Source organism: Zalophus californianus, chromosome 7 (genome assembly GCF_009762305.2).
Source record: "Zalophus californianus isolate mZalCal1 chromosome 7, mZalCal1.pri.v2, whole genome shotgun sequence".
NCBI classification, from domain to species: domain Eukaryota; kingdom Metazoa; phylum Chordata; class Mammalia; order Carnivora; family Otariidae; genus Zalophus; species Zalophus californianus.
This window is the reverse complement of record NC_045601.1, coordinates 101,334,824-101,406,912: the sequence shown is the minus strand read 5'-3', so window position 1 is coordinate 101,406,912 and position 72,089 is coordinate 101,334,824. Positions and strand designations below refer to the sequence as shown.

Below are 72,089 nucleotides of genomic sequence, written 5' to 3'. Positions count from 1 at the left end.
AGTGAGTATTCATCGTTGTTGCAGTAAACCATGAAATCTGGCTTTAACAGGTGGTTCTATTTTCACATTTTCTAATCCTGTGGATTTGACCTTTTTTTTTCACAGAACTCTGCCTGGCATTTGTGTTTATCTCTTCAATCTTATTCTTGTTCCTTTAATTTGCTGCTACCAATTTGATCATTTTGTATCCATGTCCTATAAACCTTGTTTATGGACCAGCTCAACTCCCATATTTCCTTTGATATGTTACTTAGTTTTGCCAGGACACAATGTATCATCTCATCCATCTCATTCCTTTGCAGTTTAACATTTAACCAATTCATTTCTTTATTATTTTTTTGGTATTTGTCTTTAATCCTCAACATTCAAATTTTTGAAATCAGAAGCTATACTGTCCATTCACTCTTTTACTTGTTAAGCACCTCCTAGTCATACTTATTTGCTCAGCTAGAAACCAAGGGGCTTGGGGCCTGTTTTTTCTAAGGTAGGTAAATAGTTAAGAGCAGGTACTGGGAATTGGCTCATTTGCATTTGTATGTGGGTTCCTGTACTCAAAACTTCAAATAAGCTACCTAATTTCTCTGAGGTTCAGATTTATAATCTTTAAAATAAAGATGTTATTATCTACATTATAGGGTTATTGAAGAAATTAAATGAGTTAATGTAAGAAGGTTTTAGAAGAGTGTCGATAATAAGCACCGTGTGTGTGTCAGCTACAACACTCTCAATACAAGAAGGCCTGTGATAGCTACTGATTTTAAATGTTTTATTCCAGTAACACTTTACACAGAGATGTTCAAGAGATAAATTTCAAAATCATTTTTCTGTTCACCTGCTCCCTCCTCTTCATCATTTGCATGAGGAGGCTGTCCCTTAGGATCACTCTCCAGAAGTCTGCACTATTTCCAACCCTTGTTACTCTAGGCCAGTGCAGAGTTAAAGGAACCAGGATAAAGTTGCCCAAAAACCTGAGTGATACTTCTGGGAGATAATATGAGGCTAATCACCTGGTACATCTGAGACTGCCCCTAGATTTGTTTTGTTTTATAGCACCTAGGGTGCACACACACCAGGTTTATAGTGGAAAGACAATTCTCTTTTTATAGGATGCAAGGGAACTGGGAAATAGGTTTGTCAATATTGGTTTATCTGGCAGCACCACCTGACTTAGAATCTGGACATCTTGATTCCCAGATGAGTGTCTAGCTTCTGGGCTGTTGCTCAATGAAACAGTTATGAATTGCCTCTATAACTTAAAGCTCGCTATGCTGACAGTACTGGCCGGCAACTTCAGCTTCAGCTGGGAGCTTGCAGGGGTCTCCACCCCAGACTTTCCAATCAGGATCTCAGAGAGTGGGACCCAGGAATCTGTGTTTTACCAAGTTCTTCAAACAATTCTTAGTACATTCAAGATTGAGAAGCACTGTCCCAGGGTACATTATGAATGCAGTTAGACTGTCTGACTTGGAACTGTTGCTCTGTCATTTAATAACTATGTGATTTGGGGAAAGTTGTTTACCACCTCTGTGCCTCCATGTCTTCTGCTACATTATAAGTTTGTTTACGAAAACCAAACTTTTGGTATATTAAAAGTGCTTACAACTTGAAAAAAGTCAGTAAACATTATTACTATTATTTGCATCATTGTTGCTGTTTAAGATTACCATCTTCAGCATGTTGCTGGCTGATGGAACTATTTCTTTCTTGACTAGGGTAGCAATTTCTGCTTGGACAACTGATGAGTCAGTGGACAAATGTATCATATATGTCTGGTTATTTTGCCTGTTACCAGAATATTGCTAATTAGTCTTCCTTCAGACAGAATTTATCACATTAAATATAGAATTTGGATTCCTATAGGCAATTTGGATTCATAGTTTAAAATGAATAAATGGTAATACAATTTTTTTTTAAGATTTTACTTATTTATTTGACAAAGAGAGACACGGCGAGAGAGGGAACACAAACAGGGGGAGTGGGAGAGGGAGAAGGCTCTCTGCTGAGCAGGGAGCCCAGTGTGGGGCTCAATCCCAAGACCCTGGGATCATGACCTGAGCCGAAGGCAGACGCTTAACGACTGAGCCACCCAGGCGCTTTTTTTTTTTTGGAAGATTTTATTTATAGTATTTTCTCAGTATATTAGTTTTCATTTCTCCAGTACTAGTTTTGAGAATTTCTGAATCTGTCTGGCATTATACTGGTCCAAAGCATAATGCACTGGACATTTTGTGAACAGGGCTTTTAAACTAATGATTTGTTCTTTATAACTATGTGAGGTGATCATTGCTAACTAAATTTATTGTGGTGAATATATATTTATAAATATATATATATAAAATATGATTTTACTCATATGTGGAACTTAAGAAACAAAACAGATGAACCTAGTGGAAAAAAAAAGAGCTGCAAACCAGGAAACATACTCTTAACTATAGAGAACAAACTGAGGGTTGATGGAAGGAAGTGGGTGGGGGATGGGCTAAATGGGTGATGGGTATTAACGAGGGCACTTGTGATGAGCACTGGGTGTTGTATGTAAGTAATGAATCATTAAATTCTACTCTTGAAACTAATGTTTCACTGTATGTTAATGAACTGCAATTTAAATAAAAACTTGAAAAAGAAAAATATGTATATGAAATATGCACATACATATCAACTAATTATGTTGTACACTTTAAAGTCATACAATGTTATATGTCAATTAAATCTCAATAAAACTGAGGGGGGAGGCATAGACATAGAAAATGTAAAAGTTAAACACCTACTGGCAGATAAAATGATCATCTATAAAAAAAATCCTATAAAGAGTGTATACAAAAGCAACTAGAATTAATAAGCGATTTTAGAGAGGTTACAAAATATATACCAATATATAAAATTTATGGTATTTCTACATATTTGCAGCAACCCATGAGAAATTGAAATTTTATAATCCAAATATTATAGCATAAAAATATGAAATTCTTATTAATAAATTTAACAAAAGACATTCAAGACCTGTACTCTGATAACAATAAGATATTATGAAATATTGAAGTAGACCTAAATAAAGATGAGCTATTATGGAAGGTAAAACTCAATATTGCACTAATACATGCATATTTTCAGTGCAACACCACCAATAATCCCAATGTTAGGAGGGTACATCCTTTTTAGAAATTGGTAACCTGATTTTAAACTTTATATTGAAAAACAAAGGATGAGTAAGATAAGATAATTTTGACATAAAAGAGTGAAGTTCGAGGTCTTATACTCCTTGACTTCAAGACTTATTATGAAGATGTATAAACAAGAAAGTGTGCTATTGGAATAAAAATAGCTGTATAGATAAATGAATCAAAATACAGAGTCCAGTAATAGATGAACACATTTGGCAATTGATTTTCGAAACAGATATTAAGGAAATTCAGTGAAGGAAGGACTACTTTTCAACAAATGAACCTGAAACAATTGTTTAGCCATACACCAAAATATCAGTCTCATCCCTTACTTTGCAAAGCATGAAAATAAACTTGAAAAAAAAAGAAACTTGAAATTCATCATAGATCTAACTATAACATATAAAGTTCACCAACTACAGGTAAAACTTAACAAAAACAAATTAGACTATATAATACATGTATAGATATGTATAAATACATATAGATATGTGCATGTGTATATACACGTATATTTATAAAACTATCACTCAATACAGTTGTGATATAATAATAATACTAATCCTGGATTTAAAATACTAGAGGTTTGGCTTGAGTTTTCTTATTCTCCATTAAAAGACTGATAAGTCATAAGTTTTCTAGAAATCAACTTCCTCATATTCAGAATAAAGTATGAAATGTTCAAAATTAACTGATTTCAAAACTCTATGTCTGTTACAGTACCAAAGGACAAAAAGTAACTAAATGACTATCATTTACCAAGTAATATTAAAAAAAAAATTGAAATGATTTCTACTTTATTACTATTATTATTAATTTGTACATTCTATGCTTTCAGAAAGAAATGCTAACAAGTCAAAAACAAAACAAAACCAAGCACTGAAAGAGGAAGAATATTCATTTTCAAGATAGGAAAGATATAAATATGCCTTTTATAATCTTTTTTTGTTTCTGGGGAACCAAAGACTTTGAAGCTGAAGAAACTTGATTAGGGAGAAGAAATTCCCAGAGTCAGACAATTCCTAGCCCTTGCAAAGCACCCCTTCTGTGATGCCTCCAGAGCCCATCCCCCACCCAGAGCATCTTTTCATTCCCAGATCCCCCCAAGGTCAGTTAGCGATTTTGTTCCATTTTCTCAAATTCTGTCAATACGGAAATTTCCTACTAACATATCATGATGTGGCCCTTACAAGCACGGCCATATGCCCTTCTACAGTCTCTTTGACATTACAGTCCCTGAATTGTTACCTGCACATGTGTCAGTTCTTGAGTGAAAAGGCTTTGGTGCTGGAGCCCCTGCCTGGCTCTGCCACACAGAATAGGTACATACGGCGAAACCACATTCCTGTCAATATCATTACACAAGCTACTGTTTGATCAAAGACTGTAGCCAAGCAAAACAAACTGAAAGAGAAATTTGACAAGAAGTTGGGAAATATTTGCTTTCAATCTAGATGGGCATTTTGACTTCTGTTCACAAAATGTTTCTGCTCCCCACTTCCACTGGATGACAGGGAAAATTTAAAGGGACACTCTTATAGTCCCTGAAAATACTGCCATCAAGAGTCAGTCTGAGAAACTTTCAACAATTTTCATTCTTCATGAGACGAAGAATCTGCTTTACCCTTTTGTAGTTGTTTCCCTCTTTTATATTCCCAAATTGAAAATTTGTGGATATGTTAATTTGGAATTTTTTGGATGACAGACTCAGTCTTAAAAGGGTAGAAGGTGTAGAGCCCATTTTAAGACAACAGGCTTGAGCAATGGAACGTGGAGCAAGGCAAAAGGGCCCACAGCGCCCCCTGGCTGAATACAGAGAGGCTCAGCAGGCGAACCGCCTCAAACTCTCCATAGGCTCTAACTGAGCAAAGGGCTACTTAACCACGGTTACCAAGAAAGGGAAAAATTCTGTGAGTCCCCGCACTGCCTCACCTTCCCCCTTTAAAAACAGCCCCAGGGATGCCTGGGTGGCTCAGTTGGTTAAGCGATCGAGTCCCACATCGGGCTCCCTGCTCAGCAGGGAGTCGGCTTCTCCCTCTGACCCTCTTCTCTCTCGTGCTATCTCTTATTCTCTCTCTCTCAAATAAATAAATAAAATCTTTAAAAACAAAAAAACAAAACAAAACAAAAAAACAGCCCCAAACCACGGCCTCAAGACAGACAGCCTGTCCTCGGCTATCCTGCCCACCCCTCCCCTGCATTGTAGTCAATAAACTTTTATCTCCTTTGTTCTGCCTCAGGTGATTTTTTTTTTTTTTTGCCGTCAGCGTCAATTTTGTCCAATTGTATCCCTACATTTGGAGGCCCCCCCATCTGATCAGGAGAGACCCACAGAAGGCACTCTTAACTCTCTAGGGACGGTTAGCTACTGATATTTTTCAGAAAATTAAATATATAATTTTTTCTTCTGTCACGAATATTTGAAAAGCCATTATTTAGGTTAAGAATATGCATAGAGCACTAGATAACATTACGGTGAATTGCTTATGTAGTTCCAGATTGAAACCCCATGCAAGAACTGCAGAACAGACACTCATAAATGTATCATCATTTTTGTAACATAATTTTTCTTTCCCTATATCTTCAGAAAAAAGTAAATTTCTGGTTAAGACAATACTGTTTTCCTTTGGACCTATGAGATCAGTATTTTAAAGACTAGGAAAATTGAAAGGTGTCAGGAAATATAATTACAGATGGAATTACGTTTCATACATTTCATATAGTCACAAGTTGAAGTAAGACAACTGTGAGTATGTAAAATGTCTACAAATGTATGAAAATCCTATATGAATTTAATGAAATTGTTGTGCTGTCTTGTCAAATCTCTTCATACTCATTTCTTGCTTCTGCTGATATTTTACGAAAAATTTATTTGAACCACTGTCTTTTGATGGAGTGTGTTATAATTATGCAGTGGTAAGCATGTTCATTTTTATTCTAATTGGTATTCTGCATACAAGCTTATTTTTTAGTGGACTTCTCTTCATTTTGCTTCTCAAATATTATGTTTTTTACACATTGAAGGTTTGTGACAACTCTGTGTCGAGCAAGTCTTATCAGTGCCATTTTGCCAATAGCGTTTGCTCACTTTGGGTCTCTGTGTCACATTTTGATAATCATGCAATATTTCAAACTTTTTAATTATTATTATATTTGGTATGGTAATCTGTGATCAGTGATTATGACTTGCTGAAAGCTCAGATGATGGATAGCATTTTTAGCAATAAAATATTTTTAAATTAAGATCTGTACTTTTTTTAGACATAATGCTATTGCACACTTAATAGAGTATAAACATAACTTTTATGTGCACTGGGAAACCAAATAAATCATTTGATTCACTTTGTTGCTATATTTACTTCATTGCAGTGGTCTGAAACCAAACCCACAGTATCCCCGAGGTGTGCCTGGGTAGATAATCATGCTTGCTTTTTTGTTACTCACTTTTTATGTTGTACTCTTGGCACAACTCATGGCCTTAGCTACATCGCTATTGTAACCCCAATTTTAATCCCAAACAGTAGCTCTGTAGTGAGTTTTGACAGGCTGATGTTTTGTCCTTACCCTTGCTTCCAGTACAGTAATTTTTCAAATCCTTCTTCTATTGAACTAAAAGAATCTCATAACTCTGAAAATTTGTATTTTGTAGAAAATTTGAAGGCTCTTATTCACCTGTTGATAGACAGTTGAGTGATTTGTAATTTTGGGCCATTAGAACAAAAATGCTATGAACATTCCTGTAAAAATCTTTGCATGGACTATGATTTCATTTCTCTTCATTAAATACATTAAGAGTGGAGTCAAGTCATATGGCTGGTTAATTTTTAACTTCTAAGAAACTGCCAAATTATTTTTGAAAGGGGTTGTACCATTTTTAACATTTCCATCAGCAGAGCATGGGAGTTCTAGTTACTCCACATTCTGATGGGCATGTGGTCTTCTTAATTTGTCATTCTAATGGGTGTGTAGTTGTATCTTGCTTTAATTTTTTTTAAAGATTTTATTTATTTATTTGAGCAAGAGAGAATGAGAGATAGAGAGCACGAGAGGGAAGAGGGTCAAGGAGAAGCAGACTCCTCGCTGAGCAGGGAGCCTGATGTGGGACTCGATCCCGGGACTCCAGGATCACGACCTGAGCTGAAGGCAGTCGCTTAACCAACTGAGCCACCCAGGCACCCTATCTTGCTTTAATTTTAATGTGGATGTCTCTAATGGTGAGTGTTGTAAAACATCTTTTCCTGTTTTTGTTTTTTTTTTCTTTCATGTATATATCTTCTTTGGTGAATTGTCTGTTCAAAACTTTGCAAATTACAGTTTTTTTTTCTTCTTGTTGGTGTGTTAGAATTTTTATATAAATCTGGATACAGTTCCAGTATTACACATGAGTTTTGAATTAATTTATAACATTTTGAATTGTGTTTCTGTTATTTAATACTGCCTTTCCAAAATCAAACACTTCTAATTTTGATAAAGAGTAAATTTACCCATTTTTTAAAAATAAATCTTGTTTTTGGCATTGATTCTAAGAAATCTTTGCCTACCAAAGGTTACAAGTATTATTGTTGTTTCCTTCCAGACATTTTAGAGTTTCGCGTGTTACATTTATACCAAGCAATCATTTTGAGTTAATTTAATAAGTTTCCATATATGGATCAAAGTTCAATTTTGTTATACAAGCGCATATCCAATATTCTAAACTCATCTGTTGAAGATCTGTGCTTTCCCCACTAAGGGCAATGAGGTTGAAAATAAATTGATTATTTATATCTACATCTATTTCTGGACTCTCTTCTGTTCCATTGATTATCTCTTTATCTTGATGCAAATACCATACTGTCTTGATTACTTAGAAGTATAATTATAATAATTTCATCCTTTTCTTACGTAGGCATTTAATCTTATAAATGCCCACATAGGCTCTTCTTTAACTTCATCCTGCAGATATTTGAATATTATATACATGTTTTTATTTCATTGAAAATGCTTCCTAATTTTCTATTAGAATTCTCCTAGGCTCCATGAGTTTTTAGATGTGCATCCACCTCTGAGATTACAAAAATTTGAGAATGTTCCAGATACGTTTGTGTAATTGATTTTAATTTGTTTTATATTAGATATCAGTGTACTTTGTAAACTTTGAATTAGCTTTAAAACTAAAATTTCTTATAGGGACCAGAATTTGTTTCATCTTGATAAGTATCTCTGTACTGTAGGATTATTTTGAGTTAAATATAAACAAAACCCAGCCAGTGCAGGAAAAGCTCTTTGCCTCCCCTCAACTGCCTATATCAGAGACTCCTCTCTTTACTTAAGAAACTGCATAATAGGTCAACCTTTGATTTTCAAAACATCTCCTTCCACCTTCTTGCCAATGACCTTCACCCCTTTGTATCCTTAGGCCCTACCCCTCTCCTTAGTTCCTATAAACTTCACATCCCTTCACTGTCTTTGGAATTCCATATCTGTGTGGGTTCCCTGTATGTACCCCTATTAAATTTGATTTTCTCCTGTTAGTGTGTCTCATGTCAATTTGATTCTAAGTCCAGCTAGAAGGGCCACAGGGGAGAAGATCTTTCTCCCTGACAATACTGAAAAAAAGTGTGTACTATACCAGAGAGGGTTTTTTTTTTTTTTTTTAAGAGCCATATATGGATAGATTTGTTGCAGGTATTTGATCTTACACAATTATGAAAGATGACTAAGGTTTCAGCTGTAAGGTTGAATTTTAGCTGTAAGGTTCATTCTGTAAGGCTTATTCTTCAAAACTCCTGCTGGAGATTAAGGCCACTGGAGAGGCAGTTGGGAAGAACTACGAATTAAAGAGTGAGAGAGATCCAGGACAAACTGGAGCCAACATCAGGATCTGAAAACCCACCGGGATGGACACAAAATCATGTCTGTTCTTGTTCTCTCTCATATGGTGGTACAGATGCCTGGCAGAACTGAGACCCTTCATCTTGGAGTTAATTATGCCTACCCACCCCAGATATTGTAGAAGTTGGAGGAAGATCCAGGGAAAGATGGAGCATTTTGCCATCTACTTGCTGCAGCTGCTTCTTCTTTTAAAGATTTTATTTATTTATTTGACACAGAGAGAGAGTGCGCACAAGCAGGGGGAATGGGAGAAGCAGGCTCCCTGGGATCATGACCTGAGCCAAAGGCAGATGCTTAACACACTAAGCCACCCAGGCCCCCCACACTCGCTGCTTCTGACTAACAAGTTGACTCAGAGGATCAGCAACAACATCCCAGAGCTACAAAATGGCTCCTTCTTCACTTCTGCCCTCCAAATCTGGCACAGGAATCATCCTCATGTCCCCAGATAGCCAGAAATTCATAAGAATGGCCACTTTTGGAAGTGTATTTCAGTCTATTCAAGTTGGCATATGACAAAGCAGCATCATGTTTTCTGCTGATGTTGGTAAGAGACCTAACAAATGTCCAATGTGTTTGGACAACTGACGGTGTTACATACTTTGTACTGACACTATTTTCTATATATATTATGTCAAATTTTGAGTGAGGGGTGTTGAGTTCTCTATATTTGTGGGATATTGTTTTCTGTTTCCCCTTGCTGTATATACCAAATTTTTCCAATAAAGTATATAAAATAACCACTTCATCAATGTTTGTTATTTTTGTAGTAAATTTTTTCAATAAATGTATTCAATATTTAAATGGTGAACGATGGAATTACCAGGAAAAATGTGAAAAAAATAAAAACACCACATATCAAGGCAACAGTTGATACAGCTTTTTAAAAAATGGTAGAATTTATAGTAGTGTTTGTATAATCAGGCATGTAATTTTCTATAGATACACTTAATATCAGTTATAAACATAGATATTTTGCATAGTTAAATATCCACACATACAGTTTAAAAAAAACAGAGGATGAAAGGAAACACAGCCTGACCATTTCTGTTAACCTGTTTTTGTTTGTTTTTACAAAACAAAGCAGGAAGTGGATTCAAGGTTTACTAAGGTTGATTCCATTTTTATCCAGACTCTAGGCATTTTGCTTTGGGAAGGTTTGGAGTATCATATTTCTGCTGAAATTCTGGAGTGGTGAAATGTTGATAATGCTATGTCATTACTGTTACCCAGTGGGAAGGTTTAATAACCTGGTGCTTATTAAAACATCAATCTTCTGGCTTCTGCACATAATGCTACTTTCTAAAGTTTTGTGAGAGCTTATTTTTTTTTCTGCTATGTATTTATAAGGTGGGTAAATGAGGGAGTGGGAAAGACATGCATGTGCTATATACAGCAGTAAATTTTAAAATAACACCTCACATGTGACCTATGTTAAAGTACACAATATAAAAAATTCTTTTGTGCTTATCATTCACCTGTTCTTCCAGTCTGTCTTCGGGGGGAGGGGCCTCCCATGAGAGACTCTGGACTCCAGGAAACAAGGGTTAAAGAAGCCAGGGGGGTGGGGGGATGGGGTAACAGGGTGATGGATATTAAGGAGGGCACATGCGGTGCTGAGCCCTGGGTGTTATACGCAACTAACGAATCATTGAACACTACATCAAAAATTGATGATGTGCAGCAAACACCTGTTTTTATATGATCTTCATGTTGCTATGAGCTGGGCTCATTTTACAGCACTGAAAACTGTTCTTATAGCCAGCTTCGTATGGTGCATATCACACAATTCCCAAAGCAAAGAAATCTCTGCAGTGATATGGCAGGCAGCTGAGAACGTTACCCAGAGTGGAAACCTACCATCTATCTGTCATCAATCTTGTCATCATTGCATTACTCAAGTGTTCTACAACTTTCAGCTTTTTCTTTTAGATTCTTTTCTCTTGGTGATCGAGATCTGTAAGATTTAAATACCCAGATTTAAAAAAAGAAAAAAAAACCACATTGAAACAGTGGTCACATTTACTGTCACATTCACTGTCACGAATGGGTGCAAAGACAAATACAGGCTGGATGGCTGACATCATCATTGCCACATGACTCAATTCCTGTGATTTCTGAGCACAGACTTGGCTCAAATGACATATATACACCTACTAATAGTCTGCCACTCCTTTGTGTTGTTCTCTGTGAGTTCACACTGCTTTGACAACATTCTGGAAGTTTGTGCATTTTCACTTGACTCTACAGTAAAAGAGTAAGAACCAAGCACACAGTCATATTAAAATTTCCATAAGAGGAGGGGCGGAGCAAGATGGCAGAGGAGTAGGAGACCTAGATTTCGTCTGGTCTCAGGAATTCAGCTGAATAGGGATCAAACCATTCTGAACACCTACGAACTCAACAGGAGATCGAAGAGAAGAATAGTAACAACACTCTGAACAGAAAACGACCACTTTCTGGAAGGTAGGACGTGCAGAGAAGTGAATTTGAGGCGATATTCGTGAGGATAGACGGCGGGGGAGGGGGCCTCCGTCGGCCGCTTCTGGCAAGCGCTAGAGCCGCGGAGCACAAAATCGGAACTTTTAGAAGTTGGCTCTGCGGAGGGACGTCGCTCCAGTGGCTAAGCGGGGGGTGGAACCCTCGCGGGACACTGTGATCTCAGGACCCTTGGGGTCACAGAGAGACCCGGGGTGCCTGAGTGCGGCACAGCTCCCAGGTATCGGAGCGGGGAAGCCAGCTGCAGAGACGGAGCCAAGGCACGGGCTCTCAGCTCGGGGTGGCCATAAACTGTGATCCGCGGCCCAGTCGGGCCACTGCTCCTCCAGCAGGGACCCAACAAGTGGCAGAGCCGGGGAGACTCCCCTTTCTCCCCTGGGAGGAGAGCACCACAGGGATCTGCTGGGTTTGGAGACTCCACATGGGGTCGGGTGCCAGACACAGAAACAGACCAGGTGAGCACGGAGTGCAGCCGGAGACCAGGGAGACGGGAGTGACTGCTTTTCTCTGGGGGCGCACTGAGGAGCGGGCCCCGAGTTCTCAGCTCCTCCGGGCGGAGATTGGGAGGCCACCATTTTCACCCTGGTCCTCCAAAGCTGTACCGAGAGCTTGCAGGGAACAAAAGCTCCTGAGAGCAAACCCGAGCAGCTTGCTTAGCCTGGACTCACAAGGGCGGGGCAATTCCACCTCCGGCAAAGACATTTGGGAACCACGGCAACAGGCCCCTCCCCCAGAAGATCAGCACAACAGCCAGCAAGCCAAGACCAAGTTTACCGATCAAGGAGAAAGGGAGAACTCCAGTGCTAGGGGAATACTGCACATAGAATTCATGGCTTTTTTACCATAATTCATTAGTTTTTCAAAGTTAATTTTTTTAACTGTTTTTTTTTTTTATTTTTCTTTCTCCCTTTTTCAAACAACATCTTATCAATCCCTTTTTTTAAAAAAAACTTTTTATTTTTCATTTTTAGAGTCATATTTTTATCCCTTCATAGTAGTTACCCTTATTTTTGGCATATATATATATAAGTGGTTCTCTCTTTAAAATTTTGAGATACAATTTCTTGTAACAGATCAAAATATACCCTAAATCACTAGTATATGGCTTTGTTCTATTCTCCTGCCTGATCACATTCTCTCCCTTTTTTCTTCTTTTTTTTCTTTTTTCTTTTTCTTTTTAAATCTTCTTCTTTCTTTTTAAAAAACAACTTCTTATCAATTCCTTTTATAAAATCTTTTATACTTTTCATCTTTACAGTCATCTTCCATCCCTTCATTGTAACAACCCTTATTTTGTACATATATAAGTCTTTCTTCCTTTAAAATTTTAGCAGGCACTTTCTTCTCACAGACCAAAATGCGGCCAAAAGCTAGTGTGTGGCACTCATCTATGCACTAGCCTGATCATATTTGATCATATACTGTTTTTTTTGTTTTGTTCTGTTTTTGTTTGTTTTTATCTTTTTCTTTTCCCTTTTTTCCCCCTCTTCTTTCTTTCCCTTTCTTGTCCCTGGTTTCAGGTCTTTTCTGATTTGTATAGAGTATATTTGCTGGAGACGTTGTTAACCTGTTAGCATTCTGTTGTCTCATTCATCTATTCTCCTCTGGACAAAACGACAAGATGAAAAATATCACCTCAGCAAAAAGAACAAGAGGTAGTACTGTCTGCCAGGGACATACTCAATACTGACATTAGTACGATGTCGGACCTAGAGTTCACACTCATGACTTTAAAGATACTAGCTGGGCTTGAAAAAAGCATGGAAGTTATTAGACAAACCCTTTCTGGAGAAATAAAAGAACTAAAATCTAACCAAGTCGAAATCAAAAAGGCTATTAGTGAGGTGCAATAAAAAATGGGGGCACTAACTGCTAGGATAAATGAGGCAGAAGAGAGAATCAGTGATATAGAAGACCAAAAGATGGAAAATAAAGAGGCTGAGAAAAAGAGAGAGAAACAACTACAGGATCATGAGGGCAGAATTCGAGAGATAAGCGATATGATAAGATGAAACATTAGAATAATTGGGATCCCAGAAGAAGAAGAAAGAGAGAGAGGGGCAGAAGGCATATTGGAGCAAATAATAGAGAACTTCCCTAATGTGAGGAAGGAAACAGGCATCAAAATCCAGGAGGCACAGAGAAACCCTCTCAAAATCAATAAAAATAGGTCAACACCCCGACATCTAAGAGTAAAACTTACGAGTCTCAGAGAAAAAGAGAAAATCCTGAAAGCAGTTTGGGAGAAGAGATATGTAACCTACAATGGTAGAAACATTAGATTGCCAACAGACCTATCCACAGAGACTTGTCAGGCCAGAAAGGACTGGCATGAGATCTTCAGAGCACTAAACGAAAAAAATATGCAGCCAAGAATACTATATGCAGCTAGGCTATCATTGAAAATAGAAGGAGAGATCAAAAGCTTCCAGGACAAACAAAAACTAAAGGAATTTGCAAACACGAAACCAGCCCTACAAGAAATATTGAAAGGGGTCCTCTAAGCAAAAAGAGAGCCTAAAAGCAGCATAGATCAGAAAGGAGCACAGACAATGTAAGGTAACAGTCACCTTACAGGCAATACAATGGCACTAAATTCATACCTTTCAGGAGTTACCCTGAATGTTAATGGGCTCAATGTCCCAATCAAAAGACACAGGCTATCAGATTGGATTAAAAAACAAGACCCATCAATATGCTGTCTGCAAGAGACTCATTTTAGACCCAAAGACACACCCAGATTGAAAGTGAGGGGGTGGAAAACCATTTACCATGCTAATGGACACCAAAAGAAAGCTGGGGTGGCAATCCTTATATCAGACCAATTAGATTTTAAAACAAAGACTGTAATAAGAGATGAAGAAGGACACTATATCCTACTTAAAGGGTCTATCCAACAAGAAGATCTAACAATTGTAAATATCTATGCCCCTAACATGGGAGCAGCCAATTATATAAGGGAATTAATAACAAAAGCAAAGAAACACACTGACAACAATACAATAATAGTGGGGGACTTTAACACCCCCCTGACTGAAATGGACAGATCATCTAAGCAAAAGATCAACAAGGAAATAAAGACTTTAAATGAAACACTGGACCAAATGGACTTTACAGACATATTCATAACATCCCATCCCAAAGCAATGGAATACACATTCTTCTCTAGTGCCCATTGAACATTCTCCAGAATTGATCACATCCTAGGTCACAAATCAGGTCTCAACCCGCACCAAAAGATTGGGATCATTCCCTGCATATTTTCAGACCACAATGCTTTGAAACTAGAACTCAATCACAAGGGGAAAGTCAGAAAGAACTCAAATACATGGAGGCTAAAGAGCATCCTACTAAAGAATGAATGGGTCAACCAGGAAATTAAGGAAGAATTAAAAAAATTCATGGAAACCAATGAAAATGAAAGCACAACTGTTCAAAATCTTTGGGATACAGCAAAGGCAGTCCTGAGAGGAAAGTATATAACAATACAAGCCTTTCTCAAGAAACAAGAAAGGTCTCAAATACACAACCTAACCCCACACCTAAAGGAGCTGGAGAAAGAACAGCAAATAAAGCCTAAACCCAGCAGGAGAAGAGAAATAATAAAGATCAGAGCAGAAATCAATGAACTAGAAACCAAAAGAACAGTAGAACAGATCAACGAAACTAGGAACTGGTTCTTTGAACGAATTAACAAGATTGATAAACCCCTGGCCAGACTTATCCAAAAGAAAAGAGAAATGACCCAAATCAACAAAATCATGAATGAAAGAGGAGAGATCACAACCAACACCAAAGAAATACAAACAATTATAAGAACACATTATTAGCAACTCTATGCCAGCAAATTAGATAACCTGGAAGAAATGGGTGCATTCCTAGAGATGTATCAACTACCAAAATTGAACCAGGAAGAAAGAGAAAACCTGAACAGACCTATAACCACTAAGGAAATTGAAGCAGTCATCAAAAATCTCCCAAGAAACAAAAGCCCAGGGCCAGATGGCTTCCCAGGGGAATTCTATCAGACATTTAAAGAAGATTAATACCTATTCTCCTGAAACTGTTCCAAAAAATAGAAATGGAAGGAAAACTTCCAAACTCATTTTATGAGGCCACCATTACCTTGATCCCAAAACCAGACAAAGACCCCATCCAAAAGGAGAATTACAGACCAATATCCTTGATGAACATGATGCAAAAATTCTCACCAAAATACTAGCCAATAGGATCCAACAGTACATTAAAAGGATTATTCAGCATGACCAAGTGGGATTTATCCCTGGGCTGCAAGGCTGGTTCAACATTCACATATCAATCAACGTGATACAATACATTAACAAAAGAAAGAACAAGAATCATATGATCCTCTCAATAGATGCAGAAAAAGCATTTGACAAAGTGCAGCATCCTTTCTTGATCAAAACTCTTCAGAGTATAGGGATAGAGGGTACATACCTCAATATCATAAAAGCCATCTATGAAAAACCTACAGCAAATATCATTCTCAATGGGGAAAAGCTGGGAGCTTTCCCCCTAAGGTCAGGAACGCGGCAGGGATGTCCACTATCACCACTGCTATTCAACATAGTATTAGAAGTCCTAACCACAGCAATCAGACAACAAAAAGAAATCAAAGGCATCCAAATCAGCAAAGAGGAAGTCAAACTCTCACTCTTTGCAGATGATATGATACTGTATGTGGAAAACCCAAAAGACTCCACCCCAAAACTGCTAGAACTCATACAGGAATTCAGTAAAGTAGCAGGACATAAAATCAATGTACAGAAATCATTGGCATTCCTATACACCAACAACGAGACAGAAGAGAGACAAATCAAGGAGTCGATCCCATTTACAATTGCACCCAAAACCATAAGATACCTAGGAATAAATTTAACGAAAGAGGAAAAGGATCTGGACTCAGAAAACTATAAAATACTCATGAAAAAAATTGAAGAAGACACAAAGAAATGGAAAAACGTTCCATGCTCATGGATTGGAAGAACAAACATTGTGAAGATGTCATGCTACCTAGAGCAATCTATACATTCAATGCAATCCCCATCAAAATACCATCCACCTTTTTCAAAGAAATGGAACAAATAATCCTAAAATTTGTATGGAACCAGAAGAGACCCCGAATAGCCAGAGGAATCTTGAAAAAGAAAACCAAAGCTGGCGGCATCACACTTCCGGACTTCCAGCTCTATTACAAAGCTGTCATCATTAAGACAATATGGTACTCGCACAAAAACAGACACATAGATCAGTGGAACAGAATAGATAGCCCAGAAATGGACCCTCAACTCTACGGTCAACTCATCTTTGACAAAGCAGCAAAGAATGTCCAATGGAAAAAAGACAGTCTCTTCAACAAATGGTGTTGGGAAAATTGGACAGCCACATGCAGAAGAATGAAACTGGACCATTTCCTTACACCACACACAAAAATAGACTCCAAATGGTTGAAAGACCTAAACGTGAGACAGGAGTCCATCAAAATCCTAAAGGAGAACACAGGCAGCTACTTCTTCGACCCCAGTCACAGCAACTTTTTCCTAGAAACATCGCCAAAGGCAAGGGAAGCCAGGGCAAAAATGAACTATTGGGATTTCATCAAGATAAAAAGTTTTGCACAGCAAAAGAAACAGTCCAGAAAACCAAAAGACAACCGACAGAATGGGAGAAAATATTTGAAAATGACATATCAGATAAAGGGCTAGTATCCAAAATCTATAAAGAACTTATCAACTCAACACCCAAAGAACAAATAATCCAATCAAGAAATGGGCAGAAGACATGAACAGACATTTTTCCAAAGAAGACATCCAAATGACCAACAGACACATGAAAAAGTGCTCAACATCACTCGGCATCAGGGAAATCCAAATCAAAACCTCAATGAGATACCACCTCACACCCGTCGGATTGGCTAAAATTAACAAGTCAGGAAACGACAGATGTTGGCGGGGATGTGGAGAAAGGGGAACACTCCTACACTGTTGTTGGGAATGCAAGCTGGTGCAACCACTCTGGAAAACAGTATGGACGTTCCTCAAAAAGTTGAAATTAGAGCTACCATACAATCCAGCAGTTGCACTACTGGGTATTTACCCCAAAGATACAAATGTAGGGATCCGAAGGCATACGTGCACCCCAATGTTTATAGCAGCAATGTCCACAATAGTCAAACTGTGGAAAGAGCCAAGATGTCCATCGACAGATGAATGGATAAAGAAGAGGTGGTATATATACACAACAGAATATTATGCAGCCATCAAAAGAAATGAGATCTTGCCATTTGCAATGACGTGGATGGAACTGGAGGGTGTTATGCTGAGTGAAATAAGTCAATCAGAGAAAGACATTTATCATATGACCTCACTGATATGAGGAATTCTTAATCTCAGGAAACAAACTGAGGGTTGCTGCAGTGGTGGGGGGTGGGAGGGATTGGGTGGCTGGGTGATAGACATTGGGGAGGGTATGTGCTATGGTGAGCACTGTGAATTGTACAAGACTAATGAATCACAGATCTGTACTTCTGAAACAAATAATGCAATATATGTTAAGAAAAAAAAAGAAGAAGAAGATAGCAGGAGGGGAAGAATGAAGGGGAGTAAGTCGGAGGGGGAGACGAACCATGAGCGTCGATGGACTCTGAAAAACAAACTGATCGTTCTAGAGGGGAGGGGGTGGGGGGATGGGTTAGCCTGGTGATGGGTATTAAAGAGGGCACATTCTGCGTGGAGCACTGGGTGTTATGCACAAACAATGAATCAGGGAACACATCAAAAACTAATGATGTAATGCATGGTGATTAACATAACAAAAATTTACTAAAAAAAAGAATTAAATATGTTTTAAGCAGGAAAAAAAAATCCATAAGATTCTAGGGATCCCCCCGCTAAAAATCCAGTGCTAGCAATACAGGTTTCTCCCGATATCTGAAAGCAGAAAATTTCTATGAAATTTTTCATAAGTCAAAATGGTGTAAAGGGAGGAAGAATTACTATTAATTTTGTGGAAAATTTTTGACCAGCCCCAGACCTAAAAAATAACCTCTCTTAGGATTTTCTGCTACCTTAGGATGCATCTGCTAATGGATGCACAAAATAAATGGAGATAAAGCCCAGATGCTCGGAGAACAGAGCTATGGGAGCTTGTTGCTAAGATGCTGAGTTTCTTCCTGGGAAGGAGCTTGGAAGAGTTACTCTTACTGCTTGGGGTGAGCTCTTCCTCATAAAGGGTTAATACAAAATGAATACCGAATGCTATTTTTGCTTTTTTTCTGTAAAAGCAAAAATCTTCTGGATTTCTTTCAGTTAGTGAGAACAGGTACTAATGTAGGTCTTTTACACAAGTGAAGTGGTGTAATGCAAACTCAAAAAGAGGGGACATCTGTATCTTCAACTGTATATTCATCTAACAGAGTTTCATTATTTTCCTTGGTGGCAAATAAAAATAATATCAAATAATGATATTATTCTTAAATATTCTGGTTGGAAGAAGAAGGCCAACATTTCAATTTAGTGTATCAGCGAGTGACTCACAAAATCAAAATTTGGTAATTTAGTAATAATATTCAGATGTGGCTTTTCTTTCGAATGCAGTAAGAATCAAAGGAAATGCTTCCAGTAAATCAGATGAAGATTAGAAATCCATTATTAACAGTTTTACCTCAGACATGTTAATATTTAGTCTCTTTGTATCTCAGTTTCTGCATCTAGAAATGTGACCCATTTTTCACATCCCCAATTTTTTCCAAATATTTAATGAGATACCCTGTGTGATACAGTTCTGATATGCTAAATCTTGTACTACCTGCACAATTAATAAATGACAGTTTAGATTAAAATTAAGTGCAGTGTCAGGCATCTCATTGGAAAATTGTGTGTCATAAAAAATTGATACAACATACCAGGATCTGTTATAGATTCAATATATATTTGCTTTTACTTTATCCTCAGAGCTTCTCTATAAGGGAGGTACTAATATTATTATCCTCATTTGCAAAGGAGGAAACTGAGGCACATATGTTATCAGCTGAGTGTCAGCAGCAATTATTCTATAGGTAGAACCTCTCTATCAGAAGGTGTGAGACAAATAATCTCCCTAACACTCTTGTTCCCTCATTGTGTATGTCCCTTTGAAGGACTGCAAAAGACAGTCAACAAAGTCTGGAGGTTGTTTTACTATAAGCTTTTTTGGAAGTCATCCATCTACTCTTTAGAATAAGTTTAGGATATTCATCTAACAGAGTTTCATTATTTTCCTTGGTGGCAAATAAAAATGTAGCTATCATATGTATATGCTGCCATCTTGTGCTCATTTCCAGGATTACCCTTCATGGTATTGAATATTCTAAACCATGAGATGAATTAATAACTCAATAGCCCTGCACAGAGTAATAACATGGTTTTGTAGCTTTTAATTATTTCATACAAAAAGACACATTTCTGTTGAGGCTATATGTAACTGAAAAGTAGAAATGACAGAACACACCCCATCCAGGGATAGGATCTCCTGGCAATAATTAGACAAATGCACTCATTAGTAAAGAAATCTCGTCTGTTATGACCAGGTTATCAAGTGCTTAGATCTGAATTTCTGGCTAACTCAGGAATGATTGCATCCATGTATGCTGTGATGTATTACACAAGTCCTTTCCTGCACTGAAAAACTTATTCCCCCAGCAGCTGGGAGTCCTGATGACAGACAGCTCTCCTGTCTAAATATCTTGAAAATCTTCAGCAGATTACTTAAAATAATAGGGTTATTAGGGAAATGTTTTTTAAATATATTTTTCACCTGAAAAAGTATTTATTATTTCCAATTTCCTCTTTAATCATCTAGTTAAATTCATTGGTATCATTTTCTTTCTTTTAAAAAAACTTCCTTTTTAAAAAAATTAAACATGAAATACATGGTAGAAATCATAATGGAATCCTTAAGGATAATTATGCCTACTTAAGTCCATTCAAGGTTATACATAACTAATGAATCATTGAACACATCATCAAAAACTAATGACGTACTATACAGTGGCTAACTGAACATAATAAAAAAAGAATTTTATATATATAAAAAAAAGGTTTATGGTTTATAGCTGAAATACTCCTCTATGTAAATGAATTGAATGTTTGAGTTCCTCAAATCCCTTCCAGAGTATATGCATTTCTTTATAAATTTTCTTTATAAAGATGACTCCTTAAATCAGCTTTCCTAGTGCCCAGGACACAAAATTTTTATCATATCATCTCAAATGAAGGATACAATATGGTGGTGACCACGCAAGTCCATAAGAATAAAGACCAAACATAAGCAACTGAAATATATCGTGTAGATCTTATTTATCTTTGTGGGAAATATTCTACAATCTCTGATAAGTACAGACAAACTAGAGCAAATCTGTATCCATTTTTAAATCAACAGAGTCAGAATTTCTCAGATATTAATGAAAATATGTCATGAAATTGGCTAGCACATCCATTCTATAATATGACAAGTTGCTTATTTTTCAATCAATAATTCTGAATGGTGAGCAGAGAAATCCAATAATTATTTTACAGAAACTGTCAAAGAGAAGCTAAAAAGTTTTATGAGGTATAAAGGAAAAAAAAACATATCAAAATTTGTGGGATGCCGCTAAAGAAATGTACAAGTAGATATTTTTAGTAGCTGATGAGTATTTAAAAAGATCAAATCAAAACGAACTTCACTTTCACTTTAAGAAACAACCAAGCAAACCAACAAAGCAAAACCTTGAATTAAACTGAAAACATGTAGATGGAAGGGAATAATAGAATAGAATAAGTGAAATTTTTAGAAAATGATAGAAAAAATCAGTGACTAAAGCTAGTCCTGGGTGAGGATTTATTAAATCGAATAGGTTAAAAAGGGAAAGATAACACATCTTAAAATCAGAACACAGAGAGTTAACAGAAGAGAATATTATAAACAGTGTACACAATAAATTTGATTACTTAGATAAACCAAACACATTTCTTAAAAGTTCAACTTCTAAAGTTCATTCAAGAAGAAATAGTAACATGAAAAGATGTAAACATAATAAAAACACTCCATTTATATTTTAAATATTCCAAATGAGAACTTCTGGCTTAGATGACTTTACTAGTTAGGTTAATATTTAATCTAGCATTTAATTAAGAAGTGATATTTATTTTATATAAACTTCCTGGTAACTGAAGCAGAGATAGACTTTGGTACATATTCTATGAGTCAAAATTGCCTGATACAAAAACCTCCCAAAGAATTTTCATGAAAAAAAAATTCTGTTATTCAATATCTCTCAGAAACATAGACTAATATTTTTAACATAATTTGAGCATGTCAAATACAAATACAATAATAATGGTTAAAACAGCCTGATATACTGTTGTGCAACCCAAAAATGCAATTTTGTGTCAACATACAAAAATCAATCAATGAAATTCATCATCTGTATTATTTTCCTAATGCTGCTATAACAAATTCCTACAAAATTAGCAATTTAAAATTCAAAAGTTATTTATCAAATTACAGTCTGGAGGTCAGAAGTCCAAAACGGTTTTTAAGGGTTTAAAATAAATGTTGTGTCAGAGGTGCATTTGTTCTGCGGAGCCTAGGAGAACATCCACTCTTTGTCTTTTTTAGCTTCTATAGGCTGTTCATATTTCTGGCTAATAGATCCTTCTAACAATAGCAATGACAATAAAACATTACTAAGATAATAAGGAAGACCTGACTAAAAGGAGAGATTATGGATGGTAAAACACAATATTTTTAAGAAGTTATTTACACAAATTGAAATGTATATATAACATATTTTCAATGCAATGCCAATAAAAATCTCAAATTCCAGCAGGCTTTTCCTCTTATAGAATTTGACAATTGATTCTGAAATCTATATTGAAATTCCAAGGATGGAGTAATCCAAGACAATTTTGGCACAAAGAACAATGTTGGAGAATTTATACTACCTGATTATAAGACTTATTATAAAGCTGTATAAGCAAGAAATGGTGCAACTGGAATAAAAAGTCATATAGATCAATGAATCAGATCAATAAAAAGTCATAAAGAGTCCAGTAATAGATGAAGACATATTTGGGCAATTGATTTTCAAAACAGACATTAAGGAAATTCAATGGAGGAAGGATAATCTTTTAATAATTGAGGTTGAAACAACTGGATAGCCATATAAAAAAATTCTCATCCCTTATGTCACAAAACATATGAAAATTAACTTGAAAGCCATCATACATCTAAATATAAGACACAAAGAAAAATAACAGGGAAATTAAATTATAATAAATTAGACTTAATGAAAATTAAAAATATATTCTTTTCTAACTTCACTGTTAAAAATGTAAAAGGCAAGTCATAGACTGGAAGAAACTATTGTAAACTATATAAAATAGGTATACAACATATAACAAATACTTGTTTCTAAAATAAGCAACAGACTCTTAATAAGTCAACAGTAAGAAGATAACCAATACCAAACCAAACCAAACCAAACCAAACCAAACCAAACCAAACCAAACAATATTTGAACAGACCTTTCACCAAAGAAGATACAGGATCACCAATAAGCAAATGGGACATGTTCAACATAATTAGACATCATAAAATTGCAAATTAAAACCACATAGAGAAACTGCTCCACAACACTAGAAGGGTTAGATTAAAAAGACTAACCGGGGGTGGGGGGGGACCTGGGTGGCTTAGTTGTTAAGCATCTGCCTTCAGCTCAGGTCATGATCCTGGGGTCCTGGGATCGAGCCCCACATCAGGCTCCCTGCTCCACGGGAAGCCTGCCTCTGCCTCTCCCACTGCCCCTGCTTGTTTTCCCTCCCTCGCTGTGTCTCTCTCCATCCAATAAATAAAATCTTTAAAAAAAAAAAAAAAAGACTGACCAGTTCAAGTGTTGGTGAGGGTGAGGAGCAACTAGAATTCTCATATATTGAGATTTATTTTTTAAGATTTTATTTATTTATTTATTTGAGAGAGAGCAAGCGGACATAAGCAGAGGGAAAAGAGGCAGAGGAAGAGGAAGAAGCCGACTCCCCGCTGAGCAGGGAGCCTGATGCAAGGCTCCACCCCAGAACCCTGAGATCATGACGTGAGCTGAAGGCAGATGCTTAACTGACTGAGCCACCCACAAGTCCTTCTCATATATTGTTAATGGAAATTTATTTATTTTTTAAAGGTTCCATATACTTATTTAGAGAGTGGGGGAGAAGGAGAGAGGGAGAGAGTGCACACAAGTGAGGGGAGGGGCAGAGGGAGAGAATCTCAAGCAGACTCCCTGCTGAGCCCGACATGGGACTCGATCCCACAACCTATGAGATCATGACCTGAGCGGAACTCAGGAGTTGGATTATCAAGAGTTGGATTATCAACCAACTAGGTGTCTGCTTAATGGAAATGTAAATGGTATAATCCCTTTAATACATTTGGCAATGTGTTAAAAGTTAAAATCATTCCTACCATATGTTTCACACATCCATACTTTGTCTTAACACATGAGAAATAAAAGCGTTTATCAGTCCCAACTCTTGTGGATGAATATTCAGAGTACTTTTATTTTTAATATTTGAAAACTGGCAAGAGATCAAATATCCATAGATATAAGAATAAAAAAAGAAAAACAAGTCTGATATATCTGTACATGGGATGCTAATCAGTAATAATAAAATCAAACTATTGATGTGTGCAACAACAAATAAATCTGATTTGTATTTGTATTTATTTCTTTATTTTTAATTTAATACTTTTCTTGTTTGTTTACCCAATGAAAATACAATGCATATAAAACATTTCCTCATGTTTTTTTAAGCCACCCACATTTCCCTTATTATTAATTTGTTATGCAAAAGACAAAGTATATATATATATATGATATAGATGACTAAATGTTTATATAATATATAACAATTAATTCATGGCAGTTAATAACAACTCAGATAACCTATTAACTCAATGAAGTGTAATATAATAAAAATAATACTAATCCTGGCCAGATTTAAATACCGGAGGTCTGACTTAAGTTCTCCTATTATTTGTGATATTGATAAATAACAAATTTTCTGGAAATCCACTTTCTCATGATTAGAATAAAGTACAGAATGTTCAAAATTAACTGATTTCAAAATTCTATGTCTATTACAGTACCAAAGGACAAAAAGTAACTAAATGACTATCATTTACAAGTAATATTTTTTTAAATTTTTTATTGTTATGTTAATCACCATACATTACATCATTAGTTTTTGATGTAGTGTTCCATGATTCATTGTTTGTGTATGACATCCAGTGCTCCATGCAGAACGTGCCCTCTTTAATACCCATCACCGGGCTAACCAATCCCCCCTCCTCCCTCCCCTCTAGAACCCTCAGTTTGTTTTTCAGAGTCCATTGTCTCTCATGGTTCGTCTCCCCCTCTGATTTCCCCCCCTTCATTCTTCCCCTCCTGCTATCTTCTTCTTCTTCTTCTTCTTTTTTAACATATATTGTATTATTTGTTTCAGAGGTACAGATCTGTGATTCAACAGTCTTGCACAATTCACAGCGCTCACCATAGCACATACCCTCCCCAATGTCTATCACCCAGCCACCCCCGCCCTCCCATCCCTCACCACTCCAGCAACCCTCAGATTGTTTCCTGAGATTAAGAATTCCTCATATCAGTGAGGTCATATGATACATGTCTTTCTCTGATTGACTTATTTTGCTCAGCATAACACCCTCCAGTTCCATCCACGTCGTTGCAAATGGCAAGATTTCATTCCTTTTGATGGCTGCATAATATTCCATTGTGTGTGTGTGTGTGTGTGTGTGTGTGTGTGTGTGTACCACATATGCTTTATCCATTCATCTGTCGATGGACATCTTGGCTCTTTCCACAGTTTGGCTATTGTGGACATTGCTGCTATAAACATTGGGGTGCACGTATCCCTTCAGATCCCTACATTGTATCTTTGGGGTAAATACCCAGTACTGCAATTGCTGGATCATATGGTAGCTCTATTTTCAACTTTTTGAGGAACCTCCATACTGTTTTCCAGAGTGGCTGCACCAGCTTGCATTCCCACCAACAGTGTAGGAGGGTTCCCCTTTCTCTGCATCCTTGCCAACATCTGTCTTTTCTTGACTTGTTAATTTTAGCCATTCTGACTGGTGTGAGGTGATATCTCATTGAGGTTTTTATTTGGATTTCCTTGATGCCGAGCGATGTTGAGCACTTTTTCATGTGTCTGTTGGCCATTTGGATGTCTTCTTTGGAAAAATGTCTGTTCATGTCTTCTGCCCATTTCTTAAATGGATCATTTGTTCTTTGGGTGTTGAGTTTAAGAAGTTCTTTATAGATTTTGCATACTAGCCCTTTATCTGATATGTCATTTGCAAATATCTTCTCCCATTCTCTCGGTTGTCTTTTGCTTTTGTGGACTGTTTCTTTTGCTGTGCAAAAGCTTTTTATCTTGATGAAGTCCCAATAGTTCATTTTTGCCCTTGCTTCCCTTGTCTTTGGCGATGTTTCTAGGAAGAAGTTGCTGCGGCTGAGGTCGAAGAGGTTGCTACCTGTTTTCTCCTTTAGGATTTTGATGGATTCCTGTCTCACATTGAGGTCTTTCAACCATTTGGAGTTTATTTTTGTGTGTGGTGTAAGGAAATGGTCCACTTTCATTCTTCTGCATGTGGCTGTCCAATTTTCCCAACACCATTTGTTGAAGAGACTGTCTTTTTTCCATTGGACATTCTTTCCTGCTTTGTCAAAGATCAGTTGACCATAGAGTTGAGAGTCCATTTCTGGGCTCTCGATTCTGTTCCATTGATCTATGTGTCTTTTTGTGCCAGTACCATACTGTCTTAATGATGACAGCTTTGTAATAGAGCTGGAAGTCCGGAATTGTGATGCCACCAGCTTTGTTTTTCTCTTTCAACATTCCTCTGGCTATTTGGGGTCTTTTCTGGTTCCATACAAATTTTAGGATTATTTGTTCCATTTCTTTGAAAAAAGTGGATGGTATTTTGATGGGGATTGCATTGAATGTGTAGATTGCTCTAGGTAGCATTGACATCTTCACCAAGTAATATTTTTTAAAAATCAATTGAAATGATTTCTACTTTACTACTATTATTATTAATTTGTACATTCTATGCTTTCAGAAAGAAATGCTAACAAGTCAAAAACAAAACTAAACCAAGCACTGAAAGAGGAAGAATATTCATTTTCAAGATAGGAAAGATATAAATATACCTTTTATAATCTTTTTTTGTTTCTGGGGAACCAAAGACTTTGAAGCTGAAGAAACTTCGTTAAGGAGAAGGAATTCCCAGAGTCAGACAATTCCTAGCCCTTGCAAAGCACCCCTTCTGTGATGCCTCCAGAGCCCATCCCCCACCCAGAGCATCTTTTCACTCCCAGATCCCCCCAAGGTCAGTTAGTTCTTTTCGTTCTATTTTCTCAGAATCTCTCAATACAGAAATTTCCAACTAGCATATCATGATGTGGCCCATACAAGCACGGCCATATGCCCTTCTACTGTCTCTTTGACATTACAATCCTGAATTGTTACCTGCACATGTGTCAGTTCTTGAGTGAAAAGGCTTTGGTGCAGGAGCCCCTGCCTGACTGTGCCACACAGAATAGGTACATAGGAGGAAACCACATTCCTGTCAATATCATTACACAAACTACTGTTTGATGAAAGACTGCAGCCAAACGAAACAAATTGAAAGAAAAATTTGGTGAGGAGTTGGGAAATATTTGCATTCAATCTAGATGGGCATGGTTCTTTTGACTTCTGTTCACAAAATGTTTCAGCTCCCCCCTTCCATTGGAAGACAGGGAAAATTAAGGGAAACTACAGAGAGTTCCCAATTTAATATGGTTCAACTTACAGTTTTTTTTGACTCTTCCATGGTGCAAAACTAAAGTGCATGAAGTAGAAACTGTACTTTTAATTTTGAATTTTGACCTTTCTGGAGCTAATGATATTGTCTATCATAATCTCTCCTGATGCTGGGCAGCCACAGTGGCTCCCAGTCAGCCATGTGATCACAAGGTTAAATAAATGATACATTTACTACCATTTTGTGCCCAAACATTCTGTTTCTTATTTTCAGTGCAGTATTCAATAAATGAGTCACCATATTTATTATAAAATGGACTTTGTGTTAGATGATTTTACCCAGCTGTAGACTCCTAGTATTCTATTGATTTCCTCATCTATTTATCTTTACCTCTAACATAGCACTTTCACATAAAGATTAAGAAAACTTAGTATTTTCACACTTTTATATTTCAAATACTGACTGTTGTTGTTTTGTTAGTGACTCCAAAGGATATCAGGTGGAGGGACAAAATAAAATGACTAAACCATCCAAACCACAAATATATATTTTCTTAGGGTCTTCAATACTGAGTTCTTACTAAACTCTATTAATAGTTATTAACTTAGGTAAGCATGAAATAGGATAAGTCCATGATGTGAGAACTTGAATGGGAACTTTAATTTTATTAAATTGATGTAAACAAGAATCATTTAAAAATAAACAGGACAAATCATCTTCAGGTCCACCTAAACCCATGAGAGAATTGATGTGTTGCTGAGATTACATTTGCACTTCATATTCACTTAAAAGTCCAAATTGTAGCTGCAGAAAACATGAATAATGTTCTAAATATGTTTTAAAAATATTTGTTTCAATGAAATATTTCAAAAGTGAGCCCTTAATTAAAATGTTAACAAAACAGCGATTAGGAGCTATAAAGTACAAATAAACAGTAAGTTATTTGTCTAATGATACTTCAAACACTATTTTTCAAAATGTAGATTTAAACATTTTTTTTATCATAAGACAAGGTAATAAATTGGTTAATCAAAACTTGAAATCAAGGTGCCTGGCTGGCTCAGTTGGAAGAGCCTGTGACTCTTGATCTCAAGGTCGTGGGTTCAAGCCCCACATTGGGTGTGGAGATTATTTTAAAAAATAAATAAACTTAAAAAAAAAACCTTGAAATCAAATTCAACATGCCTGTATAAATGTCTTCTAATATCCACACCAAGGAGTCTTATTTTCTTACATGAATTTTTATTAATGAAGGGTTTACAACTTTCCGTAAGAAACAGAAAAATGTCACTGAGGCAATTTCTCACTGAGTTTTCATAAAACACATCTTTCCATCACTATCATAGATATGCTTTATCCTCTAGAGGTCTGCATAGTGTAAAACATGTTTTCTCATTAAATAGCTGTTTATTATTCTTTATTATAATAAATTTTATAATGTATAATAAGAAATTTATTCATTTCTTATAACAATTTATTTATTATAAGAAATACATATTTGGTGTTCATCCTTGTTTCTGGTTCACAGTTCCCAAAACCCTTGGAATTTCTAAGTGTTGGGAGTGATAAAGGTGCCTTTTGTTACGTTAATGAGGTTTCCTTTGGAAAGCACCCTCCAGAGGTCTGGCTGCCTGTAGGACCAACCCTGTGATTAGAAGGTTGGAAATTTCAGTCCCATCCCCAGACCTCCAGGGAAGGGACAGGGACTGAAGGTTGAATAAGCCAATGGCCACAATCATGACTCTTTCATGAAGCCTCCATAAAAACCCAAAAGGGAAAGCTTTTCAGTCTTTCTCTTTTGAAGCGCTTCCAGGCTTGGAGGACCTGAACACTCTTGTGTGTCACTGAGCCAAGGGCCCATGTTCCATGAGAACAGAAGCTACTTTGTCCAGGACCTTGCCCTATGTATCTCTTCATCTGGCTGTTGAAACATTAAGTGTTTTCCTAAATTCTATGAGGCTCTAGCAAATTAATCAGACCTAAGGAGAAGGTCAGTAGAACCTCTAATCTGTAGCTTGTAGATCAGAAGCACAGGTAACAGACAAGGGCTTGCCTCTGGCAACTAAAGTTGGGGGTGAGGGGCAGTCTTCCAGGACTGCACCCTTAACCTGGGGAATCTGATACTAATTTGAATAGATAGTGGCAAAATTGAGTTGAGACAACATAGTGTCTGAGAATTGCTTGGTGGTGTATGTGAGGGAACCCCCTATCTTACATCAACAGTTGGTTCAGGAAACCTAAAAATAATTGTATCCAATTGACTAATTTTCCCACTGTGATATAAAATGTGGATTCATCCATTATAATATGTTGAACATAACACTGCCATAGAGGAGAGGTAAAGATGTGGGAGGAGAGAGTTGTAGTCTGTATAAGGTCTAGTGAAAGGAAAGACAAAGAATGAGACTTTGTGTCTTTGCGTCTCCAGCATTAAGTAAGACTGAGAATTTTTAGATTAAGAAGGGGACAAGGATAATTAACTCTAACAACCTTAACAGAAATACCCTCTAAGAATATATAGGCTGCAAAAAGTGGCCAGATAACACAAAGTTTCTTATAAATTAGAAACTTAAACAATACATGCTTGTTTTCTGTCCCTCCTCTAGCTATGGAGATGACAACAACAAGTCAGGAATTTTGAGAACCTCTTTTTGCAGTTATAAAACAGATGTGATGTTGATGGATCCTAAGATGGTTGGATCCTTCTGTTTTCTTAGGGGTCACAAAGACATGGCCTCAGTATTAGAAGTTGGAAGACCAATGAGAAGAGATGGGTTTCTGAATAGAACTGTTACATTGTTTCTCTCTACCTGCAGTTGGAAGGAGTGTGAACTTTGATGAAATCAGTACTAACTAAACCTGGAATTTAGGTCAGAGCAGTCAGCAAAATAAGGTGTGAAATGAAGGGAAATTGCAAAATTAAAGGAGAAAGAAGAAAACTGTACCCTAGCCAGGAGTGTCCTAAAGATAGATTTTTTAAAATTTTTTATTGTGTTAATCACCATACATTACATCATTAGTTTTTGATGTAGTGTTCCATGATTCATTGTTTGTGCATAACACCCAGTGCTCCATGCAGTACGTGCCCTCCTTAATACCCATCATCAGGCTAACCCATCCCCCCACCCCCCTCCCCTCTAGAACCCTCAGTTTGTTTCTCAGAGTCCATTGTCTCTCATGGTTCGTCTCCTTCTCCAATTTCCCCCCTTCATTCTTCCCCTCCTGCTATCTTCTTCTTCTTCTTCTTCTTCTTCTTTTAACATATACTGTACTTTTTGTTTCAGAGGTACAGATAAAGATAGATTTTAAATATGCGTTGCTCTTCCTTTGCCAATTACAGAGTAATGTTGAGTGTTGAAACAATGCCTGGGGCAGGGAGAGTGAGGAGCCAAGAACCTAGAAAAACAGATATACTTAGTTCTGGCAGTCTCTGGTCCTTTTTAATTAACAGTGTTGCAGCCAGGAAGAGAAGTTATGGAATAGAGCAGCAGAAATGTTATCTTGAGGATGGAAAATGTCCGTTAGGAGGAATGGGGGAGCAGATGACCATCGACTGTAACATAAAGCCTCTCAGAATGAATGTCTTATTCTAACTCTACCACAACACACCATGAAAAAATTGAGGACAAAACCCTATCTGATCTGTGCAGACTTAACAAACTAAACTAACAAATATATTCATGGGGAAAATTTCAGTATATCTGAGTTATCTTCAGTATTGTGGGAGAAAGATAACAATGGAGCATTTGCTCAGAAAGCTGAGTTATTAAAAAGTCAGTACACATTTAAAACAAACACAACAAATATCATTAGAGAAAAAAACAAAATGAAAATTGACTAATCAAGTGTTTATAAATCATAACCATTTGTAGATAATGGAAATAAAAAAATAGTTGAGATGAAAACTCGAAAGATTGCATAGTAAATGAGATACAAATGTACGTAAAGTATAAATTATTAAAAAGAAACATTGATGGAGATACTGCCTATGTATTAGAACACCTTTTTTGATTGCTGAATTTTTATCTGGCTTCCTTGCTGAACTACCTAATAAATTCAAATATAAATTTTAACAGAAAAACATAAAAGTAACATGGCTGAGGGGCGCCTGGGTGGCTCAGTTGGTTAAGTGACTGCCTTCGGCTCAGGTCATGATCCTGGAGTCCCGGGATCGAGTCCCATATCAGGTTCCCTGCTCAGCAGGGAGTCTGCTTCTCCCTCTGACCCTCTTCCCTCTTGTGCTCTCTGTCTCTCATTCTCTCTCTCTCTCTCAAATAAATAAAATCTTAAAAAAAAAAGTAACACGGCTGACATTTTTTGAAAATTTAAAAAATCAGTGTCACAGTCTTCATCTTTTAATTCTTTGTTAATTCTTTGTTAAGTACTTCCAGCCATAATGACAGGCATATTTTCACTTTTTATACATATTTGTTACAAGTTTTTTATAGTCTCTACCAGTTTATCAGATCTCTTAATTAGGTTTAATAATTTTCCTTCCATTTCTTAATATATTGGGAAAACTGAGAGAGTTACAGGCTAATCTAAGAGTAAAAGACATACCACAGCTCCCCTATTATTCAAAGGTTCAGGGTATACGATCCCTGAACTGCCCTGGGATCTCTGTACCCTCACTGGTGAAGGAACAGTGACACCTTTCTATGCCAGGGAAAAGAAGATCATGACAATGCTGTCCCAACTGCTTAAGGCTTGAGCACATTTTGAAAATTCACAATGACCCCTAATCTAGGCCAGTTGTCAGTCTGCACATCTTGGATCATTTTATCATCCATGTCCCCAAATAAATCTGTATAGAGCCTAGTTTTTATTATAGAGCTCTTATCATTGAGAATCAGGGGTGTGTTATCTTTGCTTATGATAACAAATAAAAGTTATTCAGTCTGGCTTTTCTTCATGTTTCCCTGTAATATGGATCCATTTTTGTGCCCATTTGCTTTCCACTGTGAACCCTACAACTTAATCAGATCTGTCTTCAAAGCTGCTCATTACTTACTCTCTTTGCTTCACAGGTCTTGTGGATATGTATTAGTATATGTACACACACACACACACACACACACACACACACACACACACACCACACTTTTAATGGAGCAGTGTGTTCTGCTCTTGAGTCTAATCATGGCACTTCCCCTGACAGTGACTCTGAACTTAGCATGAGATTTCTTTCTATGAGTAAGTGTGTTGCTGTGTGCACAAACTCTCCTGATAAGCTTTGGCCATGGGAGTAATGTTATGAAGCATTCAAAAAGTTGCGTTATAAATTGTGTTACCTTTCCTTGAAGATATTTAGCATATGAAATTTTGGGGGGTTATACAAACAATTTTCACCCTTGAAGTAAAACTTGGTTTCTCTTTCTTTTCTTTTCTTTCTCTTTCTTTCTTTCCTTCTTTCTTTCTTTCTTTCTTTCTTTCTTTCTTTCTTTCTTTCTTTCTTTCTTTCTTTCTTTCTTTCTTTCTTTCTTTCTTTCTTTCTTTCTTTCTTTCTTTTTTTCTTTCTTTCTTTCTTTCTTTCTTTTCTTTCTTTCTTTTTCTTCCTTCCTTCCTTCCTCCCTTCCTCCCTTCCCTCCTTCTTTCCTTACTTCCTTCCTCTATTTCTTAAAGATTTATTTATTTATTTTAGAGAGAGAGAGAACATGAGTGGAAGGGGCAGAGGGAGAGGGACAGTGAATCTCAAGCAGACTTCCTGCTGAGGGTGGAACCTGACCTGGGCTCAATCCTATAGACCCAAGGTCACAACCTGAGCTGAAAACAAGGAGTCCAATGCTCAACAGACTGTGCCACCCATGCACCCCTCCACTGCTTCTTTCTTATACATGATATGACAACTGATGAGAACCTAGAGAATTTTCTTTTTACATAAACTTTTAGAAAGAAAGAGCACAATTATGAGGGGGAAAAAAACCCTGAAACTGAAAACAAAACAGCAGGTACTGGGATCTCTGTGTCATCATACACTTCACCAGGTTTCTTTAATATTCAGATTCACTAAATATTTACATCTTCATTTGAAATACGGGAGACAATATCCTCTATCTACACATTACATTTTGTATGTAATTAGTGCTGAGTACATATTTTGTTAAAGTCAGGAAACGCAATTTTCCCTCCACTTTACAAATATTTATAGATATAATAATGAAACAATGAGACATTCAAACCTCCTCCAATTAAGCACTTTGCCTTGCAAGTAATAATACTTGACTCTTCGTTTGCTTTGTGGATTATTTTAATGACAAATTTAAAATAGAAGTAAAGTTATGGAATAAAGAATTACAGTGCATGTTAGTTGGACAGGGAAGACAACATCAGGAAGGTTGGAGACATGGGAAACAGGGGAAGGAGTTAACGGGGAAAGACCCTCCTGTAGCAGAGGTTATTGTCAAAGTGGCCAGTTATACCATCAGTTGAATTTTGTCAACCTGCTTCAGGAAGGATCAGAACAGGAGCGGGTAGCATTCAGGTAAATCTAGGGATGCCCATATACGATTAGTAAAATTTAGGATCTCAGGTGGAATTAAAACCAAGTGAAACTTAGCAGAAGGTATTGAAACAAAGTAAGGTAAAAGATGTAATCCAGCAGACATTTCCCCAACAGCACATTATAGTTGCAAATAACAAAGATTATTTTATCTCCTTGTCACAGAGGCAACTAGCTTTGCAGAACTGTTGAACTGACTGGGCTCTGCATCCAAAACTTTGTTTTTGTGTCTTACAGTTACTGTATTCATCATAGTAGAGGCAGGGGTTAGCTGGAAGGAGAAAGCATGTTTATACAATATTATCTTGAAAATTCACCATTACTGAACAAAGAGATAATCTCTCCTTAAAGACATCAATGCAATTATCCCCTCCCCCTGCCACATCCCCAATGCCTCTGAAATTTACCAATCTGTTTTCTGTATCTTTGAGTTTGTTTTTTTTAGATTCCACATGTAACTGACATCATATGGTGTTTGTCTATGTCTGACTTATTTCACTTAGAATACTACCTTCAAGAACCATCCATGTTGTCATAAATGATAAGATTTCTGTTTGTTGTATAACTGAACAGTATACATTGTGTGTGTGTGTGTGTGTGTGTGTGTGTGTGTGTGTGTATATATATATATATATTCTTTGCCCATTCATCGGTCAGTGGACCCTTAGGTTGTTTCCATGCCTAAGCTATTGTAAGTATCTTCTTGAGTTAATGTTTTTGTTTTCTTCAGATAACTATCCAGAAGAAAAATTGCTGGATCATATAACTGTTATATTTTTAATTTTTTGAGTAGCCTCCATACGGTTTCCTATAGTGACTGCACCCATTTACATTCCCATGAACATTGCATAAGGGTTTCCTTTTCACCACACCCTTGTCCCCACTTATTATCTCTTGTCTTTTTGATTATAGATGTTCCAACAGGTATGCAGTATATCCCTGCATTTCCCTGATGATCAGTGATATTAAACACCTTTTCATATACCTGTTGGCTATATGGATATCTTCTTTGGAAAAATATCAGTTTAGTTCCTCTGCCAGTTTTCTAATTGGATTTTTTAATTCAGCTTTATAAGTTCTTTATGTATTTTGGAGATTAACATCTTATCAGACATATGATTTGCAAATATTTTCTCTCATTTAATGGGTTGTCTTTTCATTTTGTTGATGGTTTTCCTTTCTGTGCAACTTTTTAGTTAGATGCAGTCTCACTTGTTTATTTTTGCTTTTGCTATTTTTGTTTTTAGTGTCAAATCCAAAAAAAATCATTGCCAAGACTGATATAAGGAGTTTGCCCATGTTTTCTTCTAGGAGTTTTATGGTTGCAGGTTTTATGTTCAAGTGTTTAATCCATTTGAGTTGATTTTTGTGTGTGGTGTAATATATGATTCCTGTGTCATTCTTTTGCATGTGGCTGTCTGTCTAGTTTTCCCAGCACCATTTATTGAAGAGACTGTCTTTTCCCTTTGTATGTATTTGGCATTTGGCTTCTTTGTTATAAATTAATTGACCCTATATGTATTGGTTTATTTCTGGCTCTCCATTCTTTATATATATAATGTTCATTTAGCCATTCTGTTCCATTGATCTATGTGCCTGTTTTTATGCTAATACACACTGTTTTGATTACTATACATAGCTTTGTATATAGTTTGAAATCAGGAAGCATGATACCACTAGTTTTATTCTTCTTTTTCAAGATTGCTTTGGCTATCTTTTGTCATTCCATACAAATTTTAGAATTTAGCTCTGTTCTAGTTCTATGAAAAATGCCATTGGAATTTTGATAGTGATTGCACTGAATCTGTAAATATCTTTGGGTAGTATGGAAATTAAAAAATATTAATTCTTCCAATCCATGAGCATGGAATATATTTCCATTTGTTTGTATCTTCAGTATTTTTCACCAATATCTTATAATTTTCATTATATAGATCCTTCACTTCCTTGGTGAAATTTATTCTTAGGTGTTTTATTCTTTTTTGATGCAATTATAAGTACGATTTTAAAAAATTTCTTTTTCTTATAGTTTGTTGGTAGTATATATAAAAATAACCTATTTTTGTATATTGATTTTATATCCTGCAATTTTACTGAATTCAGTTATTAATTCCAATAGTTTTCTGGTGGAGTCTTTATTGTTTTAATTTTTTAAAGATTTTATTTATTTATTTGACACAGAGAGAGAGACAGTGAGAGAGGGAACACAAAGAGGGGGAGTAGGAGAGGGAGAAGCAGGCTTCCCGCTGAGCAGGGAGCCCAACATGGGGCTCGATCCCAGGATCCTTGGATCGTGACCTGAGTTGAAGGCAGACATTTAACTGACTGAGCCACACAGGCGCCCTGATCTGGTGGAGTCTTTATGGTATTTTATATATACTATCATGTCATGTGCAAGTAGATAACTGTTTTACTTCTTCTTTTCTGTTTTTAATTACTTGTATTTCTTTCTCTTGTCTAATTACTCTAAGACTTTCAGTACTATGTTGAAATTAAAGTGGCAAAGGTAGGCATTCTTTTTTATTATGTTATGTTAATCACCATACATTACATCATTAGTTTTTGATGTAGTGTTCCATGATTCATTGTTTGTGTATTAACACCCAGTGCTCCATTCAGTAAGTGCCCTCTTTAATACCCATCACCAGGCTAACCCATCCCCCTACCCTCCTCCCCTCTAGAACCCTCAGTTTGTTTCTCAGAGTCCAGAATCTCTCATGGTTCATCTCCCCCTCCAATTCCCCCCACCTTCATTTGTAAGACTGTTGAATCACAGACCTGTACCTCTGAAATAAATAATACATTATATGTTAAAAAAAAAAAAAGAAGAAGATAGCAGGAAGAGGAAAAAAAGGTAGGCATTCTTGTCTTATTCATGGTCTTAGAGGAAAAGCTTTTCACTTTTAACTAATATGATGCTTGTTGTGGGCTTCTCATATCTGGCCTTTATAATGTTGATGTAACATTATACCTGTGAACCCAATTTGAGAGTTTTTATCATGAAAGAATGTCAGATTTTGTCAAATGCTTTTTCTGTATCTATTTGGATGACTATATGACTTTTATTCTTCAAATTGTCTGATTTGTGGATGTTGAGCCATTCTTGCATCCTTAGCGTTAATCCCACTTCATTGTGGTGTATGATCTTTTCAATGTATTGTTGCAATTGGTTTGCTAACTTTCACTGAGATATTTGCATCTATGTTCATCAGATATATTGGCCTGTAATTTTTTTTTTTATTGCAGTGTCGTCTGATATTAGTATCAGGGTAATGCCAACCTCATAAAATGAGTTTGGAAGTGTTCACTTATCTTCTATTTTTTTGGCAGAGTTTTAGAAGTATTAGAATTAATTCTTCCTTAAATGTTTGGTAGAATTCACTGGTGAAGCTATCTGGTCCTGGGTTTTTCTTAGTTGGGAGAATTTTGATTATTGATTCAATCTCCTTACTAGTACTTAGTCTGTTCAGATTTTCCATTTATTCATGATTCAGTCTTGGTGAACTGTATGTTTATTTCTTCATAATTTAGTCTTTGTAAGTTGTATGTTTTTTTTAAGTTTAGTTTTGTAAGTTGTATGTATAAATAGGATAAATTCCTTCAATAATTTCTTCAAATTAGTTGTCCAATTTGTTGCTATACAATTATTCATAGCATAATCTTATGCTCTTTTTTGTTTGTGTGTATCAGGTGTAATGTCTTCTCTTTAATTTCAAATTAACTTATTTGAATCCTCTATTTTCTTTTCTTTCTTTCTTTCTTTCTTTCTTTCTTTCTTTCTTTCTTTCTTTCTTTCTTTCTTTTCTTCTTCTTCTTCTTCTTCTTCTTCTTCTTCTTCTTCTTCTTCTTCTTCTTCTTCTTCTTCTTCCTCCTCCTCCTCCTCCTTCTTCTTCTTCTTTTTCTTCTTCTGGTAAGTGTGGCTAAAGTTAAAGATTTTTCTATGTTGTTTATCTTTTAATGAAAGCTCTTCCTTTCATTGATCTTTTTCATTTTATTTTCAGTCTCTATTTTATTTATTTCCACTTTGATTTTTGTTATTTTCCTCCTTCTACTAACTTGGAGCTTAGTTTGTTCGTTTTGTAGTTGAATAAAGTTAAGTTGTTTTGAGCTCTTTTTTGTTGTTGTTGCTATTATAGGTATTTATTGCTATGAATTGCCCTCTTAGAAGTGCTTTTACTGCTATCATAGTATATAAATTATATTAATATATGTAATTTCCCCTATTTTATAATTTGAATTTTGTTTTTATAAGATTTATTTGAATCACACTAAACTGCTTATATCTGTATATCCAAGTCTTATATTTTAAGCATTGTTTCCATTCTAGTGTGGCCCAATCTGAGATATCTTTCTTTAATATTTCTCATCTTCTCATGCATTTATAGGTGAGCAAAGAATTTAAGATAAGCATCTTTTATGGCATAGATTTAATCTTCTTGAGTAATACTTTCTCTTTCCTACTCTCATTTTACTTCAATTACATTTTTTTATGCATTAAAGACATTGCTTTTCTATCTTGGATTAAAAAAACCTACCCCATCCACCCAGCATAGATAATTAGTAGATATTTTATTTTTCCCCAACTACAATTTCTTGAGACTTAGAAGGAAGAATATCTATCTCTTTCTCTATTTAGAAAGAGAGGGAATTTGCAAAAGAGAATCCACTTTCCTTACTTTAAGAGTAAACAGAGTGACTTGGTTAGGTGTGGAAAATAAGTCTTCTGATCTTCCAAGTCTGTAGTTAAAGGGTATTTTTCCTGGGTTAGTTATTTCTCTACAGTCTTGTTGAAAATTATCTTATCAACATTACACTCAGGGATTAGTAGCTATGTTTTCAGGAGGCTCTAGAAAAAGGAACTTTTGCTATCTAAAGGAATGAACATGTAATTAGAACCCATTTGGTTAATACTACATTGTAGGTAAGGTTTATTTAAGAAATAAAAGGAAATGCTCTAAGGGGACAGTGTGACCATCAACTAATATCTTTTGATGTGTCAGTAGGAACATGGGAGAATAAGGATCACTCCATAAGAAATTACATGCCCTAAGTGGTCAGACAGGTGGGAGAGTTATGGAGCAGCAAGAAGCTGAGAACACTAATTTCAAGGTTGCAATAAGAGAGCCCAGAAACGTTTTTATAGAGCAGAGAAAAATGTATAGTTATATTAACATCTTATCTGGGTTTTCCCTATTAGGGTCATTAAACTTTAGGGCAGGGGGGAGGGGGCTTGAGTTTAAGCCTAGACATTCTAATATCCATTCCAATAGATTTAATCAATCATCTTCTTGGTCACTCAGGGAGGGGAAATAAGAAATAGTGTTGATCTTTCCTGTGTGATGATTCAGAAAAAAGTTATAGAAAAGTGCAATATTGCCAAATCCTTAATTTGAAGGACACATGGCTCCTGGGTCAATCGTCTACATTAAGCAAAATGAATGTAAAACTTACTGCAAAGTTTATTTTCACAGTCATTTGGACACTCTCCACATGGACTTCCTGCATTATAAGGTTTATTCCTTTTGGCAGGATCATTTCCCCTTAAAAAAAAGAACAAAGGAAAGGTGATGTAATAAAATTAATGCTTGGACAAACCATATAAAATTTTACTCACCATTTATAATCAACTTTGAAAACAATTTTTGTAAACCACTTCTAGATAATGATGATAATTTTTTTTATTATGTTATGTTAGTCACCATACAGTACATCATTAGTTTTTGATGTAGTGTTCCATGATTCATTGTTTGCTTGTAACACTCAGTGTTCCATGCAATATGTGCCCTCCTTAATACCCATCACCATGCTATCTTTAAGATAGGTTTAAGATTTCTAGACTTGCAATGATGACAATTTATCAGGCAACTGTAGGGTCCTAAGAGCATTTTGAAAGAATTTGCCCTATTCAGACAGTTAAGTTCCTATAGAATTGGAATCTATGAACAGTCAAGTCTTAACAAGCAGAAGAGCTTTAGAGTGATTTATAATTTGTCATTTTTCTTTATTTATACCCAAAAAGACTTGGTAAGCAGTCATGTAAAAGGACATGTTAAGAACATTTTAAGTTCTATATATATAGCTCCCAGATGAGGATCTTTTTCCTGGTCAAGTTGGAGATGTTCTATTCATCTTGCACAATATCATGAGAAACTTGATACATGCTACTCTTGTGTAGAAACACAAGGAGCATTATAAAAGATGAAGATCCCTCAGTATGGCTAAATTTAAAGTGGTAGATTTGAGGGAGAGAGAGTAGATGAGAATTTCTAGTTCTAAGCTAATATGAAATTCAGAGAAGACAGTTTTACCTGCAGATATCTAAGAAAACAGTGTGGATTATAACTGATTCTTACTTCATATGCTTGAAAAATAAAGTAAATGTTCTGGTTAAAATAGCATTCTAGTCGATATTTTTCCCTTTGATATCTGAATTGTTAGAATTTCATTTTATTTTTTTTCCATTTCTTTTTTAAAGTAAGCTTTATGCCCATTGTGGGGCTTGAACGCATGAACCGGAGATCAAGAGTCACATGGTCTACCAACAGCCAGCCAGGTGCCCCCAAATTTCACTTTATAAAAGAAACTTATTACTTAATTCATTAAGGGCTTTTGTCAGACTCTTGGCCTAAGCTTTGCTGCAGAAATTCTCTATCACAGCTCTATGTGTTTTACTTTTGTGTAATTGTCAGTTCACCAGAAACCACCACCAGCCCCTAAAAGATTTAGTACAATGGATGTATTATAGATGCAAAGAGATCTTACTGTCTTCCATACTAATTATACAGATAAAATCATAACAAATATTAACTACTGAAATCAAGTAATGATAAGATCAGAAAATAAGTCATATATAGAGCTCTTATATAAATATATCTATTGAATCTACACTGATATTGGAGACCTCATTTAAAGTATAAATATTGTAGCATATTAACAGATAAACAATTTTCACTGATTCATATTGAACATTTTTTTTTTATTTTGCAACACAAAATAATGGGGGGTAGCAGTTAAACACCATGCTTGGAGCTCATAGTATGATGGAAAATTTGCATATTCAACTATTTAAGTACGACTAGCTGAAGGAGACATATGCAGACCACTCGTTAACTTTCCTTAGCAGAGTATATTAAAACAGGCATTTGTAGTGAACTATTAGAGGACTATATCAAGCTTTGAACAATCTCTAATTTCTCATGATTACCACTGGAGCCACATAGTGTGCTCCTGTGGGCTCCTACATCATCTTTGTCTGAAATTGATCTTGCTTAAAGAGCAATCGCAGTTGGTAGGGCAAAGGAGTCCACCTGCCCTTCACTGAAGCAATTAGATTATCTCTTCTAGGAGTTGTTACTCACACCTTGATAACATGTAAATTTAATTTCTAAAGAAAAGACATATACCAATAGTTAGACTAACAAGAACACTTCAATTTTTCCATTTGTTTATTCTTGATACTCCGCTATATTTCTGCCCTTGCATTCTAAATATACTCTAGATTGTTGAAGTAAATATCCTTGTTTTTTTGCTTATGCTAATCAATAACACAGAGCAAGACTACTGGTAATAGCTTTGAATTTGGACATTCTATTAATGAAATACAAATATAAATTTATTTTAAAAATATGATGTAAATAAAATTGTTTGTGTGTGTAATGTTTTTAGGTATTGGCTAAATGACATTTTATCCCTAAAGTTCTGCTTAACTGAAATGAAATATTTATTTGAGCTTTCTTTTATATTGTTTGAGAAACTGGATTATGTAAGAGGGATATATTTCTAAAGGCTTTGTGAAACCAAACTGTATAATACATACTCATGACAATAGTGACAAACATAGAGATACTGAGTTGAAAATCTTTTGTCGCATGATGATATTCCACAGCCGATGAGGTAAGAAGTGGCCCAAACAATCTGTAATGATAAAGAGATTATTTTATTAATAATTTGACTTTTGCTAAATGATTACAATACAAATATTGTTATCCATGGTTGAAAATAAACATGTTTGCTTTTAGGATGCTTTGAGCATGGCTTATTAGGAAGTCATAGAAACAGAAAGATTTCCATGTGTCTGGATAGCACACATACATGTGCACACTTATTGGCCATCCTTAATCCTGGCTCACCTTATTATCAAATCTATATGGAAAATCTGGTAACATGATGAAGTCTTGTTGGTGATGATACAAAAATCAAACCATGGGAGGAACTTTACTTAATCATCAAAGAAGAAGCATGGCATAGAGTAGAGTTGGCCTTTGAGGCCAAACGTCTTGGTTTCAAATTCTATCTCTACCACTTCCTGGTTGTATGGTATTTACCAGTTTATGTTTTGAAATTTTATTTTTTTGTTTGTAAAATGGGATAAAATAATACTATCTTCTATATCATAGGTGTATCGTGGGAATTGGATAACAATTTTTTAAGTGTTTGGAAGAGGAAATATTAAGTTACTATCTGAGTGTGACGGAACTAATGGTCTTGGATGTAAATAGTGGGTCTAGTCTACCTTTATCTGAAAGAAATAGAAGGTTGGAATTGATATCACAAATTTGTCAGATTTTAAGCTCCCTGGGTGATCATTCTATTTTTATCCTCTGATTGTTTGATAAGGCAAATTATATGAATAAATAGTCTGATGTTATAACATTCTTGGATTCCTAGAACATATCCTTTTTGTCCAAGGGTGTCAATTTTAAAATAAGAATGCTATTTGCTAGTCTTTTACTTAGAATATAGGCATTGCTATCCATAAATGATTAAGTCTATGATTTTTAAATAGGCAGGCTTGAAAAAGCAGACAGAATTTGGAAGTCTTATGCTTTCTAATATCAAACCTTACCACAAAGCTACAGTAATTAAAACGGTGGTACTGGCATAACAATAGACATATAAACCTGAGAAATAAAATAGAGTCCAGAAATAAATCTTCACATATATAGTCAAATGATTTTCAACAAGGATGCCAAGATGATTCAATGGGCACAGGATGGCCTTACCACAAGTAAATGGAAAAACTAGATATCTACATGCAAATAAATGAAATTGGGTCCTACCTTCCACCATATAAAAAATTAACTCAAAATGGATTAAATACCTAAGGGTAAGAGCTAAAACCATAACAAAAACTCAGAAGGAAACATAAGGAAAAAACTTCATGGTATTGGATTTGGCAGTGATTTCTTGGATATGACACCAAAAGCACAGATAGAAAAGGAAAAAAAATAGATAAATTGGACTTTATCAAAATTTAAAACCTTTGTGCATCATAGGATACTATCATCAGAGTGAATAGGCAGTCTATGTAATAGGAATTAATGATCTCATTTATATGTGGAATCATATACCTACTAAAGCATAGATATCCAGAATATATAAAGAACTCTTACAACTCAGCAGCAAAAACCCAAATCATCTGATATAACCCAGCAACTCTAACTGGAGATGGAACCTCTACAGAAGTAATTTAGGTTAAATGATGTTCTAAGGGTGGGACCATGATCTGATAGCGCTCATGTCCTTATAAGAAAAGGCACCAGAGTGCTGACACTCATGCTCTCACTCTCTTTCTCTCTTTCTCTGCAAGCCCGCACAAACGAAAGGAAAGGAAAGCCCGTGCAAGGACATAATGAAAAGAAGGCAGAAAGAGAGCTCTCGCAGAAACCAACTATGCTGCAGAGTTTCATAGACTTCCAGCCTCCAGAACTGTGAGAAAATAAATTTGTTGTTTAGTGCATCCAGCCTGTGGTACTTTGTTATAGAAGTCCAAGCAGACCAATACAGCACAGATGTGAAGAAATCAAAAATTTCATTGCTGCTGGGAATGTTAAATAATGCAGGTGTTGTGGAAGACAGTATGCCAGTTCCTCAAATAATTCAACATACGATTACCATGTGATCCAGAAATTCCATTTCTCAAAAGAATTGAAAGCAGGATATGAACAGATATTTGCACACCAATGTTCATAGCAGCATTATTATCAATAGCCCAAAGTGGAAACAACCTAAATACACAACAGTGAATGAATGGATACAAAACAGGTAATATACACGTACAGTGGACTATTATTCAGCCTTAAAAAGGAGTAAAATTATGGCATGTGCTACAACATGGATGAACATCAAATGAGGATATAATGCTAAGTGAAATAAGGCAGACACAAAAGGACAAAAATTGTATGATTCCAGTTATATGAGTGAGGTATCTCGAGTAATCAAATTCATAGATAAAGAAACTAGAATGGTGCTTGCCAGAGGCTGGGGGGAGGCAGAAATGGGAAGTCATTGTTTAATGGGTACAGAGTTTGGGAAGGTGAAAAGTTGTGAAGATGTATGATAGTGATTGCTTCATAACAATTTGAATGTAGTTAATGCTACTGAACATTAATACTACATAATTTTCAAATGATTAAAATGGAAAATTTTATAAAATATATTCATATGTGCATATCCAAATAATTATTATGTTATATATATGAAAATAATTATATATGATAAATAAAAATAATATATGTATATATTTTACACATATATACATATATACATATAATTTTACCATAATAAAAATAAACTAGGTAGAAGAGATTCTCTGTATTATAAGGTACTATTATTTTCATTCTTTACACACATTAGAAATGTAATTTATAGGTGACATTGATGTTTTATGATTTTGTTAATTCCCAAAAGTCCAAATGTATAAAAAAGGAGACTAAATAGTTAAGCAGCTTCTCTAAGCTATCTGTTGAGGGAATCACATTTCCATATGTTTCAAATTATAATAGGAACTCAGTGGGTCAAGTGTAAGTTTGTGAAAAGTAGGTAGAATAATTTTCTCAGTCACCTATTTTCCACACATGCTTATAGTCATTTAAACAATGTGTATATTTGCAAGTACACAGGTTACCTGAGTGTAATGCTCAAATGTTATGTCATCATCCATTGATGTCCATTTCCCATACTTGAAATATTTAGATTCATTGTACCAGATTTTAATTACATTTGACCATGAGATAGGATAAGTTGTCAAATGCATATTTTCTCCACAAAAAGTATCTGAAAGGGAGAAAAAAAGTCTGAGTCATACTTGAAGAAACTTCGAAATATATTACAAGGATATTTTCCTCATTTTCATCTTACAAATATTTCACTGGTCATCCAAGCAATGTCGTATAAAAGTAAACAAACTCAGCTGTATCTCTGCTGGCAATCATCTTTTTCATTGATGAGTGAACTTGTGGTACTTAGGTTTGGTGAGAAGTTGACAGTAGGAGATGATGTACAAGCTTGGAAATCAGATCAACATTTCAGTCTCTGCCACTTCCGAGCTGTTGAGAAGGGTGAAACCAATCCAAGTAGCCAATGGGTTGTAACGGGACCCATGACTTGAAAACAGCCACAGAGGTATTCATTATGCAAGAACCTTGAAATAAACATTTGCTCATTTAACCATCCATTTGTGAGTTGGGTTCTTGACCAAAAATGAAATTTGGGAGTGATCTACCTTTCTCTGGGGCAGGAAAGGCTCACACTGCTAATTCATGGGTCAAAACATTGGGCAAAAATGCCCAATAATCTGTAAATATGGAAGTTTCATTAGTATTTTAAAAATATTTTGTAATAAACAAGTATCTCAAAAATGTTAATAATGTCTACTTATGTAGGAAGTACTAATAGATTTTCTGGAAACTAGCCGTGATCCACCTAATATATATGCCATGAGATGGACTTATGTATGAGCACCTAAATTTGTTCTCATGTATAGCTCAGTAGAGTTGAATAGAACTCACCTCTCAACTGTATTAGTATTTCAAAGCCAAAGATATCCCTAGGGTGATATTGTGTGTAGCTGAAATAACTATATAGAGTGGAAAGCTTCTAGCTATCCAGCTCTCCATCCAGTTATCATTGTATTACTCAACTGTTCTGTAATATTGAGAACTTTGATTCTTATTTCTGATGATCAGCAATTGGAATTTGAAACTTGAATACCTAAATTTAAAAATTAATAATAAGAAAACAGTGTGGTAGGCCACAATCCACTGTCATTTATGGGTCCATATCATAGACTGAATGACTTAACTTACCCTTGCCAGGTTACTTAACAATCCCTAAGGACTTTTGAGTACAGAGGTGAGTCATTCAGATGTATACCTACTTGTAATTCGTCTCTTAATTGAGTTGCTCTCTCTTAATTCACACTGCTTTGACAACATTCTGGCATTTTGTGCAGCTTCTTCACTCCAATCCTACAGTGGAAGAGTAAAATATAAGCATTTGGTCTTATTGGCATTTCCATGATAATATTCTAGTTTATTGTTTCCAAAAATCCAAGGCTAGTAATATCCTCAATTTTATAAGCTAACAATTTAAATAATAATATTAAATGTTCTGGTTGGAAAAGGAAGACAAAACTTTTGACTCACTATGTTAGCCCTTGAATTAACAAAATCAAAATTTGGTAATAATGTTCAGATGCAGCTTCTCTCTCAGAAGTGTGTAAATGCTTTCAGTAAAAAAGATCAGGGTTAGAAATCCATTCCATTATTTATTAGTAGTTTTATCTCTGACACATTATTTAATCTTTTTGAATATGTTCTTCATCTATGAAATGTGACCCATCGTTCATGCCTAATAGTTTGTTCTAAAGTTTTAATGTAGTAATTCATGCAATACAATTGTGATATGACAAATCTTATACTATGTGCTCAATAAATAAACAATGGCTATGTACAGTGTCACACATCTCCATCTAAAATTATAAATAATACTAAAAAATAGTAGCTAATACCACATGCCGGGATATGTTACCAGTTCTGTACGTATATTTTCTCATTTTGATTCAGAGCAACTCTACAAGGGAAGTACTATCATTAGCCCCGTTTGTAAACGGGGAAACTGAGGCACAGAGATGTTGCATAATTTCTCAGGATAACACAACCAATAAATAGCCAAGAAAGAATTAGAATCCAGGTTATTCTGTCTTCAGAATGTGTGCTCTTAACTCTTAATGTGTGCCAATTGTGCTGAGTTGAAGCCTTTTGTCAGGTGTATCTCCAAGAAGTTGAAAGGAGGCAGGAAGTCTATATAACTAATTATGGAATTTGACAAATGTTCTCCCTAACACTCTTTAATCCTTACATTGTGTACATCCACTTAAAAGACTCCCAATATCTGAATGCAACACATCACCAACAAAAGTTGTAGACTTCATTTTTTACTACAGGTTTTGACATAAATCATTCACTTACTCTTTAGAATAAGTTTTGGATGACACCTGACTTAGATTTTCAACATTTTTCTTGGTGGCAAAGAAGTTTAACTGTTATATGTATATGCTTCCATCTGTGTTAGTTTTACAGAATTGCCCTTCAGGTTGAAGGAATTTACTAAACCTTGAGATGAATTAAGTAAGTCATTAACCTAGGCTCAAAGCAAAAACATAGTTTTGCTCAGCATAATACCCTCCAGTTCCATCCATGTCGTTGCAAATGGCAAGATTTCATTTCAAAAACTAATGATGTAGTGTATGGTGATTAACATAACATAATAAAAAACTGTCTACCTTAAAAAACAACAACAACATGGTTTTGTAAGGTTTGATTGTTTCATGCAAGAAAAGTTGTATTTCAGTAGTGGATACATCTACCCGAGGTAGTAGAGATGATACAACACATCCTGTTAGGACATAGGATCTCCTGGCAGTGGGAATATCATCATTGTAAAAAAAAACCTTAGTAAAAAAAAAAAAAAAACATGCCTATTATGACCGGGTTATCAAGTGATTAGGACTAGAATTTATCTGGATACTTTACAGCTCATTGCTTGTGTATACTGTGTTGTACTACCAGGTCACTTTCTGAACTGAAGCACTTATTTCCTCTTAAGCTGAGAGTCATGTCCACTGACAGCTCTACTGTATGTCCTTTCTAAAAATTGTCCTGCATCCAGGAGCATAATCCCTTCCCTGGGGTAATCCATACCCAACATCTGGTCAATGTGAGAACTGTAAATTCCAAGCCACTTCCCTCCTACTCAGGACAACTACAAAGGGTTGTCTTAGTTGTACAGCTTCCAGAATTATCTGAGCCCTCTGTTGTGACTACATCATAATCCAACTTTTCCATATGTCCACTGCTGCTTCTCTCTCTACCTCCACAGGTAGGTGTCAATCTGGAGATTGTTCTCCAATAAGCATTCTGCTTGCTAATCTCCATCTGAGTAAGCTTATCTTGTCGCATAAACCACCTGCAACATTCATTACATACAGTCTGGTTCAGACTTCTTTGAGGAAGCTGTCTAGGATATTACCTCTGATTCATATTGGTAAGATGCTCCTTTCTTTTTGTGATAGATCCATGGTTAAAATCACAAGTGAGTATTCATGGTTATTGCACCAAAACTATGAATTCTGGCTTTAATATATGGTTCCATTTAATCGGTTTCTAACCTTATGTATGGAAACTTTTTCAGAAAATCTCTGCCTGACAGTTGTGATTGGCCCTTCAGCCCTGCTGTAACTCTATCAGTTCCTTTCTAGCCACATCCAATGCATTGTTTCTGGAACAGCTCAACTCTCATATTCCTTTGAAAATATGATTCAGTCTTACTGGTCACCTAATTTATACTCTTGTTGATCTCTCGTACCTTTACACTTTAGCACTTGAATGTATTCATTCTTATATTACGTTCTAAAATTCCCTTTGTATTTGCCTTTAAAACCTCTGAATCAGTGGCTATATTTTCCATTTACTCTAAAATTTCTTTAGAACCTCCTAGCTAAATGTGTTTGCTCTTTTGGAAACCAAGGAGTTTAGACCCTATTGGAGTCCAGTGAGTTTGGACCCTAAAGGAGGTATATAGGTAAGAGCAGGTGCCTGGAGCTGTGCCATTTGCATTTGAATCTGCACTTATTCAGTACTTATTACTTTGGATTTTAACTAATTTCTCTGAGGTTCAGATTCATTATCTGTAAAATGGAGATGATAGTATTACCTGTATCACAGAACTATTGATTTAAATGAGTTAATGTAATAAAGTTCTAAAAGAGTGCCTGTCAACAGTAAGTACAATATACATGTCAGGCACAACACTCACAATGCAAGAAGGTCTATGATAGCTATTGATTTTTATTGTTTTGTTTAAATAACATTTTCTATTTTAAGCTGACCAAGAGATAAATTTCAAAATAATGTTTTTATTCACTTGCTTCCCACCCTTTGTCATTTGTATGAGGAAGCTGTCCCTTAGAATCATTCTCCAGAGCCAGCAGTATTTCTAATTCTTGTACTCTAGACCAGTCCAAGGTTAAAGGGACCAGGATAAGGTTGCACAAAAACCTGAGTGATACTTCTGGGAGATAATACATATGCAGCTAATCACCTCGTACACTTGAGACTTCCCTAAATTTGTTTTGTTTTATAGCACCTAGTGTGCACACACACCAGCTTTATAATGGAGAGACAATTCTCTTTTTATGGGATGCAAGGGAACTGGGAAATAGGTTTGTCAATATTGGCTTATCTGGCAGCACCATCTGACTTAGAATCTGGACATCTTGATTCCCAGATGAGTGCCTAGCCTTTGGGCTGCTGCCCAATGAAGACAGTTATGAATTGCCTCTATAACTTAAAGCTCGCTATGCTGACAATACTGGTCGGCAACTTCAGCTGGGAGCTTGCAGGGGTCTTCACCTGAGACTTTCCAAATCAGCATCTCAGAGAGTGGGGCCCAAGAACCTGTGTTTTATCAAGTTTTTCAAGCAGTTCGTTTAAGATTGAGAAGCACTGTCTTAGGGTACATTATGAATGAAATTAGACTGAGTTGGGATTGTTGCTCTGTCATTTAATAACTGTGATTTGGGGAAAGTTACTTATCTCCTCTGTGCCTCCATTTCTTTGTCTTTTTGAAATTTATTTATTTATTTGAGAGAGAGAGAGAGAGCACACAGACACAGAGGGAGAGGGAGAAGCAGACTCTGCTGAGCAGGGAGCCTAATTCAGGGCTCTAACCCCGGGAACCTGGGATCATGAACTGAGCTGAATGCAGATGCTTAACTGACTGAGCCACCCAGGCACCCCTGTGCCTCCATTTTTCTGCTGCTAAGTCATAGGTTTGTTTGGGAAGACCAAACTTTTAGTATACTGAAAGTGAAGAGAACTTAAAAATTCAGTAAACACTATTACTATTATTAACATCGTTGTTGTTGCTGTTTAATTAATCTTACCATCTTCAGCATGTTTCTGGCTGATGGAACTACTCCTCTTCTGAGGGTGTTATGTACGGTAACGATTTCTTCTTGGACAGTTGCCAATTCAGTGAGGAGTGCATTATATAGAACATATGGAACTGGAGCTGGTTTTGCCTGTGATCAGAAAATTATTAATTAGTCTTACTTCTTTTATGTGTAATTCATCATGCATATTATTTGCAGACCTATAGCAATATGAATTTGTAGTTTATATTGAATAGACAATGATCTAAGCATTTTAAAATTAACAATTGCTCAATAGATTAGTTCCCATTTCCGCAGTGCTAGTCTTGTGGGTTTCTGAATGTCATCTGACATTATACAAGTGTATAACATAATGCCCTGGATACCCTGTGATTGGGTTTTTCCAAATTTATGATTGGTACTTTGGGCCATGTTAAAATACTTTTTATCATGCAATATAAAGCATAGTGGAAGATATTTTGATATCACACCTTTATTGACTGACTTCCCTTCCTTGGCTCCTATCCCACCCCATTTCTTGCAAGTGTTCTCTTTGCTTCTTAAATAAACCACTTGCACTTACTTGAATGCTGCCTAAAGGATGTGTCTAATCTAAGATATTAATTATTGAATACAAAGCCTCCAGTGTCTTCAACTCAGATTCTACCTTTTTGTCTTATGCCTATGAAAAAACATTAGCATTTGCATACATATGTGTAAGTATAACATATAATTAAAATCAGCTACAATCCAGAATTAATGACTATTCTTTTAATTTATCTTGCAACTAAGAAGAAACTAAACAGCTTTAATATTTTAGGCTATCATTAATTGCTATAAAAAGCAGCTTCTTTTGTGTGTGTATTATATATCACATGCACTTCATTCTTTTTGTTTAAAAAGTGGCAAAACATATGTAGTATAATTTGAGTAGTATCTCTTTATTCCTCAAGTACCTTAGGACTATTAGCAATTTCTGAATGGATAAGATCCAACACCATACCTTGCTCAAATTTCGTAGTTATTTCATTTATTTTATATCAACATAAAATTGGAATGGGGAAAAGGCATAGATATGGAACCCAGAAGACCCCTCGAGAGACTGTCCCCTGTGGACATCATTTCCTCAAAAGCCCACTCATGTGTTACTATTTTCCTCCATACTTTATGTAGCTCTTGTCTAGACTAGAGGAAAGGTGGGGAACCACCAGAATCCCTTTATCATAGCCAAATCAATTTTCCTTGCTCCTTTGAATTCTGCTCCAGTGAAACTCATGACATATTGCCTTACCATCTCATTTTTGAACATTTATTTTCTGATAATGTTTTCCTATCACTTCCTCTCATTCATTTAAATTGGGCCTTCTGGGTTGTTTTTTTTTAAGATTTATTTATTTATTTAGGGGAGATAGAGAGAGAGAGAGAGAGCATGAGCTGAGGCAGGGAGGGGCAGAGGAAGAGGGAGAAACAGACTCTTTGCTGAACAGGGAGCCCCATGCGGGGCTTGATCCCAGGACCCTGAGATCATGACCTGAGCCTAAAGCAGATGTTTAACTGATTGAGCCATCCAGGTGCCCTGAAATTGGGCCTCCAAACAGGCTCTAAGGGGCCTTCTGAAACGAATTCATCCTGTCCACCCCAACTTCTGCAGTCAACTCAAAGGACTTCAGCATTCACATGTTTGGTTCCAACCATCTGATATCTCAGGCCCTTGAATTCTTCCTCTCTTAGACCTCTCCTCCAAGTGTCTTTAGTCTCCATGATGATGGTCACAGTCTATATCTCATAATCACTCCAAATGCCAAATCATCTGGTCAAACTTTTCCCTGCCTGATCAGGATTTCCTGCTCTTCCAGATTGCTAAGGTCAATCATTCTGACTATTTTCAACATAATCTAGTCTTTTAGCTCATTCTTCATTTTCTCTATTTTCCCTCTCTTTTCTTTTTTTCTATTCATGTTCTCTTATTTCAACAACTTTCTTGCTAAAATATTGAATCCTTTCCCACCCATCGTCATTTAGGAACACCCCCACTTTGGATGGGACCAAAAATTTCCCTGCCTGCACAGAGTCAGATGAACATTAGCAGAAAAATACTCCACAAAATGCCAGATATTGGTATCATCCAAAATCTTGATGTCTAACCTCAAACAGTGCCTTAATTTGGTCATCAATTCTACCAATTTACCTGGTTAATTCACTTTGTCTTTCTTCATAATGTTATTGCAGAACTTGTGCATTCTACTTCAATCACATTGACCTCTCTCAATAGAATCTGGTATGCCCTACTTTCCTCAGTAAAGAGGCAGCTATTTCAGCTTCTCTTCGTCAGTCTACCAATCTGCCTCTATTTGTTCTCATTCTTTCCTCCTTATTTCTTGTGGTACTACTGAACAGATCATACTTTCCTGCTTTTTTAAAACCATTTTATTGAGGTATAATTGACATGTAAAAGCTATACATATTTAATGTATACAATTCAATGAGTTTGATAAGTATACACTTGTGAAACCATCTCCACCATCAAGACAAACAAACAAAAGAACACAAACATAGCAATCACCTCTCAAAGTTTCCTCTTTCCCCCTTTACTGTAACTATTGTTATTATTTTGTGTATCTTGTAAAAGCATTTAACATAAGATTTACCCTGGATTTACCCTGGATTTAAAACTGGATGTCCACATGCAAAAGAATGAAATTAGACCCTTATATCACACCATACATTAAAATCAACTTGAAATGGATTAAAGACTTAAATATGAGACCTAAAATCATAAAAGTCCTAGAAGAAAACATAAGTAAAAAGTTCCTTGACATTGGTCCTGGCAAGCACAGACAATAAAAGAAAAAATAAGCAGGTAGGATTGTATCAAACTAAAAAATTTCTGTACAACAAAGGAAATAATCAAAAAGATGAAAAGGCAACTTAATGAATGGAAAACCATTTTAAGCTATATATCTGATAAGCAATTAATATCCAAAATGTAGAAGGAACTTGAATAACCTATGAGCAAAAACAAAACAAAACAAATAAGCTGATTAAAAAATACACAAAGAACCTAAACAGTCATTTTTCCAAAAAAAGGCATATAAATGACCAACAGGTATATGAAAAGGTGCTTAACCTCATTAATCATCAGGGAAATGAAAATCAAAACCACAATGATATATCACTTCATACCTGTTAGGATGGCTATTATTAAAAACAAGATTTCAAGTGTTGAAAGGATGTAGAGAAAAGGGAACCCTGATATACTGTTGGTGGGAATGTAAAATGGTAAATCCATAATGGAAAATAGTATGAGGGTTCCTCAAAAAATTAAAAACGGGCTATTCTTTCAAAAGCTATTTCTCCCCAGTGTTATTTACTCCATTCTCTTCCACATTTCCCCCAATCTCACATTACTCATTATCTTTCCACTATATCTTCAACCAATTCTTTTGTCCTTCCCACTGACATTTATTCATTATCATGTTGCTTGTAACTTAAAATAAACAAACAAAACGTTTCATTTATTTCAGTTCCCCATTCAATCATTGTACTTTCTACTTTCCTTCCCTATCAAAATTCCTGAAAATGTTGCCAGTACTGGATGTCTATAATTTCCCACCCTTTAAGCAATATAATCTTCATTCACCTTTCCCCCATTTATTCCACTAAAACAAGGGTTCTATACCAGGAATGATATACCCCCTCCTTAAGTCCCCCCTTCCTTCCCCAGGCATTAAACACTGTCTAGAAAAATTTCTGGTTGTCATGACTGAGTTGGAGGGCGTGCTCTGCCATCTTGTTGATAGAGGCCAGTGATTTTTGTTAAACATCCTAAAAAGGCTCAGGACAGACCCTTTTGAAGAAGAATTATTCCATAACAAAATGTCAGTAATTCTGAAGTTGAGATACTTAACTTTGAAACAACTCCTATTAATGTCACCAACAAGCTTAGGGATGCCTGGGTGGCTCAGTCAGTTAAGCGGCTGTCTTCAGCCTGGGTCATGGTCCCAGGGCCCTGGGATCGAGTCCTGCATCGGGCTCCTTGCTCAGCAGGGAGCCTGCTTCTCCCTCTCTCTCCCTCTGCTTGTGCTCTCTCTGTCAAATAAATAAATAATCTTAATAAAAAAAAGGTCACTAACAAGCTTAATTTGTAAATTCAATATTTTTTTAGTGTCTTCATTCTACTTGATCTACTGGCTGCTAACTCCCCTGAGTAAATGCTCAGTGTAGAAGTAGTCTTGCCGTGTAAGGGACAACACATTCTCTTCGTTTTTCTCTGACCTCTCAGACTTCTCTTTCTTCGCCTGACTGATGTCACAGCCTTCAAAAACACCCTATCACCTCTATATCTCCCCTCCCACTCCTCTAATCCAGTCTTTCACAATCCATTCTCCAGTCATCCACCAGAGTAAACTTTTCAAAACACTGACACAATGGAGTCCCTTTCCTGTTAAAAGTCTTTCAACAATTTCTTAGAAATAAAAACTAAATTTTTTACAAGGCCTGTGAAGGCCCTGCTGACCTCTCACCCTCTCTTTAAGATATGCTTCCTTACTTTTCTCTTCTTTGGTCTCAATGATTTTCTTTTAATCATTGCAATGAGCCTGTTTTTATTCTGCCTTAGAATATTTGCCCAAGCGTGTCTCTTCATTAGTATACTCTGTCAGCTTGTTCTACCAAGTGATTCCAGTTTATCCTTCAGATCTCAGATCTATCATGTCCTCCTTACCAGAGAAGTCTCTAATTACCTCAGACAAGATCAAATCCTGTTATTACCTGATCGCAACTCCCTGTACTTTTCCTTCAAAGATCTTTTAGTGTAACATCTACTAGATTCTCATGGAAAATTCTGTATGTCAGTAAAAAGTGATTTCTGTCCAATTAGATGCCTAGTAGCTCAGTAAACTCTAACATTGAAGGGGAGTTTAAAATAAGATTCAGGCCTAGTCGTTAGTCTATTTGCTTTCTACCTGGAATCTAAAAAGAATACATCATACTCTTTTATTTTTATTGGACAAATAGGAACAATTTATTATTTCCTTTAACTAGGATTCATGTTTAAAATATGCAATGTATTTGTGTTTGGAGCTTAATTTGTCTTATGTTGTTTTCTGTTAAAATTCTTAAGCCTTAATTTTCTGAGCAAACTTTCTGTAAAATTACATGCAAATGTTCCAGTAATTATCTGTCTATAGGATGTATACATGTTGTTTTATCAGTGTCCCTTCATAATTTTCCTTTGTATTCTTGGTCAGTAAGTAGATGAGGCTCTGGTTCCCTTGACTGGGAGGAGTTCTTGTTACCTACTTTTTCATTGGGACTTTTAACTGTGATACTGATTCCTTTTTTCCCATGGCAGCCTGGGCCAGGCTGTCTCCTAGAACATGGACTAAGTGACCTAGACCAGCCTAGTACTGATCAGGTCTTAAAGGCAAAATTTGCTTTCTCACTCTCTTTCTCCTTTCTCCCTGATGGTGGCTATGCTTCATTCAGCTTAGCTTTTCCTTACTGTGAAGTGTGAAGGTTCCCCCCTCCACACTGGGGGAATAAAATGGGAAGAGAACCAAAGGGGAGGAAGGAGAACTCTTTTTAAGACTGTACTTCCAGCATACTGGAGAATTATTGGGTATTGGATGAGAGCTGTACCTGGTTCCTCTTTGGGGAAGAGATGTGAGTGATGAGACCTAAATCAGCACCCCAATTGTCTGGTGTGTATGGATTTTCTTTCATTTATAAAATTAAATGCCTTCCATTTTTTATTTCTCCTATGTAGCACATGAAAACAAAAATCATTCATTTTCTATAATTCAGTTCATAATAAAAATATTTTGGGTACATGGGGCGTCTGGGTGGCTCAGTCATTAAGTGTCTGCCTTTGGCTCAGGTCATGATCCCAGGGTCCTGGGATGGAGCCCTGTATCAGGCTCCCTGCTCCATGGGGAACCTGCTTCTCCCTCTCCCTCTGCCACTCCCCCTGCTTGTGTTCCCTCTCTGTCAAATAAATAAATAAAATCTTTAAAAATATATTTTGGGTACATTAAAAATTATAATTTTTTTATATCATTGAGGCTATTTAGAGGCTCATATTATTGGGTGACCATAAAATATTAAGGACTTATTCCTTATACCATTGAGTGTTTTGTTTTTATTTTGTGATTGTTGAAGTTCTTGTCTTTAACAAGTAGTGAGGTGCAGGCCTCATATATTGACTCCATTGCTTACAGTTCCTCACACTTCTCTTCTTGCTGTTCACACCTTGCATTTTATATTTAATTTTGATGTGTTAAATTCTTGTTATAGTCACAAATCAGATAGTTCAATTGGGATATTGATAAAATACTTGCTTTTCTGGGTTAAAAAAGTCCAAACAATATTTTCTCCCATTTAGTTATGGAGAATGCATGGTATGTTATAAAAAAGTAATTCCTGCTCTACATTCTCAGCTTTTTGAATTATCTTGAGGAGCTATAATGAAATTGGCATAAGCCCATGGAGCCAAACTGGTTAGATTTACTTTCAGGGTCTGCCACTTCCCAGTTATCTGACATTGGCCACATGACGTCACCTCCCTATGCTTTGGTTCTTTTCTCTGCAATGTGAAATTAAGAATAGTACTTGCCTACTAGAGCCTATGGTGAGACCAAGGTGAATAATTGGCATAGCGTCCTCACAACAGTGTCTGTAACAAAATGAATTCTACAGGGGTATCTCTTATCCTTTTCTGGAAAGTAATTATGAAACATAACAATCCTCACATACTCTTATAATCAAAATAGGCAGGAAACCAACAGCAGCAGCCAAATACAAGTAGTATTTCATTGTCATCCCTGAAAAGAAAACATAAATTTAGATTATTATCAACTCCTGGGATTATTATAACCCTGTTTTATTATAACCCTGTTTTCAAAACTCTTTTGCAGTATATTTACATTTTCTGCAAAAAGAGACCCTCAGGATCAAAACAAAGTTGGATATGTTAGTCAGTGGAACCAACAAAGGAAGACAGAACTGTAATTGGAAGAAAGATAGATTTCATGTCTTAATCACCAGAACCTTTGAATATGTTACATTATATGACAAAAGAGAATTAAGGTAGTAGATGGAATTCAAATTGCTAATCAGCTGGCTTCAAAGTAAGGAGATTGGGGCACCTGGGTGGCTCAGTTGGTTAAGTGTCCAACTCTTGATTTTGGCTTAGATCATGATCTCAGGGTCCTGGGATAGAGCACTACATTGGGCTCTATGCTCAGTGGGGAGTCTGCTTAAGATTCTCTCTCCCCCTCCCCTAACTCCCATACGCACAAGCACACACACACACACTCTCTCTCTCTAAAATAAATAAATCTTTAAAAAAATAAAAAAATAAAGGGAGATTATCCTGGATCATCCATGCAAGTTCATAAGCGTACTTAAATGTGGAAAAGGGAACCAATGTCAGTGATGGATCATGAGAAAAACTGGACCCATCATTGCTGACTTTGAAGACAGAGGAAGGGAACATGAGCCAAAGAATGTGGGCAATATCTGGAAGTAAGAAAAAGCAAGGAAATGGATTCTACTCTGGTGCCTTCTTGTTGAATCTTGATTTTAGTCCACTCAGTGAGACCCATTTGGACTTTTGACATACAGAACTATAAGACAATAAATTTGTATTGTTTTAAGACACTAAATTTATAGAAATTTGTTACAGTAGCAACAGAAAACTTATATAAAAACACAAGATTATATCTGAGTTCTCTATTGCCTATAAAGAAGACATGTGATCATAGCCCTAGTAATTTATATACATGACTTAGAGATATTCTGTATATATGATCACTCTGCTAAGAATGGTTATCATTGTGAGTCAGGCAAATCAGAGCTGATATACCTTTTTCTTTATTTCTGTTTGATAAGGTTGCTGACTCTAGCATATTAAATTTATTAAATATAGGTTATTAAATTTAGTTAGCACCTTCTTTTAACACTTATTTCTGAATTCATCCTGCTGAGTGGAAAGCATTAAAAGCCAACAGTTTAGTTCCTATTTTAAAGAAAAATTTCAAAGAACTGGTTAAATGACTAGTGTTGAATAATACACGTAATGTGATTTGCCATTGCTCTCAAGCTTCTCCTGCCCACTGCCAAAGAGGGGAATTCTGTAAATCAATTCTTTCAGGAAACATGAACATGCAAACAATCTCTTCTTTATCATTCTTTTTTTCAACTCTTTCTTTCCCTTCCTTTCTTTTTCCTTCCAAAATGTCACGTACCCCCAGACCTTCAGATTTATAGTACTATAGCAACATAGATGATGAAATATGAATTCCATTCTTTTACTTAAGCCTCAAAAAATCCAGTAAAACAGATATTTTCCACCTGAGTTAATGGAAGAAAAAATAAAATAAAAGAGTTCCTGCAACATAGTAGATTGATATATATATTTATCATACACACATTAATATTTATACCCATTCACACTGAAGTGTTGTTATTCAAGTTGTTCCCCATTATGAAGCTGTCTATAACTTCTGTTGCATTTTCTGACCGGAAATATTGGGTGATGGTGTGTATGTTCATTGCCTTAATGGTTACAATGCTTTCTTAAGTATACACTAACATGTACCTTAATTATACCTCAAAAAATCTGTTATAAAGTGTTTAAGAAATAGGGCGCCTGGGTGGCTCAGTTGGTTAAGCGACTGCCTTCGGCTCAGGTCATGATCCTGGAGTCCCGGGATCGAGTCCCACATCGGGCTCTCTGCTCAGCGGGGAGTCTGCTTCTCCCTCTGACCCTCTTCCCTCTCGTGCTCTCTCTCATTCTCTCTCTCAAATAAATAAATAAAAAATCTTTAAAAAAATGTTTAAGAAATAGAAAGAGTTACCTATTTCACACGAATCAAACAACTGGCACTAAAAATTTAGATTTTGTCTTTCAAGTATTTTTTCCCTTATATCCAAATTTAGTACTTAAATTTACACCTAAACAAATAATTTATATAAAATATTTTATCCTATTTTTCCCAGAATTTCTTTCTTTCTTTTTTTTTTAAGGACAACTTTTATTGCTACTAAAGGCTTTTATCATCAGTACATGGTTCTGACTGCAATACCATCTTCAGACTGCACAGGGAGCTCAGGATCCAGAAGTTATTAAGAGAAATACAGGTAGAGTGAATAACTTTCATCAAGAAAATACTAATAGCTTAACATAAATCTAAGGTACTGAATTCAGTTATTACACGTTACAGACCCCAATTATAGAGCTGCCCCAACATCTAGACAGTCTCTCCTACTGATTATAAATGAGTGAAAACTGATCAGTTACCAAAAACAAAACAAAAAAACCAAAACCTTAGTTGTTACATGTTTCTTTGGTGAGCACCTGGATATATTTATCACAAATTCTTTTATACAAAAGTCAAAAATGCTTTCAACAAATCTAAGAGTGTCCTAATTACATGCCACTTTTAAGTTCCAATTTAAGATAAACAAAAATGAAAACAATAATTTTGTTTCCAACCTCCAAGAATTGAAATGAGACAAACACAAAATCAATGTGGTAATGCCAGTCCTTTTTCTATTACCACCTCTCATTCATATGGGGCAATTCTGAAGTACCCTTTTCGGATTAATTTGAATCCTGGATTAAACATGGCTGTCACACTGAAATAATGTATTCACTAAATTGCTAAAAAATGATTTTGAGGGTTTCCTAAATCAGTGGAAGTCAGGCTATAGATCCATATGCATAAAGTTCATTAAGTATTCAATAAAGAAGCAAGCAAAAATGAGGAAAATTAAATCAGGATGCTGGAGACAGAGTGTGTGCCAGCTATGAATTTTGGAACTTAAAAAAAAAACTGAATATGAATCTTTGAGATGGGTCAATCTCCGTTACATTTTAGCAGAGAAAAGGGTAGAACTGACAAACACTACAAATTTTTTTTTACTTAAAAAAAAATTTGGATCTTTTGAATTTCACGCTTTTTTTGGTCTTTAAATGCTTAAATAATATTGATTATAATTTGCCATACAAGCAAACGGACTTTTTTTCTGGCTCACTTCAAATTGGCCTGCTAAGGTATACACCTGTATATAACCTTTCCTGGTTTTCCCATGTTCCCCTTCCCAGAGTAGTCTACCGTAGTTTGCACTTGAAGGTAACACTGGAAGCTACATGACAGAAACTGGCTGCAAAGGTGGACAAGGAGAAGCATGTCTCTCTTGCCTTGATAAATCAGTGCCACATACAGAACCCACATTTTCCGAAGCATTATCTTCATTATAGAGCCGTTTGAGTCTATCATAGAAGTCATCCACTTCCATCTCCTCTACTTTGCGTTTAGCAGAGGTAGGCTTGCACCCACGGGCAGCTGGGGGCTGATGGCAGAAGGCTGCCGCACCTCTGACTGGCACTTCCGGTTAGCTGTTGTCTTTGGAGAAATCTAAATCTGCGCCTGCGACAGAGGAGGGATATAATCTGAACACTCCTTTGTCACAGGTCACCAGGGTGTGCTTGAGGGGACGGTAGACATAAATGGAATTTAGAGGCAGGGAAGACTGCAAAGAGAGGTGATGCACCACAAGCTCCCAACAGTAGATCGGCTGGGAGCTCTCCATCTGTGCTTTCTGAAGCAGTTCAATTGTAAGAGGAAGCCAATCAGGAATAAGTTTCTTCATTTCCAAACTAACCATGGCCAGAGCAAGCATGGATTCTTTGAATTGTAGAAGTTGGTTGCAGGCCATACAGTGAAGGAGTTGCTTGGTAAGGACTGCCAAATGTTGAGAGGGGCTCAGTTGGGGCAAACTGAAAAGTAACTGAGGCCTAGTTGACACTGCAATGGCATGGAAAATGTGAAGGAAATCCAACGGTGTAGCTGTGTGAAGATCCCAATTCAACTTATCGAGAATAATCCTCTCCATCTTCAGAATTTCAGATGAAGAACATCCACAGAAACTGTCTCCTGCCAACACCTTCAGTACTGGAATTTTCTCATTCTCCTCAACAGTCTTGGCAGCTAGGAAAAAACAGCTGATTGCTATACAACTCAAGTATTTTGGATGGGCCTTTACAGTAGCTAAAAACCTGCCCAAAAGATTGCTAGCCAGAGCAAGTTTTCTGGGTAAAGATTGAATTGGTACTTGAGTTTGGCCAGCCACTGAATCACTTCATTTCTCTGGGATAGAGAAACATTCTGATTTGTAGGCATTTAATTTCAATTATTATAGTGTACTTCACTATTATTATTACTTATGCATATTTTAACACAAACACCAAGCCATTTTTAGGATTTTTTCATGAATAACCATAGGATTTGTGCTTCAAAATTGAAATCAGTTGAAATCTTTAGACTTTTTCTTAAGATGACATAAATGTAATTTTATTTCTAAGTGTAACTGATATATAATAGTGTTTAATAAGTATTTAATAAATGAATTAGTTTTTGTACAGTTGAAATAATTGGTTAATTCAGACACACACACACACTCACATGCGCATGCACATAATCTGTTTATTCATTATAGTGCGATATAATAAAACTCATACTGATCCTGGAGTTAAAACACTACTGTTTTATCCTAGGTTCTCCTATTATCCATGATGCTGGCAAATACACAAGTTCTCTGGAAATCAACTTCCTTTTGTTTAGAATGAAATCCAATATGTTGGAGATACAAATGGCATATCAGGAATATATAACACAATCAGATCTTTAGTGTTTAATTTTTTTTCAAAATGCTATAATCTGCTTAATGGGCTTCATAATCCAAGTTTAAAAGCATATCATATTTTATAAATGGAATCTAATTAATTCTGGTAGAAGTCCTTTGAAAACATACAGTACCGCCCATATTATTGTAAATATATAACTACACCCTGGAAATTTTATATACAAATATAATATCTTTCTTCTGTCATAAATGGGTAAAAAAATCATTATTTCATGACATAAGATGCATAATGAATTTGATACAATCCTTTGTAGTGATGATTTAATCCTAGGATTTGTATCCTATGCAAGAATTGAAAACAATCACCAAATAACTATCGCAACTCTTGAGAATGATTACAAAACAATTAGTGTCAATGGGGATTATAGTTACCCTAGCATTTTTGGCTCCTCCAAAGAACTTTGATTTTTTTTTTCAGTAGCATATAATTTATTAATAACTAGCTAAAGCTTCTTGGTGGCTCTGTGTTAAATATCTTCCATTTATTTTTAAATGATTTTTTTAAAGATTTATTTATTTATTTACTTATTTATTTATTTATTTGAGAGAGAGAGAATGAGAGATAGAGAGCACGAGAGGGAAGAGGGTCAGAGGGAGAAACAGACTCCCCACTGAGCTGGGAGCCCGATGTGGGACTCGATTCTGGGACTCCAGGATCATGACCCGAGCCGAAGGCAGTCGCTTAACCAACTGAGCCACCCAGGTGCCCTATCTTTCATTTATTTATTGATATATAATTGACATACAATATTATATTGGTTTCAGGTATACAACGTAGTGATTTGTATACATTGTAAAATGGTCACTATAATAAGTCATCTTACAAAGTTAATATAATATGTTAACTGTATTCCCTCAGACTTATTTATTTTATATCTGGAAATTTGTACTTCTTACTCTCCTTCACCCATTTCACCCTCCCAAGCTACCCCTGACCATCTCCCCTCTGGCAACCACCAATCTGTTCTCTGTATCTATGACTTTGGGTTTTGTTTTGTTTGTTTTGGTTTTTAGATTTTATATAAAAGTGAGATAATGAGGTATTTGTCCTTCTTTGACTTATTTTACTTAGCAAAGTTAAGGGCAAACTAAGGACAAACTCAAAGTTAAGGACAGCTAAGCTGGAGGGTAAGTGCTAAAATAGAAACCTCAGCTCTTTGAGTCCTAGTTTTGGCTTGAGGTTTATGAACAGGTAAAATATGCACACTCCACCAAAATCTCCTCAGAGAACATAGGCTATAAGGAAAATAGGAGGATACCTTTGTTTATTTAAGAGTCAAGCATACACTTGGAGCAACTGAATCAAAACATGAAAGTAAAGGTTAACACTTGGGCAGCAGTAGTGTGTTAAGCATTTTTGAATGAGGATTGAATCCAGGTCATTAGGAAGGTATCTCTGTTGGCCAAGAATTATTATGACGTATTTTATCATAGTTTTTAATTTGTATTTGTCTAATTACTAATGATATTGAACACAGTTTTTTGTTTTGTTTATTTATTTATTTTTAAAAGATTTTTATTTACTTATTTGAGAGAGCCAAAGTGAGAGAGATCACAGAGGGAGAGGGAGAAGCAGACTTGCCACTGAGCAGAAAGCCTGATGCAGGGCTTGATCCAGGACCCTGAGATCAAGACCTGAGCCAAATGCAGATGCTTAACCAACTGAGCCACCCAGGTGCCCCCCCCACCCCACACCTTGCAATACTTTTTTTTTATTATTGAAATTAAACTAGCCAACACATAATACAGCCTTAGTTTCAGATGTAGTGTTCAACAATTCATCAGTTGCATATAATACCCACTGCTCATCCCATCCAGTGCCCTCCTTAATGCCCATCACCCAAATACCCCATCCACCCACTCACCTCTCCTTCAGCAACCCTCAGTTTGTTTCCCATAGTTAAGAGTCTCTCATGGTTTGTCTCCCTCTCTGATTTCTTCCCATCCACGTTTCCCTCCCTTCCCTATGGTCTTCTGCACTATTTCTTATATTCCACATATGAGTGAAACCATATGATAATTGTGTTTCTCTGATTGATTTATTTCACTTAGCATAATATCCTCCAGTTCCATCTATATCCATGTAAACAGTAAGTATTCATCATTTCTGTGGCTAAGTAATATTCCATTGTGTGTGTGTGTGTGTGTGTGTGTGTGGTGTGTGTGTGTATGTATATATATATATATATATATATATATATATATATATATATATACACTTCTTCTTTATCCATTCACCTGTCGAAGGACATCTCAGCTCCTTCCAGAGTTTGGCTATTGTGAATATTGCTGCTGTGAACATTGGGGTGCAGGTGCCCTTTCATTTCACTACATCTGTATCTTTCGGGTAAATACTTAGTAATACAATTGCTGAGTCGTAGGGTAACTCTATTTTTAACATCTTGAGGAACCTCCATACTGTTTTCCAGAGTGACTGTACCAGCTTGCATTCCCAACAATAGTGTAAGAGAGTTCCCCTTTCTCCACATCCTCACCAACATTTGTTGTTTCCTATCATGTTAATTTTAGCCATTCTGATTGGTATGAGGTGGTATCTCATTGTAGTTTTGATTTGTGTTTCCCTGATGATAAGTGATGTTGAGCATTTTTTCATGTGTCTGTTGGCCATTTGTATGTCTTCTTTGGAGAAATGTCAGTTCATGACTTCTGTCAATTTCTTGACTGGATTATTTGTTTTTGGGGTGTTGAATTTGATAAGTTCTTTATAGATCTTGGATACTAGCCCTTTATCTGATATGTCATTTGCAAATATCTTTTCCTATTCTGTAGGTTGCCTTTTAGTTTTGTTGACTGTTTCCTTTGCTCTGCAGAAGTTTTTTATCTTGATGAAGTTGCAATAGTTCATTTTTGCTTTTGTTGCCTTTGGAGACATGTCTAGCAAGAAGTTACTGTGGCCAAGGTCAAAGAGGTTGCTGCTTGTGTTCTCCTCTAGGATTTTGATGGATTCCTGTCTCACATTGAGGTCTTTCATCCATTTTGAATTTATCTGTGTAAGAGAATGGTCCAGTTTCTTTCTTCTGCATGTTGCTGTCCAATTTCCAAGCACCATTTATTGAAGTGACTATTTTTTTTCCATTGGATATTCTTTCCTGCTTTGTTGAAGATTTGTTGACCATAGATTTGAGGACCCATTTCTGGGTTCTCTATTCTGGTCCATTGATCTAGGTGTCTGTTTTTGTGCCAATACCATACTGTCTTGATGATCACAGCTTTGTAATAGAGCTTGAAGTCCGGAATTGTGATGCCACCAGCTTTGCTTTTCTTTTTCAACATTCTTCTTGCTATTCAGTGTCTTTTCTTGTTCCACACAAATTTTAGGATTATTTGTTCCTGCTCTGTGAAAAATGTCCATGGTATTTTGATAAGGATTGCACTGGATGTGTAGATTGCTCTGGGTAGCATAGACATTTTTGCAATATTTATTCTTCCAATCCATGAGCATGGAATATTTTTCCATCTCTTTATGTCTTCCTCAATTTCTTTCAAAGTGTTCTGTAGTTTTGAGAGTACAGATCCTTTACCTCTTTGGTTAGATTTATTCCTAGGTGTCTCATGGGTTTTGGTGCCATTGTAAATGGGATCAATTCCTTAATTTCTCTTTCTTCAGTCTCATTGTTAGTGTATAGAAATGCAACTGATTTCTGTGCATTGATTTTATATCCTCCCACTTTGCTGAATTGCTGTAAGAGTTCTAGCAATTTTGGGGTGGAGTCTTTTGGGTTTTCCGCATAAAGTGTCTTGTCATCTGGGAAGTGTGAGAGTTGACTTCTTTGCCAATTTGAATGCTTTTTATTTCTTTTTGTTGTCTGATTGCTGAGGCCAAGACTTCTAGTACTATGTTGAACAACAGTGGTGAGAGTGGGCATCCCTGTTGTGTTCCTAACCTTAGGGGAAAAGCTCTCAGTTTTTCCCCATTGAGAACAATATTCACTGTGAACACATTTTTATGTTTATCAGCAACTTTGATATCATTTTTATATTATCTTTTGTGAAGTCTCTGTCAAATCTTTTGTCTGCTGTTATAATTAGGTTGACTGTCTTTTTTATTATTATTATGATTGATTTGTAAGAATTCTCTATATGTTCTTGATATGAAGTATTTGCCAAATGTATGTGTTGCAAGTATCTTCTCTTAGTCTGTGGCTTATTTTTCCAACTCTTAATTGTATCTTTTGTTAAACAAAAGTTCTCAATTTAAATATGTCCAGTTTGTTTTTTCTTCTTTATGGTTCATGTGTGTGCATGTGTGCGTGTGCATGTGCACACGCATGTGAGAAAAAACAGAGATCCTATTTAAGAAATTTCCATCATCCCAAAGTCCTTAGTCATGAAGCTATTTTCTTCTAAAAGCTTGATTCAACACTGATGAAAATATTGAAGACAAACGGGAGGATTTATACTATCAGATATTAAGATTTACTATAATGCTGTAGTAATTAAAACAAAGTACTAGAGTCGCAAGTACAGATATGGACCAAAGTAATATAATGGAATACACATACAGATTCATGTATACACTTGCCTGACTTATGACAACCCAGGAGATGCCTGGTGACTCCCCAAAGTAAAATTTGAAACTAGCCTGCCTTCAATTAGAAGAGAGAGAGAGGGCCACTGCCTGCTTGAGTGACTGGCTAGTTATTTTGGCAGCGGTGTCATATGATTTCTGAAATAGAAGATACCTATCTTGGTACTTTAGAATCTATGTAACTACATGGTAATCGGACCTACATGAAAAATAGTTTTTCTTCACCCTACTACAAGATGTTTATGAGAATGATCTAAATTATTAATATTACCTTACATTTGAATGTATGTCTAAGTTTATTAATTCCCTTATTAAAAGCACAGAAATAACAAGCATTTACTTTTAGATTATAATGGATGGTGTTAAGGTAAGACCATATATAATCTCTTATTTAATATTGTGACAATAGGATTAGGTACTCATTTATCATTAACTTCACTTTTCAGATAAGTAAACTGACACATAAAGACATTATATAACTTACCCAAGTTCACACAGTTTGTAAAATTCAGTGTCCTGAATGAGAACCAGATATTTGTCTCTGTGGTGTGCTCTTGCCTTCAAACAATACTCTGCAGGGAAGATTTGCTCTATGAGGAAGTCAGTTCAAAGAAAATGCTTACAAGAGTTCCAGGAATTTACAGCAGGCAAAGGGCATGAGTGCATAATAATCAGAACAAATCTAAAGACTGTGAAAAGATTGCAAGTCATGATTGTGGATGCATTTCTAGTTTAGGATCTGGAGAACGTTATCAGTGGACCTCACCAGTCTTAAACTTCCACATGTTGAACAAGTTGCAAAGATTAGCTGCATGATTCAGTGGAGCTACAATCAGATAACGATAACACTGAAAAGGAAGGTGGCCCCATGGCCCAGTAAGGGAGGCAATTTATCAGCCTTATTACATGCATGCATGCTATCATTCAATACATATTTATTGAGGTATTACTAGGAATCACACCTTCTTGTACATACTGAGGGCACATAGAATAACCAAATTTAAACTGCACAATCTTATGAAGTTTGCACTTTAGCCCCTGCATATGGTACATTCAGTGTGTTTATGGCAACTGCACTATAAATGCCAGGCACTTTGAGATTGTGGGAATGAAAAGATAATCTGTTTTCTTCAGGAACTTCTTGTTCAATAGGAAAACCACCAGCAATATGGGAGCATTCTATTAGAAATTTGTCCAGAATTTATGTGGAAACAACTAACTGAAAAGTCTGGATATAATATGTCATATTTACTACATACTAAATAGTAAAATATGAAATACTTCAGAAATTTGAGCTAGATGACAATAAATAAATAAGACTTTAACAGCAAAGAAGGATGGCACAGACAGAAATCATCCATGATTGTAGAAAAACCACTCTGAAACTAGGTATAATCAAATGTTTTTGATTTATTATTCTGAAAACTTGGGAAATGTCTGTATTTATGAGTGTGTGGCCATTTATATTGAAGTCTCTATCTACATGACTGACTGGTATCTTTTTCTTTTTTTCTCTTTTCTCCCCATTGTGGATTTTGCCTTTGTTCTCTAGGAGAAAGGAGACATTATTATTCAATAATAATGTTTTCCTCAGATCTTTCCTGAGAAAGGCCAGTTGAATATCTACAGGGAACAAAATAAGGTAAAAAGTGTGTAGTCATGAGTTATTTTGTGTTATGTATTGAAGTGGGAGTTATGAAATAAAAAATAAAAGAGATTGGAGGCAGAATTTTCTGGTCTCACCAAAGAGTTCATAATGACTACTTGGAAAACAGTCTGCAGAAAAGGAGGACTAAACATCATTCAAAAGTTGCTCACTGTGGCCATAAGAATATTTCTGTTGCTGTTGATGGGAGATGGTATTAAGCTGGAAGCATGCCAGAGCTCATCTATAAATCTTTTCACATTTTGCAGACAGAAAATTTCACATGACTTTGAAGTAAAGCTCACAAATGACTGAGCAACTTTTTTTTTCTCCCACATTGTAAAAAGAAAGCTGGAAAAGAATTCTGCTGCTTCATCAAACCAACATGGTTTATATATTGGAAATGTATAATTTGTCATTTATGTCTTGCTACGCTGTTATTTATAAAGAAGAGTGTTGATTCAATGGCAAGTGTTTATGGAAACTTAATTGCTTTGGTTTTATCTGCTGGTCCTGTCAATTCCTGGCATTGCTCTACCCAACACAATGCTGTCCGTATTTATATCACTGACGTCTTCATATAGAGTTGCTAACCAGCTTCAAATATGGTTTTAAAGGAATTTGGGAAGTGTTAGAAAGCAAAGAATAACTTAATTTGCATGTGAGCCCCAAGCATGGATGCCAGTTGGCTGCTTCTGTTCACATCTCTCCTATTTTCATACATTGTTCTTTTTCTGTTTAAGCTTCTTAGCATAGTAAGAAATGATCTGCAATGACTTTTTTTTCTAAAAAAAATCAAGACACATTGGTCTAACATATGATATAACAACATGATGGAATATTTTTAATTGGAACTATCCCAGAAAACCCTCCAGAGATAGATGAAGACTAATGTGTTTGTAAGCACATGATGTTTCTTAAAATCTATGCATTTTAAAAGAACTTTAAGAAATCAATTATTTACTTAGAAAACATAAAACATATAACCACAGAGAAGGAAGAAACTAGGATCTATGTATTAAACATGATTTGAAAATGTTGTACCAGCCTGAGGGCAAGAGTTGACCTAATAACATCTCCTGTGTGATTTATGCTGCTTTATGCACACACACACACACACACACACACACACACACACACACACAGGGCATTTCCCCTCAAAGGCTTCACTCCCCTTTTCCACTGGACCCAGATTTCCTCTTTTTCTCTTCTACCATGGTTGAAATCTTACGAGGCTAATGGCTTCTTTGCCTCACTCAGGAAAATTGTACTTATGCTTCAAAGTCTTTTATGTTGCAAGGCTTCAACAACTCTAGACTTGCCTGGAAACTTGGGCCCACCCACTCAAAATTCTCTAGACCCCATGAAATCCAAATATGTGTCATACAGAATAACTCGTTAATTTTTTTTAATTTGATTCTAAGGAACTTTTTTTATATCATAGCCCTTTGAACAGTTCCGCTCTTGTTTTAGCTTCTGTAGGGGTGGAAAACTTCTCCCTTCTGCTTCTTTGATTGGTCTAATAATTAAGTGGACATAAGACAGATTAACAGGAGAAAAACAAATTTCATATGTACTGGAGCCCCATAAAAATATGAGACTCATAGGCAATTAAGGTTTTCTATGCCATCTGGAGCTAAGGACAAAGAGGCAGAAGTCTGGGGTTTCAAAGGGGAAGAAAATTCACAGGAAGATGACAAGAGCAAATATTTGGTAAACAGATGTTTGCCCTGCCCGTGCAAATAAGTCTTTCTGATATAAAAAGTTATCAATGGTAATAGCTTTCTTCCTGCTATAGGTTCTCTATCTAAATTCTTTTGGGCGGTTAAGAGAGACAAAATGTTTTCCCGAATCTGCTGGGTCTTAATCGCCTTCAGCTCAAAACCACATGACAAAACAGCACATTTTGGGGTCTTATATTCTCCCCCCCCCACCTCCGTAATCTGGAATGAAATTCAATGTGTGTTTTGCTATTCAGCTTCGGTTTAGTTCTTTACACCTTGTAAGAAGTTATCCCAAAGTAAGTGGCTTAAAACAATAAATATGACCCCTCACAGTGTCTGGGGATCAGGAATTTGGGAACAGACTCACTAAAGAGTTTAAGCTTGGGTGTCCCATTGTTGTAGTCAGATGCAATTATCTGCAGGCTGCAGGCGTTTATCTCTCTGGTGGTTTAACTGCTTCCAAGTTGACTCATTCATATGACTTTCAGAATGTTTCTGTTTGTTGGTGAGAACCTTTAGTAGTTCTACTGATTAGTCTCTCCACAGGGATGCTTGGAAGTCCTTACAACAGGGCAGTTACAGGGAGAAGCAGCAATAACTTGTATGATGGATTCAAAAGTCACACACTTTAGTATTCCATTGGTCTCAGAGACTAGTCCTAATTCAGTTAAGGAGCTTGCACAAGGACATAGATTACAGGAGAAAAGGTTTGTCAGAGCTATCTTGGAGGTAACTGCAATAAACCCCTAACCCCATCCCCTTTCTAACTCTATATCCAGATTTTCCATCTCCAACTTAAAGGTTTGTAATTTCTCTCCAGTTTTCAGGAAAATATCAGTAGGAAGCTAAAGGTATAAAAGTCTGTCTCTTCTTTCTCAGAAGTTAAGTCCTTAAACATTATGCCTTTAACTTAAATGGCAGAGGAAGGACAGATAAAAAAAAATGCCCACATAACCACCTGAAAAACTTCCTAAGCAGTGCCAAGTGCCAAAATCATATGGATCTTTCTGCAAGATTACTATAGAGATTTAGATAAAGTTAATTTATATCAGTCAGGGGGCCAATAGGAAGCAGAAGGGATTCCCAAGAAGGCTAATTTGAAGAGAGTTTAATAAAGAGAATTTCTGAAGGTGTGGGTAGGGTGAAAGGAGACCACTGTGGACAGTGCAATAACCAGTAATGGTAAGTAAATTTATCACACCTAGACTGAATGGTGGAGGGAAAGTGGAGTTATAGGAAGCCAGAAAGGGAGAAAGAGAGCCATTGGAAAAGGGTTACCTTATAAGGAGTTGTAGCCTTGGGCGTAGGAACAAAGCCAGCCCGAGAAAATGCTGCAGAGCAGGAGATGAAATAAACATCCCCAAATTTGGCCAACTCAACCTGAAGCCAAGTTCGAGAGAGACTGTTGATATAGGAATTACACAAATATGTGTGTTTTAATTTCTCAACTTTAGTTCTTTGTGAGACCCAGTCATATTTCCTGTCCTTGGGTTATGAAGGGAATTATTTTCTGCTTCAAATCAATTCCCAAATTGTGCTTAAGGTAGTCTGTGTAAACTTTAGTTTGGGTTCCCAGCAACAAAACCGTCTCTGCCTAAGACATACGTCAACATCTATTCTTTGACTTTGACTCAAACTGTATACAGATATATTTTGCTAACGTGGAACAAGAACTGACACAGGACCTAAAGGATATGGTTATCAGTCGAGTTGATGACGGAAGTTGTAAGGCTTACCAGGTGTGTGACAGGAAACAGTAAGACTGTGTTATGAACCATGCAGAAAAGAGCCTAGTTCTGCCAAAGAATGGAAGTTTTGGAGAGAAGAAGAGTTAAAGGTAGACTTCAACCTGAAATTAAAGGGTTGCCTGAAGTAGGTCCAGGTGCTGAAAGCCTGTAGGGTAGAGTGGCTGAGAAGTAAACTATGGAGAGAGGGTGGCTGGGTCTAAATCCTGTGGATGCTTTTCACTAGGGATGATTGTCACTCAACATCTCTGTGCTCCAGTTTCCTCATTTCCATAAACAGGTAATCTTAATGCCCACTTCTCAGGGTTTCTCCAGTGATCATTTTAATGTATCTGAACCATCTTGATGGGTTTCAAGCACTAAGTATTAGTTATTTTCATTGTCATCATTACTATAAATCTAATATCCATGAGAGGGCCTACAACCTGAAAGAAGAAAGATATCAAGAAAAATACAGGAAAGTTTAGTTTGAAATGATGATTACATACCATGAATCGGGAACCATGACACATGTGTATTTACTATGTAGAAACAGGATCTGTTGCCTTCCTTCCAACATGACGTATTCATTCATTTGATGAACATTGATCGAGAGCCAATTCTGTGC

The 72,089-nt window shown here is 36.1% G+C and overlaps 1 protein-coding gene, 1 non-coding gene and 1 pseudogene across 2 annotated transcripts; 1 reads left to right on the top strand and 2 right to left on the bottom strand.

Annotated features, from left to right (window-relative positions):
- Window positions 1–28,447: 28,447 nt before the first annotated feature.
- Window positions 28,448–28,520, top strand: TRNAK-CUU. The gene has a single exon. It is a non-coding gene; the product is annotated as a tRNA-Lys (tRNA).
- A 5,520-nt stretch (window positions 28,521–34,040) lies between these two features.
- CRISP1 (cysteine rich secretory protein 1) lies at window positions 34,041–56,929 on the bottom strand. Its single transcript, XM_027604147.2, has 7 exons — window positions 56,864–56,929; window positions 50,123–50,260; window positions 46,055–46,145; window positions 44,804–44,952; window positions 41,714–41,811; window positions 39,349–39,437; window positions 34,041–34,168 (listed from the first exon to the last, which is right to left on the bottom strand). The coding sequence occupies exons 1-7, from the start codon at window positions 56,927–56,929 to the stop codon at window positions 34,041–34,043; spliced, it is 759 nt and encodes a 252-aa protein (XP_027459948.2).
- Window positions 56,930–60,259: 3,330 nt separating this feature from the next.
- On the bottom strand, window positions 60,260–61,296 carry LOC113927508 (annotated as a pseudogene).
- Between the last annotated feature and the right edge of the window lie 10,793 nt (window positions 61,297–72,089).

Coding starts and splice junctions, on each gene's coding strand:
- CRISP1 (XM_027604147.2), bottom strand. CDS start 56,929: ATGACAATGAAATACTACTTGTATTTGGCTGCTGCTGTTGGTTTCCTG. Junction 50,261..56,863: donor TGCCTATTTTGATTATAAGA/GTATGTGAGGAT, acceptor TTCTGATCACAG/GCAAAACCAGCTCCAGTTCC. Junction 41,812..44,803: donor CATTTGAGCATTACACTCAG/GTAACCTGTGTA, acceptor TTATCATTACAG/ATTGTTTGGGCCACTTCTTA.